Source organism: Alligator mississippiensis, chromosome 5, assembly GCF_030867095.1.
Source record: "Alligator mississippiensis isolate rAllMis1 chromosome 5, rAllMis1, whole genome shotgun sequence".
NCBI lineage: Eukaryota > Metazoa > Chordata > Crocodylia > Alligatoridae > Alligator > Alligator mississippiensis.
The window spans coordinates 85,679,299-85,751,387 of record NC_081828.1 but is presented as its reverse complement, the minus strand read 5'-3'; the positions used below and the strand labels follow the sequence as shown (position 1 = coordinate 85,751,387).

Genomic DNA, 72,089 nt, shown 5'->3' with positions numbered 1-72,089 from the left:
CATCCATTCCCTCCACACACATGCCCACACACATACATGCATCCACACACTGCCCCCCCACCCCACCCTGGTCAGTCCCCAAGCCCTGGCCATCCAACCCTTGGCTCCCCATACACTTACCTTCATCCAGCTACTTGGGCTGCTCCCATGATCATGCTTGGCTGCATGCTGGGCACGCCCCCAGCAGTTGCTTGCAGGCTGGAATGCTGCCAGCATGCTACTTTTTGGTCACGACCCCATGGGTTAAGAAATGCTGCTTTAGATCGGTGACTCTCAGCCAGGGTGCCACAGCCGCCTGCAGTGCCTTGAGATCCTTTCAAGATTGCTGCAGGTGTTAGAACTGTTACAACATGATTCACAAGGCAAATCCATAGATTTAAAATAGAAATCCATAGTTGTGATTTTTCTGAGTTCTTTGCAACAGAAAAAATGCTCTATTATTTTTCTGCATTCAAAAAAAAGTATAAACTAAGAGCTGGCATTTACTGAGGGGTACCTTGAGTCTATCCAGAGGTGCTTTATGTCTAAAAAGGTTAAGAACCACTGCTCAAGATTGAGACCAGTGGCTCTGGCCTGATTCAGAGGAGTTTGCACCTACTGGAAGCTATTCCAGGTGCAGGATTAATTATACCACAATCTCCCTGCTTTCAATTGTGGGCATTTTCCAGATTATGTGCCCTTTTCCTACAGGCTTTGAGAATCATTTTCAGGAGTTGCACAAATAAGTCTATGAGCATAAAGCATGTCAAGAACTAAATGTGACAAAATTTCAGTTCATTCACATATCTGTTTTTACAGTTAAATTTCCAAAAAAACATTAATAGTCTGGGGTTCAGATGCCAGAACAGATTTAGAAACCTCACTCTAGGAACATACCGTGACCTTTAATGGCTTCAAGATTCACCCAGAAGTCTTGATTATATCTTCATCTACTGTATTTACCCAAATCCAAGACAACTTCAAATTTAAGATGACCCACTCCAATAATTAGATTATATACTTTGAAAATTATAGATTTGTTGCAATTTTCCATGTAAAGAAACTAATTATTGGAGGGTCATCTTAATTTGTCCCCCAATACCACTGTGGCAGGGAAAGCAGTTGGGGGCAGGGGTAACAAGTAGTGGGGAAAGCAGCTTGACCCCTGCCCCTTCCCTCACCCTGGTGCCTACACCCCCAGAAGCTTCCCCCATCCTGCCTGTCCCTCTCAGCACTTGCCCTCTCTTAGTTCATGCTCCCTCCTGCCAGTTGCCCCCTTGCTGCCTGCCCCCCTTCCATTTATCCTGTGCAACAGCTCCAGCTCCAGCCTGGAGCACAGAGCAAAAGGTATGCCCTGCCCTGCCCTGGCAGCAGCAGCAATTTCAGCCCCTGGCCTGATCTGGACCAGAGCTGGAGCCACAGCAAGTCCCCTGCCACTGTGTGGTCTCCCCCACACTTCGCCACCCTGCACCATGCAGTCTCAACCAGGCTTCCCCAATGCACCCCCTACACCCTGGCCTGGCCCTGCAAGGTCTTGTCTGTGCTATTCCCCACTGCACTGCACATGTCCTCCGTGCCACATGAGCCAACCCAGCCCCAGTCAGGCAGCAGCAGCGGCAGCAGCTCCTGCCGCATCATTTCTTTTCCTAAACTTCGTTCAAGCTCTCCCAAATATCTTGGCCAAAGAAAGATTCTTTTCTCATATGAAAATCTTCCTGTAAAATCTTCATTTCAGCTTGAATTTTCCAGTTTTCTATGAAGGAAAAAAAGGTTGCTTTCATTCACTGCTCCCGGCCTACCCCAAGCTTACTTTGTGAGAGGGAATGAGAAAGGGCTTTTGAATGCCTCAAGAAAAGAAGTTATGTTTGTCTCCCTCCTTTGCTAATTTTGATTTTTGCCTCAAACTCTCTCAACATTCTCAAAAGCTTTTTCTTCACTGCGCATTGTACATTTGGTCTATATAAGGCAATGTTGTATTTTACCTTACAAATATTGAAAAGAATAAAATATATACAACTAAATAAGCAGGACAGTGAATCTCAATTGCAGAATTATCTGGAGACAGCAGAGACATACTCGGATATCAACAAAATGAGATTTATTTAATATTGATGAATGTGACAGTAATGCACCTAGGGAAAAATAATAACAATCAACATAGATATAAAATAGGAGATTACTATTTAGAAAACATTAATATAGAAGAAGACCTTGGGGTTGTAATGGATAATAAAGTGCATATGAGCTCACATTGCAAAATAAGCAATTGCTATCCCAAGGAGCATATAGAGAGAAGGACTTGTTTGACAATGGAAGTAATAAACTCAGCATTATGCAGTCTGGGGAAGGCCTGACTTGGAATACTGCATGCATTTTTAAGCCTCTCATTCTAAGAAGGACATTGAAATGTTAGGGAGAGCTCAAGGGAAAGCATCCAAACTAAAGGGAATAGAAGATACAGCATTCAAAGAGAGACTGGAGAGATGCAATTTATGTAACATGGCTAAAAGTTTTTTGGGAGGAAATGGATAGTGCTGCACTAGTATTTGTGTGGTACCAGAATGGACTTTCCCTGAAGCTCAGATGTTGCAAGGGTGTAAAATAAAAAGTGGAACAATTCAGTTTAGAATATGCTTTAATAATAAGGGCTATTACACAAGCAATAGAATAAGCTGCCTAGCGAGCTACGGAACATGAGTCACCATCATTAAAATGTTTCAAAAATAGGCTGAATGAAGTGTTAGAGGGATTAACATGGAAGAGTCAGCTCAGCATGGGGCTGGGGTTGGGCTGTTCTGAAAGGTTTTTTCCTTGTATTGTCAGCTGCAGTTCTATGAAGTCACAAGCTGCAGGGAAATTACTTCAAAATGCAACAGAACTACAACCTTGTCTTGTTTAATTCTGCCCCATTTCATATAATTTCTAAAAGGCCAGAAAGGGCAAAAGGCTCAGTCCTAAAGCTCTCACATGAGTAGGTTCATTGACTTTATCAGAAATGACTGGTGTGAGCCAGTCAAATAGAAGTGCTGTATATGGTACAGTGCTTGGAACTGATTCTTCCACATGCATTTTCAAAGAGAATTGCTGTGACTTCTGTCTGTTTTGAAACATTTGCTCCTAGAATTTGCAATGCTTGTATCAGTTAAATACTAAATCACCATAAGTGTAATTTATATGTTACCCAAATAAGGGAATGTAAGTGGAGAACATAGTGTCTAAATTTTCATATTTCCAAATTAAAGGAATATAAATGAACCGGCTGTTCTATTCAGTGTGTAATGTGTTATTTCATGGTTGTCTTCTTGATATTACAGTCCCCTTTTACATTAAGCAATATAACTTCCCACCCTAATTACCATGACCTAAAGATGTTCCCCTTTAATGTAATAAAGGGCAACAACAACATATCAACAGAGGAAAGAGCATGCATACTGATTTGTTACAAATTCACTATCCCTCACTGGAAATTTTCTCTTACATTACCCCCAACTGGATCTTGTAAAGAGCACCTTTAAAAACAATACACTTCAGGAAATAGCATATATTTACTACCTGCTCCCTCCCCCCCTAACATCCTTTGCAGTATTATGAAGTGGTTACTTTATCATCCCTTAGAATAACATGTATGCTTGTAACACATACCTAGTGCACATGGACCCAGCTCTAACATGGACCCTTCTAGACAACATCAGCTGTATTCATGTTTTCCATTTACCCTACTGAAGGAAAATCACATACATTTTAAAATCATCTGTGAGGTTGTTTTGAAAGTGGATTCCCCCATCGGTATCTTTAAAGGAAAAGTGAATGTTACATGAGGCATAGCTTAAACAGCTGGTAGGAGGAGAAGAAGGGAATGATTTGTTAGACTGTAAGTCAATCATAGTTCAATCTGGACAACCGTAAAGCATCTTTACTTCCACCAATAGGTGTAATTTATAGTGCTGTCTGCTGGAAAGCAAAATGCTCCCCATGGGGTGATAGGAAGTCTTGAACATTTCCTGTTCATTTAAAGGGAAACTTATTGGTTCTTGCTTTTGCTCAAGCTTTACTTTTTAGTGCACAGTGCTATAAATTTGTCCTGATGACAGCCCTGAGGTGATATATTAAAGTATACAACAGTCCTGAAAAAGGCAATGGTTTTAGGGACAAAAAGAAGAGAATTTTGCTCTGTGCTAAGGTTCTTACAGTAGCCATAACTAGGTCTTTGCCTGGGTGAACAGGAGCCTAGTACACTCACCTGCTCTGGCTCAGACTCATTCCTGTCACACAGCTGGCTGCTGCCAGGGCCTGCCACAGGTTTCCTCTGATCTGCATCCCTGCTGATATAACCCTCAAGTGTCCCTGCAGAGATGTAAAAGTGCCGAGTTGCAAGAATATTCCAGCCATTAGCCTTCCTGTCTGTGGTGACAATTCTTGGTGTCCCCTGCCTCTTTCCTGAGTTTCATCATATTGTTCATGGGGGCCTTACAACACTTACTCTATAGTACATGCCTCTCTTCCCCACTCTCATGTTTTCCTGATAGCAGAGGTTTCTTCCTATTTATACTTCTGGCTATGGCTTCACAGAAGGTCCCCCAGAATAGCCAATAGCTAAGGGATTTAAATTTGCAGATTAAGAACAGGGGCTTGAACTGGGGTCTTCCACAGCCACAGTCTCAATTTCACAGTCTCTTCTGCAGAGCTGTTCTACACACTAAAAATAATTAAGGGTATATCTAATGCTGTTATTCAGGTCAGCCTTGAAAATCACCCTCAAGCAGCCTGAGCCCATGTGAGACTCCCTGACATACCTTGTAGCCTGCAACACAGCTTGTTCATATCATACTTGTTGTTGCTCAAATGGAGCCCTTTTAGGAATCAGAAAGATGCTGGGTGCACAAGGACTAGAAATTAGGAAGAGGCAAGTGTGGGATAGCTGCTGGCAGGCTTCCTGTATTCAGTGCTTGCATTACACAGGTAAATCCCAAAGACTGCTGCAGAAAGAAATGGGCTAAGGGTTGAATGGGAGCATGGTCAACTCTAAAAGGTCAGCAATTTCAGAGGCCAGACTGATACTAGGGGCCAAGGTAAAGGGTGAGCAATGGGCATGGACCTTAGAGTGGCCATAAGGTCCAACCCTACCTGTCATAAGAACATAAGAACTACCATGTACTAGGTCAAGACTATAGGTCCATCTGGCCCAGTCTCTTGTGTCACAGTGGCAGAGAATAAATGCTGAAGGAGAGAGTGAGCAGGGTATGACCAGAGTTTTATCCATTGTCCCTCTCCCTCTTGCACCCTCCAACATTTAGGGTCTAGGAACTTCTGATTTAGAGGCTTACCCTTAAATCCCATGCTCAATCTACCAATGTACTTTTCCGCCAAGAATTTCTCCAATCCCTTTTTGAATCTGGCTAAGCTGTCAGCTTCCACACCATCTGGTGGCAGAGTTCAACACTTTCATTACATGCTGTGTGAAAAAGAACTACCTTTTGTTAGTTTTAAACTTACTACTTACTAGGTTCATTTTGTGACCCCTAGTTCTTGTACTGTGAGAGAATAAATAATAAAACCCCATTTACTTTCTCTTCACCATTTAGTATAAAACCTTATCACGTCCCTAATCAAGCACCTCTTTTCTAAACTGAATAGGCCCAATCTCTTTAGTGTCTTCTCATATGGAAGCCCCTCTATACCACTAATCATCCTTGGTGCTCTTCTCTGTACCTTCTCTAGTTTTTCTATATCCTTTTTGACCAAAACTGGACACAGTATTCAAGGTGTGGGTGCACCATGGATTTATAAAGGGGTGTAATTATACTTTCCGTTTTGTTTAGAATTCCTTTTATAATAATCCCATGACCACCTAACTTGATTAAGAACATCTGATGGGGAACCTTGTCAAAGGCTTTTTGGAAGTCCAGATATACTCCGTCAACTGGATTGCTCCAATCCACCTGCTTATTGACACTCTCAAAGGACTCTGGTAGGTTGGTGAGACACAATTTCCCTTTGACAAAGAGATGTTGATTCTTCCCCAGCAAGCCATGTTTAGCCATATGCTGAACAATTCTTTTTTTTTAAAGTATTGTTTCTACCAGTTTTCCAGGACCAGAAATATAAATATTGATGCAGATATGGTCCAAATATTCTGCAGGGCCAAGGAAACTGACCGTTTCAGGCAGTTTTCAAGGATTTACACCTTAGTATCTTTCATGCCAGGATGACTAGCTAACCACTGACCTGTTAGCTTCTTTCACATTGTTTTTACAAGCAACATTTTTAAAGGACACGTTTTTTTTCCCACCTCCCAAATGTCAAAACCGTGACACTTTACATGACACAGGCCTCTTGATTTCTGGCCTGTTAAATTACTGACCTTTGTAAAGTTCTTTGTGATCTAGTGATGGATAGCGCTGTATAAGAATCATTTAGTACAGTCACCTGGGCTTCCCAGCAGATTTAAGAGGGATTTTTTTTTTCTTTATTGTGCATGCCTCAAAATTTCATTAGCTTAATTCAAAAGCCAAAATACTTCAAATGGAGCAAAACAGCTCTTCTCAGCAACTATTGATTTCAGTTTTCAATATAAAACATGTTAGAAAACTATAGTTTGCTGCCCACAATCATATAAATAGCTAATGATATTATTTTTGGTAGGTATTTAACATAATCTTTAAGTGCAGAATTTCTCCCCAAAGGAGAATTTTTTAGAAAACCAAGAACATGTGAAAGAAGGTTAGAATGGAAATAATTTTGCAGCCTGAACAGTATGGTAGTTCCTGATGTCTGCTGAAACACAAAATGGACTTATGATGGGCATTATTTGCTGGAAAAGATTGCTACCACAAGCCGCAGTCAGAAAGCAGCCTATTTTTAAAAGAAAGGTTACTCTTATAAACAGCACGGTTATATGGGTATGTTATTCATGGGTGTGGATTCAATGAAGCACACAATTGCTTTGTTCCCTATTGCAGCAAGAAGGCGTTTGGACAACCAGTTGGGAGCAAGTAACTGTTACTCCAGTAGCACTCAAAAGAAAAGGATGCCTTACCCCAGCAAAATCACAACAGGAGGTTTGCCCCAATTGCTGTGAAACAGAATGGGACCTGGAACTATTAAAGTCTAGGGTCTATCATTCATTCAGTAAAATGGAAATAAAAGTTATTGTAATAGGACAATGTCACCAGATCAACGTCTCCTGCTTTGAAAATAAACATCTTGGCTTTCCTCTGTATTTACTGCATTTTCCATTTATGCAGCAGCAGGAGGCCGTTATCCTGTGACAATGTTCTGCTCGACTGACATTACCTCTTAATTATATCTTCATCAAAACCAAATTAGAAAGCGGCCAGGAAAGTTAAGCCAATTGGATTACTCATTTGGCTGTACGTTCTGACACCTCTTTTTAGGAAAAAAAGAAAAGAAAAAGCATAGATGCTGGCTCATGCAGGAAAATGTTTAATGCTCTATTTCATTGCTGGGAAGTGTGGATTTTAATTTTAAATTGCAGGTATCCTGCTCAGTCACCCTGTGTATGTCTAAAAGGTCCCCATCCCCCTCATTTAAATACTAGTATGGAGGGTGTCTTTGTGTATTGCTAGTACGTTAATGCTCTGATAGTCTATTGGACTTGATGTTTTCGAGCGTGACCTTCACTTCCTAGTTAAAAGCATGGATTGTGGAATGATGTCCTCCAGAGCTGAGCAGCAGGTCAGGCTTCAAACTTGCTGGCTCTTGCCTTCTTGCAATTTGAGGAAGAGGTAAGCAGGATTCGACTGTCACTCAGGTAAGCAATCAGCTCCTCCCGGCATCAGCAATAGCAGGGGGCAACCACTGCAAATCATCTCAATGGCTATGGAGCAGGGAATTCAGCTCCCAGCATAACAGCCCCATTCGTTCCCAGAATGAGTCCTATCTTCCTGATTTGATAGGCTTAATTTTCTACTTCTTACACTTCATGCTTATTTAAACCCATACACATTGGTATACCCTGCCACCATTCTGCTCCAGCAGCATTTACCCAGGGGTAAATAGGCTGCCTGAGGCAAAATGCAGTGAAGAACCAGGCTTCATGACTGAAGGCATCTTAGCCCATCAGTTCTACCAGTCCCCATCCCTAATTGAGTCTCATGTCCCCTATGACCTCTTGGGGGCTTGCCCTTCTTTCCCTGCTACAGAAAATAGCATGGTCTACATTAGCTGGATCCTGCTGAGAGGGAGTTTTGAGGGAGTTCAGTACCTATGGCACTGTTGAATCACATGAGCTCAGAGACTGCCAGTCAGCACCATTCACGAGCCATCGACTTCCATACATCACTAACAGAATACCCTGCCATCTACCAGAAAGGGAATGCAGGGTTTGACAGTAGAAAATAGGAACTATAATTGTTAGCTTTACAGCAGCCGACCAGCACCACATGCATTGCATTAACATTTAACCACACAGGGGACAATACAGAAATACACGTTGTGAAGAATCAGAGTAACCCATGCAAATTAACATTTATTAAAAATCATTCAAAGCATTTTACAAAAAAGCCATACTATATCAAACTTGACTGTAGTCAGCAGAAGAAATGAGATGGTCTGGCTGACAAATTCTGGGAAGCCAACTGGAGGGGTTCCAATCCTGTGAGCCCTGCCCAAGGAATTTTTGTTGCCCACAGCTGGGGGTTTATGGCAGCTTTGGGTCTCAATCCAAAATGGGAGAAAAGGCCGTCATAACTTTCATTGATTGTAAACATGAAGAAAAATGAGGGTTAAACACTCCCTCAGCTCTCTGTCCTTAAACTTACAGAAGATGGGCCATAGAATCACTTATGGGCACTACAGAAAAGCATAAGTAAATTAGACAGACAAGGTTCTTTGGATAAATTCAATCTCTTGTATTAGGCCAACTGAAATAATTGGAAAAATTTAGAAACACACAGATCCTACTATATCTATATACCTATATACCTGGTATCTATCTATACCAGAGGCATGACACGGATGGGCACGCGCCGCACCCCTCGGGTCCCCTCGGGCTCCGCGGCCCCCCGCTCTGGCACCTCAGAGACGGCCACCCAGATGGAGCCTCTGGTTCCGGGCTCCACGCAGACGGAGCCCCTGGCTCTCAGCTGCGGGGGCTGCCTGTCCCTTTTTCAGGCTCTGGGGCCTGGGAGCATGGTGACCTCCCCTTGCAGGGTCTGCTCCCTTTTGGGGTCTCTGGTGCACCAGCTGGAGGAGCTCCAGGCCACAGTCCAGAGACTGCGTGCCATCAGGGACTGCGAGCAGGAGATAGACTCCTACTGCCAGGCCCTTCTCCCCCGGGAGGCAGAGGGTAGATCGCAGTCTCCCTCCACGCCAAAGGAGGACTCTGGGACCTCCTGCTGTGTCCAGCCAGGGGCATGGACCAAGGTGGTCAAGGGCCCTAAGGCCCGCCGCACCAAGGCCCCACCCCCACCAGAACTGAGCAACAGGTATGCACCTCTTGCTGCCCCAGCAGAGCCTGCCGAGTTGCCGGCTCCCACAAGCAACATGGGCCTAACTGCAGCTCCCGCCCCTGCTCTCCCCAAGACAAAACGTAAGGTGTTTGTTGTGGGAGACTCCCTCCTGAGGGGGACGGAGGGGCCAATCTGCCACCCCGACCCCTTAGCCCGGCAAGTCTGCTGCTTCCCAGGGGCCCGCATCCAGGACATTGCGGAGAGGATCCCCAAGCTCCTCAAACCCACAGACCACTATCCCATGCTCCTTATTCATGTGGGCACCAATGACACGGCTCGGAGCACTCCCAGCCAGGCCATGAGGCGCTACAGGGATTTGGGAGCGGGGCTTAAGGGTCTGGGGGCACAGGTGGTGTTCTCGTCGATCCTCCCAGTCTCAGGCTATGGGCCGAGGAGGGAGAGGAGGATCTATGTGGTCAACCAAAGACTGTGGCGCTGGTGTCGTCAGGAAGACTTTGGCTTTCGTGACCACAGCCCGCTCTTTGGCGAGAGAGGCAGCGAGCTGCTGGGAAGAGATGGTCTCCACCTCTCTCCCCTAGGGAGGAGGCTGTTCTCAGCCAGGCTGGCTGACCTGCTCCACCGGGCTTTAAACTAAGCCCGTTGGGGGATGGGGGGACTACCGCCACTGCTGGCCCGCTGAGCAATCCTTGCAAAGCCAGCGGATCACGGCACTCAAGGGAGCCCACCCCAGCCCCAGCCCTGGTAAAATCTGTGGGCAAGGAAGGAGCCCCCCAGGGGGCACTTGCCTGCCTGTACACTAATGCCAGGAGCCTGGGGAATAAGCAGGAGGAGCTCATCCTCCTGCTCAGTGCAAACAATTACGATGTCATAGGAATAACGGAGACCTGGTGGGACTCCACCCATGACTGGACCACGGGGATAGATGGCTATACCCTGTACAGGAGGGATCGTGTAGAGAAAAGGGGCGGGGGTGTAGCTCTCTATGTTAAGGAAAGCTATGCGTCCCTGCAAGCCGATATTGGCGACCAGGGTGGTTGGCTGGAGACCCTCTGGATTAAAATCCATGGGGAACACGGCACAGGGGACACAATGGTGGGAGTCTATTACAGACCTCCCACCCAAAGTCCTGAGCTTGACCAGGAGTTTGCCCAGGAACTGGCTGAGGCAGCTTGCTCCAGAACCATGGTTGTCATGGGTGACTTCAATTACCCGGACATCTCGTGGGAGGATCGCTCAGCAAAAACTGAGCGGTCGCAGAGCTTCCTCTCGTGCGTGGATGACCTCTACCTGACTCAAGAAGTCTATGGGCCAATGAGAGGCAAAGCGCTGCTCGACCTGGTACTGGCTACTGGGGATGACCTAGTCGGCGACCTAGTGATTGATGGGAAGCTGGGTGACAGCGACCACGAGCTGATCACCTTCACCATCCGCTGAAAAGCTGGCAAGTCAGTCAGCAACACAGAAGTCCTTGACTTCAGGAAAGCCGACTCTGACAAGCTCAGGAGGCTTGTCAGTGAGGCCCTAAGGGACTGTGACCACGGGGAGAGGGGAGTTCAAGAAGAGTGGTTGCTCCTCAAGGGAGCGATCCTCAACGCACAAACTAAGTCTATTCCATCTCGGAGGAAAGGCAACAAGAGGGCACAGCAGCCCCCCTGGCTCTCCAGGGACCTAGCAGACCTCCTGAGGCTAAAAAGAAAGGCCTACAAAGGATGGAGGATGGGAGTCACCTCCAAGGAGGATTATTCTGCACTGGTCCGGTCCTGTAGGGAGCTGACCAGGAAAGCCAAGGCTGCAACTGAACTCCAGCTAGCTTTGAGCATCAAGGACAATAAAAAGTCCTTTTTCAGATACGTGGGGAGCCGGAGGAAAAGCAGGGGCAACGTTGAACCCCTGCTGAACCAGATGGGGCAACTGACAACTGACGCCCAGGAAAAAGCCAACCTATTAAATAGGTACTTTGCGTCGGTCTTTCATCAGCCCCATGGGACGCCCATGCCCGCTACAGGGCTGGGAAGTCCGGGTGAGGGTGATCCCCTGCCCTCCATTAATGCTGACTTCGTGAAGGAACATCTTGAGAAGCTGGATACCTTCAAGTCAGCCGGCCCTGACAATCTTCACCCCAGGGTACTCAAGGAGCTGGCAAGCATCATAGCCCAGCCTCTAGCACGGATCTTTGAAAACTCTTGGCGCTCTGGTGTAGTGCCCGAAGACTGGAAGAAGGCCAATGTGGTGCCTATCTTCAAGAAAGGGAGGAAAGTGGATCCGGCTAACTGTAGGCCCATCAGCCTGACTTCTATCCTGGGGAAGATCTTAGAAAAGTTTATTAAAGAGGCCATCCTTAATGGACTGGCCGACGCCAACATCTTAAGGGATAGCCAGCACAGGTTTGTTGCGGGTAGGTCTTGCTTGACCAATCTCATTTCCTTCTATGACCAGGTGACCTATCACCTGGACAAGGGAGATGAGATTGATATCATATATCTTGACTTCAAAAAAGCCTTCGATCTGGTGTCCCATGGTCGTCTCTTGGAGAAACTGGCCAATTGTCACCTTGGGTCCTCCACGATCCACTGGCTGGAAAATTGGCTCCGGGGTCGGACCCAGAGGCTAGTAATTGATGGAAGTCACTCATCGTGGTGTCCAGTGACCAGTGGGGTCCCCCAGGGCTCTGTCCTTGGACCCATACTGTTCAACATCTTCATTAATGATGTGGACACTGGAGTCAGAAGCGGACTGGCCAAGTTCACAGATGACACCAAACTTTGGGGCAAAGCATCCACACCAGAAGACAGGCGGATGATCCAGGCTGACCTGGACAGGCTCAGCAAGTGGGTGGACGAGAATCTGATGGTGTTCAACACCGATAAATGCAAGGTTCTCCACCTTGGGAAAAAAAACCTGCAGCATCCTTATAGGCTCGGCAGTGCTATGTTGGCTAGCACTATGGAAGAAAGAGACTTGGGGGTCATCATTGACCACAAGATGAACATGAGCCTGCAATGTGATGCTGCGGCTAGTAAAGCGACCAAAACGCTGGCTTGCATCCATAGATGCTTCTCAAGCAAATCCCGGGACATCATTCTCCCACTGTACTCGGCCTTAGTGAGGCTGCAGCTGGAGTACTGTGTCCAGTTTTGGGCTCCACAATTCAAAAAGGATGTGGAGAAGCTTGAGAGAGTCCAGAGAAGAGCCACGCGCATGATCAGAGGTCAGGGAAGCAGACCCTACGATGACAGGCTGAGAGCCCTGGGGCTCTTTAGCCTGGAAAAGCGCAGGCTCAGGGGTGATCTGATGGCCACCTACAAGTTTATCAGGGGTGACCACCAGTATCTGGGGGAACGTTTGTTCACCAGAGCGCCCCAAGGGATGACGAGGTCGAATGGTCACAAACTACTACAAGATCGTTTCAGGCTGGACATAAGGAAGAATTTCTTTACTGTCCGAGCCCCCAAGGTCTGGAACAGCCTGCCACCAGAGGTCGTTCAAGCGCCTTCATTGAATACCTTCAAGATGAAACTGGATGCTTATCTTGCTGGGATCCTATGACCCCAGCTGACTTCCTGCCCTTTGGGCAGGGGGCTGGACTCGATGGTCTTCCGAGGTCCCTTCCAGCCCTAATGTCTATGAAATCTATGAAATCTATGAAATCTGTAAGAAGTTGTTTAATGCACATTAAATACAGGAGTGTGAATGCTGACAACCAACAAATTCACCACATACTTTTCTTTCATATGTAGGAAGCCAAGGTTTGAATTATGGTGAAGCTCCTGGGGGCAGGGTGGGACTGAGCCCCCATAAGAGATGAGTGCCCCACGCCCCAGCCTGGCCTGTGCCTCAGGCAGCGGCTCCTTCCAACTTCCAGCTACCACTGCTGCAGACCGCCCCCAAGGGTTGGAAAGCAATTCAAACCCTGTAGGAATCTCTCTGTAGTTCTGAACGCCTGGCCTGATCCCTCCTTCTTCCTCCTTGTACTTGATACTTAGCTTCAGGGAAATGGCTTCTGCTTCCAGTAGGAGGGAATTCATCCTTGAGAGATGATGTTCTGGTGTCTACTTAAGATGCACTGATTGACTGGTTTACACTGCATCTAGTAGGGGAAATACGGTAACTGTAAGAAAAATGAACACATTTAAATTGATACAGAGCTACTGAGCAAGGAGTCACAATGTGTCTCCTGGCTTTGGATATGCTATGCTGCAGCAGAAACTCACAAACCAATCTGCTGTTGTAGTTTCGTTTTTACAGATTATCTATAACGTTTAATTTTTGGTTCAAAGTAAAAATAAAAGAACAAGAAAAGAGAGAAAGAGAGAAAACTCCACACTATGACAAAGAAGCCAATATAATTACTCCAGTTCTAAACCAGTATAAGTGAAACCAGCATGTGGCTTAATGATCATTGTAATCAGTGCAATTGAGTGCATACAGTTGACTAATCTTTCAGTTCTGTGGGGGTAAATTTAGACTTACATGTTTCAGCTTTATCATAGTACTACAGGTACTGTAAGGCAAATGGTCTGTAAATTACTGATATTAAGAGTTTGGGAGATTATAAAATAGCACAAATTTTAGAGAGGGGCAAAGATGCAAAATACAGACTTGTATTTTGACCCAGGGCATTTTTTTCTTTTCTTTTTTTTTTGGGGGGGGGGGGGGGAGGTTGGGTTAGGGAGGGAGGTGGGGGAAGATGGTTGTAGTTTGGTTTTTTTAAGTTTATGTTGCCTTGTTTCAATTTATTGCTCACATGGACCCCCATCCATGTTTTAATCAAAAGTGATAATGACATTTTTATTGGGAAATGGAAAATAGTTCTTGATAGATTCTCATTATACTTCATTTTGCTAATATCTAGTTTCAGAGAAGAAACAAACAAGCATTTTGGGAAACAGAGAAAGCCAGGAGATATGGGAAAACTGAAAAAGACAGAAGATCGAGAGATATGACCCCAAAAAAGAAAGGGAAAATGGTGCCTTTAAAATCACACTTAGGCATAGTAAGGTCTGTGCGCTGGTAATAGCTTGCAGAGACAACTGTGACTGAAATATGCACAGTGCACTAATTTTCCTCTCACTGACATTGACTTTAATCCAACATAACTCAGGGGAGTTACTTTAGATGCTCACTGGTGGAGGAAAGCAATGTAGTTCAGTGCCTGTGAAAGTACTGTGGATGAGTTTTAATGATACCCACTGCTACACCCTTTTATCATCTTCACTGGGTGCATCTACATGAGATGCTTTACTGCAAAGTAGTGCAGTTTACTGCACAGTAAGCATGTGCATCTACATGTGCAGATGCTTCCTGCACAGTAAACCTCACTAATTACGAGTAAATTTTCTACCTGCAAATACAAGTAGTGAATTTACTCGCCAGTAATTACTGCACAGTAATGCATGTGTAGACACCTGACAGGTCAACCAGCCACCAGGGGGTGGGAAATTGCTCCCTGCTCCCAGGAGCTGCCTGCTGCCAGGGTGGGTTCTGCCACTGGAGGCCGTGCAGGGTCTATATCCTCCTGTCTCAGCAGCAGGGAGCTCCAAGCTCCCCGCTCCAAGATCATGATCAGGGTGCAGGGGCTGGGAGACCCTTACACCTCCCAGTTTCTGATTCACCATTGCGATTGGGAAGCAAGGGCTAAGAGATCATAGTTTCATAGTTGGTAGGGTTGGAAGGGACCTGAGCAGATCATCAAGTCCGACCCCCTGCCATGGCAGGAAAGAATGCTGGTGTCTATCTAGCCTCCTTTTGAAGACCCCCAGGGTAGGAGTGAGCACCACTTCACTTGGAAGTTGGTTCCAGATCCTAGCCACCCTGACTGTGAAGCAGTGCCTCCTGATATCTTGCCTGAATCTACTCTCAGTCAACTTATGGCCGTTATTCCTTGTTACTCTCAGTAGTGCTCAGGGGAACAGGGACTCTCCCATAGCCTGCTGGTCTCTGTTGGCCAGTTTATAGATGGCCACCAGATCCCCTCTCAGCCTTCTCTTGTGGAGGCTGAACAGGTTCAGGTCTCATAGCCTCTTCTCGTAGGGCCTGCCCTGCTGCCCCCTGATCATGCGAGTGGCCCTCCTCTGGACCCTCTCCATGTTGTCCACATCCCTCCTGAAGTGCAGCGCCCAGAACTGGATGCAGTACTCCAACTGCGGCCTGACCAGTGTTGCATAGAGGGGGAAGATCACCTCCTTGGACCTGCTCATGATGCATCTGTGGATGCATGACAAGGTGTGATTAGCCTTCCTGACATTGCATCCCCACATTGGCAGCCCATATTCATCTTGGAGTCTATAGTGACTCCAAGATCCTTTTCTGTGTCTGTGCTGATGAGAGGGGAGCTCCCCAGCTTGTAGGTATGCTGCTGGTTCTTTCTCCCTAGGTGCAGTACCCTGCACTTGTCAGTATTGAATCCCATCTTATTCTCATCCGCCCATCCCTGTACCCTGTCCAGATTCAATTGCAGCCTGTTCCATCCTTCTAGCATGCCCACTTCCCCCCACATCTTGGTGTCATCCGTGAATTTGAACAAGGTGCTTTTCACCCCATCATCCAAGTCGCTGATGAAGATGTTGAATAGTGCGGGCCCAAGGACCAAGCCCTGGGGGACCCCACTTCCCACATCCCTCCAGGTCGAAAATGACCTGTACATCACCACTCTCTGGGTGCAGCCCTCCAGCCAATTCATGACCCATCTGACTGTGTAGGCATTGACACCACAATTTCCTAATTTTTTAATGAGAATAAGGTGAGAGACAGTGTCAAAGGCCTTCCTAAAGTCCAGAAAGACTACATCCACCGTGACACCTGCGTCCAAAGATTCTGTGACCTGGTCATAGAAGGCCACCAGGTTGGTTTGACAGGACCTGCCTCTAATGAACCCGTGTTGGTTGCCCCTAAGCATACAATCACCTGCTTGCCCCTCACAGATGTGCACCTGGATAATTTTCTCAAAGAGCTTCCCCAGGACCGAAGTAAGACTAACAGGCCTATAATTTCCTGGGTCCTCCTTCCTCCCTTTTTTGAAAATGGGGACCACATTGGGCCTTTTCCAGTCCTCTGGAACCTTACCAGAGCACCATGAGTGCTCGTAAAGCTGTGCCAGGGGTCCCACAATGATCTCTGCTAATTCCCTCAGCACTCTGGGGTGGAGATCGTCAGGACCTGCTGATTTGAACACGTCCAGTCCCACTGGAAGTTCCCTGACTAGGTCCTCACTGACCCTGGGCCTGGCTGCACCTCCCTTGGGACCATCAGGGATATTGGGGGGGGGGGGGGAGGGGGATGACCTGGTCCCTGCTCAGAAAAATGGAGGCAAAGAAATTGTTAAATAGGTTAGCTTTGTCGTCTGGTGTGACCACCAGATTTTCAAGCATGTCCTGCAGAGGCCCCACATTACCCGGAACCTTCTTTTTACCCCCTATGTATTTAAAAAAGGATTTCTTGTTATCCTTGATCTGGGTTGCTAGTTCCAGTTCCATCTCCGCCTTGGCCTTCCTAACAGTCCCCCTACAATCCCAAGCAATGGAGGTATAGTCCTCCCTGGTGATGGCTCCTCCCTTCGATTGGGTATATGCCTCCTTCTTAGCTTTGAGACGTTCCTGGATGCTTTGGTTAGCCGTGGGGGCTTTTGAGCACTCTTGCCCCCTTTGATCCATGTTGGGATTGCCATCCTTTGGGCTTGGAGGATTATCTCCTTCAGAAACGACCACTCTTCTTGGACTCCCAACTCCCCACCCCTCCAGGACCTCAGTGCCTCCCTGACTAGTCTCCTTAGCTCAATGAAATCTGCCCTCCTGAAGTCTAGGGCTGCTATCTTACTGCCGGCCTTTGTCACCCTGCAGAGAGCAGGAGCTGGGAACTGTCCCAGTCAGTCCCAATTGGGAGATTGAAGCATGGGGCCTGGAAAGAGCTGGAGGGGTGGGGAAGGTCCCAGCCCCCTGCCCTATCTGCTGGTATGGCAGTTAGTAGCAAGCTGCTAACTGGGTGGGGAACAGGGACCCTCCTGGATGGGGAACAGGAACCAGAAGTGGACCAGAAGTACTGGTCCACTTCCGGGTTTGCTGCCGAGCACGTGGAGGGACCCCCGCCCCACACTCCTCTGGGATGCTCCATCTTCCCCAGCATTGCAGCGATCATGAGCCACACCTGCTACCTCAAGGTATGTAGAAAAAACTTTTAAAGCTGTGTCTATGTCCAAATCACTGATTCTCTGAATCATCATTGAATCTTCAGATTCAGTCAAATTGAATCAGGGACAGTGATCCAAATCAACTAATCCAATCACTGTCCCCAATTCGGGCTGAATCTGAATCCAAAACAAACAGGGCCCACTTCGCACACCCCTACTTTCCAAGTCCCCTGCCCAGATCAGGGAGCTGGGGCTGGAGCTCCCTGCTGCTGGAGCAGGGGGACATTGTCCCTGCCCCGGCAGCAGGCAGCCCCCTGGGGGTAGAGTTTAATATCCCAGCTGCCTCCTGGCCTGGTACTCCCTGCCATCCCCTGAGCTAGCACCCAGGGAGAGCCTAAAGTTCCCCCTGGTGGTAGCAAGGGCCTACTTCAGGGGCACTGGAAATGGGAGCAGTTTGCTGCTAGAAGCCTGCCCAGGAGCGTTTACTTGCAAGTAAACTGATCTCAGATTAAGTGCATATGTAGATGTGCCCACTGTGTACTTCCCTTCAACTGCTGTGCCTACCCAATTTTGTGGGTACATACCAGGAGGGCCAGCCAACACCCTCCTTTGTGCAATATGGATTTCCACTCTTGGAAGCCCGAGTCCATGCGTGTGTGTATATATATATATATATATATATATATATATACACAATGCTTGCACACACCAGCCTGGCACACGGAAGGCTGTACACTCCCCATTTCTTATGTGCCCATGAGGACTGACGCAACTTCTTGCCTGAACTCATTGATTAGGATACTCAAGAGAGGTGTAAATGTAACAAGTTTTGTCCTTATGCATATATTCAAGCGGTTTTCACTAAAACAAGATTGTTTGAAACTGGTGATTTTTCAAGGATATTTTCAGACCCTAGTTACCATCACAAGCACAAGAGGAGAAGAAAATTATCTCAGAGGTCCTAAATGTTCATCTTTTGGGAAGGGCTCTCTCCCAGAGCAGATTGGCAGAGCCACAGGTCTGGGATTTGGGGAACTGACTGGCTGGGAAATACCAATTATCCTTGTTTTTGTGTCTGGGAAATGTTGAATCTTTCCCTATCGTTTTACACAGGGCAAGAGCATACAATTGGGCTCAAGTGAAAAGGAAGTTCTGTGAGTAAATGCAGAGTGTCTGAACTGTATGAGCAGCAGTGCAATAGACAAAAATGGTGGTGAGGGGGAAGGAAAATAAAATTCAGGGAAGACAAAAGGCACAAAGAAGTGGTACAGCAATGAAAATGAGCTATAATAATTACAGGGGAAAGGAAATGACTTGAAACAAGCAGAGAAGGAAAATGTTAAAAAGCAGCATTTGATAATTCTACCTTTTGAGCTATAAAGGGCATTATTCAACTGGTAAAAAAACAAGGGCATGAATATAACTGAAGTATTTGCATATTCTTAGCACTGGATGGCCCCACAAAACCCCTTTTCTACATCCTAGCTGAGAGACATAAGAAGATAGTTGCCCCTCCCCCAGAAGAGCAATTATAGCTGCAATTGGTTTGAACCCCTAAGCACAGAGATAGAATAAAGCCTTTGGCAGGATTTTTTTTTTTTTTTTTTTTTTTTTTTTTTTTTTTTTGCTAGTGGTATCTCCACGGGAAGTCAGTAGAGTTATTCTAGCAAAGAAGCTGACTCTTTATGTTGAGCAGCTTCCTGCCTACAGCATATCTAGTTCTCACTTGCTTTTGGGAGCAGTGTCTGAAATATCATAGATTTAAATCAAAACCATTAGTATATTAGTACCTTTAGCTGTGACAAATGTCTACATTATCCTCCCTCTCAAGGAATGGGTTGCAGCCATGAATTTTTCATGTCAACGTTAGTACAGTCACCCATGAATTGCATTATGCTGTTGACAAAAAAATTAGATTAAAGGAGAACTATTTTTAGTTTTAAAAATGTTACCTTCAAAAGCAAGGTGAAACCATGTGGGTGCAATGGGACTCCTTTACACGCAATCCTCTATATATTGGATAACAGAGATAAATAAAATCTGCAGACCACTGCCATTGTCTCTTTTGTGAGGTGACCAGCATCTCCTGGCTGCAGCTTGGAGCTTCCACAAGGAAGGAACTTTGATTCTACAGGATGCTCTACAGTACAAATACATCTTTGATCTAGTCAGTCTATAAGGTACATATCTGCCCTGCCTTCTGCCTGACTTCAGACTAAGTCCTGAACTACCTCTTTCTATGGTATGTTGCCATTTTCCTTCCAAAAGAACTTTATGGTGGCTCAGCTACAGGCCTTGGGTTTCATCAAGCAAGCGGCAGCCCAACGTTATTTACAGATGCCAATGACTCGCATGTTCCCATCTAGATTTTTGTTCCTGCAAAATTAATGGTAGAATCAAAGCAGATTAGATGCTCCTGTAATATATGATTTAGGGCCAAGATCAGGTGTTAGATGCATTATCCAACAATTCAAGAGCTGTTGCACGCAGCTAACAATCCAACAGCAAATGAAGGAGCAACTTCCCTGGGTCCAATTTCATCATACACAACAGGAACCCACTTTCTAAAAATCAGTGACACACCTTCCAGAGCCACTTTGCCTTTTGGATCAGGCAAAGTGAGACAAAATGTTGCTGTCTGCTCTGACAGGCAGAAGTGGTGCATGAACCCATACAGCTCTGCATCGTATCTTACCTTTCCCACATTTGAGAAGCAAAAATGCTATTCTCTTACTACCTACTTACACCACTGCCTATCTACTGAGCCAAGGAAATGGTAATGAGGTTACATTTTTATCCTGTTTATGCTTTATGGGGTTTTCTCTCCTCTTTAAATAATCCTGCTTTTATGGACTGCTGCATGAAATTATCTGCAGGTATTTCTGCTGTGTAGGTTTTCTTTTTTTAAAAAAGGTGGGAAGGTGGGGAGCCTTCTTAAAGGTTGCAGCATGTTGCAACTGAAACCCGGAAAATTCAGGCATTTATTGAGGTTGAGTGAGTGGTATCATAGCTATTGATGGAGCAGTCTCTATCAGGGTTAGTCAGGGGGGATCACAGCAAGGGGCTTTGGGAGTTTAGGGTTCTGCATTTGCGAGAAAGGGTAGAGAGACTTGACAGTCCAATACTCGGAAGGGATGTCAACATGAATCATGATACTACAAGGGCAGAAGAGACCAAGATCTGCCCAGTCAAAGGAGTACAAGCCTAAGAAAGGAAGTTACCTTGAAAGAAAATTTCAGTTCATAGCAGTGGGGGAAGGCACACACTGTGGAGGTTTTCATGGTGATTTGGGATTGCATACATTCAGGATAGGTATGCATACAGCATGACTTGGAGGAGGTACCCAGTAGATGATGCCCATCAGTGGTGATGCCCAAATGCTTACAATTGTACAGAGGTCCCTGTAGGGAAGGAGGATATAGTGGTTTGCTAAACAATTCTTGCTTATGCTTTCCTCCAGGATCATGTGAATGAGTCAATGGAGTTAGTAGCCAGAGGTACAAGCATAATCCTGTTCATTTGACCTACAGGCAGATGGATAATATCCTCCTGGGATTATACTGCTGGGACTCCATGGTGAGGGGGCTCTGCATGAGCACAAAAAGAGGGATGTGCTACACGCTGCAAGGACACCAGTTATAAAAGCTCATGTTTAACTATTCATGCATTGGCTCTGCAAGCAGTCAGTTCCCTCACAGGTTGCGACTGACCCTGGGGGAGAGAGGTGGGTCAGAAGAAGGGCATGTGCTGCAACTAGTTGCTGCCCCTTTGGTGCACTCTGGTCACCACAGACCAGCCCATGGTGCTGAAATGACTACTGCACACTTAGATATAAATGACTGGGAAACTTGTAAGTGAGTTGCCTTGCTCACCAAGGAAGAGTGAGATTCAGGGCAAATCCATAGTTTCATAGCTGGTAGGGTCGGAAGGGACCTGAGCAGATCATCAACTCCGACCCCCTGCCATGGCAGGAAAAAGTACTGGGGTCAAATGACCCCAGCGAGGTATTCATCTAACCTCCTCTTAAAGACCCCCAGGGTAGGAGCCAGCACCACTTCGGATGGAAGTTGGTTCCAGATCCTAGCCGCACCGACAGTGAAGTAGCGCCTCCTGATGTCTAGTCTGAATCTATCCTCTGCCAGCTTGTGACTGTTATTTCTAGTCACTCCTGGTAGTGCTCGGGGGAACAGGGACTCCCCCAATGCCTGCTGGTCCCCTCTGTCTAGTTTGTAACAGGCCACTAGATCCCACCTCAGCCTTCTCTTGTGGAGGCTGAACAGTTTCAGGTCCCTTAGCCTCTCCTCGTAGGGCCTGCCCTACTGCCCCCCGATCATGCGAGTGGCCCTCCTCTGGATCCGCTCCAAGTTGTCCACATCCCTCCTGAAGTGCGGCGCCCAGAACTGGACACAGTACTCCAACTGCGGCCTGACCAGTGCCACATAGAGGGGGAGGATCACCTCCTAGGACCTGCTCAAGATGCATCTGTGGATGCATGACAAGGTGTGGCTGGCCTTCCTGACCGCATCCCCACACAGTTGGCCCATGTTCATTTTGGCATCAATAATGACTCCAAGATCCTTTTCTGCCTCTGCACTGACGAGAAGGCAGTTCCCCAGCCTGTAGGTCTGCTGCTGGTTCTTCCTCCCCAGGTGCAGCACCTTGCACTTGTCAGTGTTGAAACCCATCCTGTTCTCATCCGCCCACCCCTGTAACCTGTCTAGGACCAATTGCAGCCTATTTCTCCCTTCTAGCATGCCCACATCCCCCCACGTCTTAGTATCATCAGCAAATTTGAATAGGGTGCTTTTTACCCCCTTGTCCAAGTCACTGATGAAGATGTTGAACAGCGTGGGTCTGAGGACTGAGCCCTGGGGGACCCCACTGCCCACATCCCTCCAGGTCGAAAATGACCCGTCCACCACCACTCCCTGGATGCGGCCCTTCAGCCAGTTAGTGACCCATTTGACTGTGTAGGTGTCGACGGCACAGTCCCCTAGTTTTTTAATGAGACTGGGGTGAGAGACACAGTGTCAAAAGCCTTCCTGAAGTCCAGAAAGACTATGTCCACTGCTACCCCTGCGTCTAAGGATTTTGTGACCTGGTCATAGAAGGCCACCAGGTTGGTCTGACAGGACCTGTCTCTAATGAACCCGTGTTGGTTGCCCCTAAGCATAACCTCCCCTGCTGGCCCCTCGTGGACATGCGCCAGGATAATTCTCTCAAAAACCTTACCCAGGATCGAGGTAAGACTAACTGGCCTATAGTTTCCTGGATCCTCCTTCCTCCCTTTTTTGAAAATGGGAACCACATTGGCCCTTTTCCAGTCCTCTGGCACCACACCAGAGCACCACGAGTGCTCGTAAAGCCGTGCCAGGGATCCCGCAATGACCTCTGCTAATTCACTCAGCACTCTGGGGTGGAGGTCATCAGGACCTACTGATTTAAATAAAAATCAAAGAGCAGCTAAACTACATGTGCCTGAAGTGTTGTGAGGGAAGCCAGGGCAGGAAGTCAACAAACTATCCATGGGCTTACAATCCTAGAGATTGGTACGAAGTCAGTAGGGGTTAAAGTTGCATGGGACCAGAGGAGAATTGGCTGTTACCCATCACAGAATTTCACACTTGCTTTCAGAGTTATGTACAGCGATCTGATTGGGGAAGGCAGCTAAGCTAAGGAGTAGTTCCTCTTTGTGACAGTTCTCCACAGCTGCAATTATTCCCATAAGGGGTCTGGTTACCTAATACATGAGAGGGCACAGACAGAAGTGACATTTTTCATGAGTTCTGGCCCCCAAAAGTGCTCTACAACTATGTCATAACACATGTGCATGGCTACAGAGCACTTTTAAAATGAACAATCATGTGAAAAAGTAACCCTGGCCAAATAAGGGAACAAATGAAGGTATTCTAAATAAGCGTGCCTTAGAAAAAATGTACACACTTTCCTACGAAAGTTACCTGTCATGCCCCTGGTTTGCCACAGGGAGGAGGCAGAGAGTCTCCTCCCTGGGCAGCCAGGAGGGAGAAGGGAGCTGGAGATTCAGCCGGCCAAGGGGCAGCCTTCATGTGGGCAGGGATGGTTGAGCCAGCATTTGGGTCTGGGACCAGGTCAGTCCAGGTCCCCCCCTAGGGAGGGGGTGCCTAATGCACCTCTCAGGGAGGGAGTTGAAAATCTCCTCAAAGATCCCCCAACACAGGGGAATGCTGCAATGACAGCTGGCTGGAGGCTTCTGGAGCCCTGGCCAGCTTACAAAGCAGGTGACATCCCCTACGGCCTGGCCTCTGTCAGCACATGGAGGCACTTAACCCCCATGCATAGAAGCCAATCCTGTGTTAGCTTTTGACATGCTATAACTTTAAATGCTTTGCAAAAAGTTACTGCATTATCGAGGTACCCTTGTAACTTCTATAAGCATCAAGAGATGGAAACCAACATAAGGGAAGACCCCTGAGGGCTCTGAAAAAAGGCATTTGGGCTCCTATTCAACCCCCTTTCACCAGTACCTCCCTAGCACTCAGAGGAGGAAAGACATTAAGCCACAACCAGGCTTGAAGCATGAGAGTTGACAACAGCTTTCCCAAAGAGGCTGTAATGATCAGGGAAAGCACAATGGCCTTTAGGGCACGATTTACAGCAGAGGAGTGTTCCTAGGTGAGTTATTGAAGTTCTGGCTCTTAATTAAGCCACATCCTATGCATTTGGTTTTTCTTCCTGCCTGGCCAAGACAGAGATCTCCTCTGAGCCTCAGTATTCCTGCTCTATTTTTGCCCATAACTCATAAACCTCTCTCAGTACTTTCAGTGTTATGTTATTCCTAGTGGCCAGAGGCATTTATATGAAAAAGGGATTATTCTCGGCAGAGTACATTTGCTCCGGTCTGTATGCTGATTCATATGGTAGCCCTATGTGTGAGACATCACTGTGATCTTCAAGCATCCATATTCCAAAAGCATACAGGGGTAGGATCAAGGCTCCATTGGAATAGGCACTGTACAAAACGAACAGGCAGGCACCCTCCGTGCCCTGAAAAAACTGACCGTGATGCTGAAAGAGGATCATGCTTCATGTGATCTGTGATACTTTAGAGACAGATTTGAAAAAACAGCTTCCAACAATTTCAGCCACAAAAACTGCAGGCACGGACCTGCAGGCACTGTTTAGACATCTCAGCTCAATAGAACTATACTGATTTACTTGATCTGAGGATGTGACAGAAGTTTTCTTCATAAGTGCCCTCTGCAAATCAGATAATTGGATACTTAAATACTGGCAGTCACACCCACAGTTACGTATTCCAATTTCACCTGTTAAACTGGAGGTTGAAACAAGTTCTGTTTTAATGAGCAGGAAATGGCTTAACTAGGAATGAAGAATGCTATGGAAATTCCCGTCAATCTTTGTAGAATTTCTTGCTAAGCAAAAGGTCTGATCCCAAAGCTAACAGAAGCAGAAACAAGTCCCACTTGATTTCGCAGTTCATCATGAGGCACTGCCAGCTCCTGGTACGTACAGAGCACCCAGCTAATGAAACAGCCAGTCAGTCAGTGCCTGTGGAGACAGGACAGAAAACACAAAGCAGAAAGGTCAGTCTCCCTATCTCACTGTATGAAATGATATTATCTCTTCTGGTCAAAACTCAACATCAGCTTTTGAATTCCCTGGCTCCTGTCTGGAAGGTTACTTGTGTGCCTGTTTTCCCTCAACCTACCCAGGTAAAATGACAAGGCTGCCTGATATTTCCTTTGAATGCAGGCAAGCTGTACATGCCTCTCAGTGAGCACAGCCCTCCATTTAGGAAGCACTCGAGCAGCATTTGTGAGCAAGCGTGAAAGCACTGTGAGCTCTTTGCTTTGCAGGCATTGTTTCATCAGTTCATTATCTATTTATAGCTTTTCCCTTTGATCAATGTTTGTATTTAACCTTGCATTTCTTAATTTGTAGGTCAGTCCACATTTACCATGGTTAATTTATTAAGTCAGATCCTTCTTTTTAGTTAGCTTGTTGGAGGAGGAAAGTATTTGGGAACTGCAAATCATTACAAACATAGCTCATCTCGTAACCTTAGTAACCAAATTATATACTAGAACAAGTAATATTTTTATGGCAATATTTTTCCAGTGTGAATAATAGGAAAATAATTAGAAAATAACACATTTGGAAGTGAGTGCACCGTTAAGAGTTGCCGTAATGGGACTCCATCAGTTTATAGCAACATTCCTCCCCTTTCTTTTTCAGAACCTCTGTAAATTGTCCCAAAGTGAAGTCTTTCTCTTGTGTATACAGTCAGCTAATTGCTACATTAATGATCTTATTAATGTAGAATCCAAGCATATTTTATAGAGCCTTGAGTCACAAGCTTCATTAAACAATAATACATGCTACTTTGATTGAAAAGAACGCTTGATCTGTCACTTTCACTGTATATCAATTTCTATTGTAAAGAAATAGAAAAGCTTCATGGACTCTGGAATACTTTGGTGCATCCCCTGCCATCTCTGCACAGCCCTTAAAACACTGACAGGCATTTCACTCTGACAGCTAAGGCCATGGCAAAGGGAACGAGGTGTCTAATGTGGGAATTAAGTAGAATTGAGACACCTATGTCTAAAATCATGGGGGTGAAAACTCAGGCTACCTAAGTAGCCTCAGGCTTAAACTCAGCCACTACCTAACTTCCATACATATTTCTGGGTTCGTTTCTTTAATTTAAAGTTTTCCCATGTGCCCTTCTGCAGTGCTAAGCAGTTTGGTGCCTGAATTACAATTAAGCTCTGTCAGGATCCAGGGCACAACATGATTCCTTAGCTGTCTACACTTGCCATTAGCCACCTCTACTGCTCACCTGCTATTCCCCATACCTAGTCTTACTTCAGAGACACTTACCTAGTGGTTTTTGAAGATAAGCATATATGATGCACCTGACTTAAGTCAACATACCTGAATCCATCCCAGAGAGTGGTGATGCTGATAGTGGCACTTCCATCTTTGGCCCAATATGACCAAAACTTAGGAAACACGAACAGAACTTTGAGGTCACACTCAAAGAGCTCTCAGCTCTTGAAAAACTATGAGAAGTCAGGACCTCAAGTTTGCATGTCTCATCTGCAAGAGAAACCCTGATCCTGTGCTGGTTCTCCTGACACCTGGGGAGTTCTTCACAATTACCTCTGGTGGTGAAGATGTGCACCATTCCTTTAAATCTGAAGTGCAAGGCAGGCTGTATGTACCATTGCTTTAGACATATAGCAAGAGGCACAGGGATAGGTTCCATACATCAGCTCTACAGTGAAGCATCAGTAGAGGAAGACTACCATTAGAGATAATATGGGTCTTCCTCATTTTAATAAAGCTCCTTGTTCAGTGTCAGAAAAGGGCAACTCTTTGTAACTTCATACAACAATGCTGATCTGGACTGGACTGAAATCTTATATATGGAGGGCACATCCCATCTCTCAGCACTGCGTGGTTATGTGCACACAAAACATTGCTGTGAAGCTTAAATATAGCTGGGCCAGCAGCATAAATTAACATATGTGGATCTACGCGACTGTGCATAAACTGCTTCTGGTCCACCTCACTTAGAGAGAACTTACCTATCTCTACGCTGTCTTGCTCTCAGGAATGTAGACAAACCTCAAGACGCCTATCAGGAATGCAGTGGTGAGCTAGAGAATCCATAGTGTGCTCAAAGCCAGTTGTCTAAAAGAAAATATTCCTCTGGGACCTGTCTGTTTGTTTATTTACACTTGAAATGAGCTATTTTCCACAGCTCTAATGTCTTAGATTGGGCCTGGTGAAATATAGCTGTCCTGTAATATCAGAGCTATGAAATATAGCCTGCTTTTGGCTAGCTCCCAAGGAGCTCTGGACTATATCTGTTAAAGACATTAACACTCCAAATAATTTCACCAGCTGTTTCAGATAAGCATACAGTAAGTAGGTGAGGCAAATAGACTTATGACTCATGTCCTTTCCTAGCCAAGCCTTTCATTTCAAAAGTTAGACCACAAAATCAATTGGACATTTCTGTAGACAGTGACTTTTAGACTGTGCGGCCTTCTTTTTGCAACATACCTCTAGATCATCAAAGAATAAGCAGTCAGGAATGGCACAGCTGACATGCATATATATTTGCAGTCACAACAAGAGTTTGTAAACAAGAGACAAACTGGCAGAGAGGACTGTGCATTTTGCAGAAGTGGCACTGGGGACATTTTGACTCATGCATCCATTTGCAAAGACTGTAACAGTTAAAGAGAAGATATGCTGGCATATTCAGGGTTAATTTGATTGCTACAACTGTGGGGGAGGGGAAATCAATGGAGGTATTGTTTTTTAATATGTACCAGAGTCTGGCCACAATTGTTGGTGATTTCATTTTGTCTACAGCTTAGGATGATAAAAATAGAGCAAGTGATGGCAGTCTGGAAATTTTCATTCTTGAACTCACTCACTCATGATAAGCACCGAGAGTCCAAAGGTTACATTTATATTAGTTTAATATTGATGAGGCATGAAACAAGATGTTTCTGGTGCATAAAAGGTGGATGTATAAAACTGAACTCTGCTCAGCCTTAGTATTTTGAAGATAACATGGTAAATACCAGAGAACAAATCCACAAAGAATCTTTGGCCTGGGAACATGACAGACTCTTCTCTAGATGAATTATGTACACACACACACACACACACACACACACACACACACGCACGTGGTAAAAATGTATCATGATCCCTTATTCTCACTATACAGGGCCTCATAGCTGAACTGTGAGGTGTTTCTTTTTTTCCTCCTGCAGTAGATAAGCAGTGTCATAATAAGAAACAGTCTAGGCAACACTCGCTTTGAGATAAGTCTCAAGATTTCTTGTTAGAGCACATAAATTTTGTAAACATCATACACGCTCATTACCCTAGAGTTACAACAAGACACGAGGTTACTCAGGGGCCCACAGTTCAGAACTGCACATGCGGCAGGCCTTTTTGCCGCAGTTCCATGTTAGGACTACACATGTACTAAACTTTGCAGAAAAATGTAACCAATTACAAATTGCCACGCTGGAATCTATTGTTCATGTTAGCTATAAAAATGGAACCTCGGGCACGGCTCGGGGTCGACTCTGCTTTGAGCAACTGAGCTCCTCTGTTGAACTTGTTTGCAAACAATAAACTCGAGTTGGACCCAGTCTGATTGTGTGACTCTCTCCTTGATGTAAATTGGATTAGCCTCCAGGGGCACGAAACTAGCAATTTGTGCAACACACACATACACACACACACACACACACACACACCAATTGCCCAACAAGAATAACAGGTGGGGGGTGCGGGTGGGGACAGAGGCCTGCATCCGGCATCCCCAACACCTTCGAGGCTGGGCCTGCTCCCCCTGTCCCCCACGGGGCCAGGCCTGGCCCCCCCACCCTCCATTTCAGGGCCATGCCAGGCCCTCCCTGCCACTGTTTTGGGGCCAGGCCCACTCCTCCCATCCCCCCACCAGCACCCCCCTCCCTGCATCAGCCCAGATCTGCTGCACCCCACCCCCTGCCATCGTAGTGGGCTGGCTTCTCCTCCCCTTGGGCCTGCTCATCCCCTTCCCCCTGCTACCGCCACGTCGGCCCTGGCTCACTGCTTCCCCTCCCCAACTCCCGTGTTGGGAGGAAGCAGCGTGGGAGAGAGAGGGGGAGAGGCCAGCAGGTCTGGCTTTGGCCCCCTCTTCCGTATTCGCTGCTTGCAGGGAGCGGGGATGAGGGGCGAGGCCAGCACTCTGTTGCCACTGCCACTGTGTCCTGTGTGCCCATCATCATGGCAGCACTCCACTGCACCACCACCTCCTGTCTGAATGCTGTATTCGCACTCTGATTGGCTGACAGAAACAACCAATCAGAGTGCGAATAAAGCATTATGCACAGACAGACAGACAGACAGACTAAGGCTTTTATAACATTAGAATATATATTTGTGGAGCCCTGGGGCACCAGCTAGATCTGTCCTTTTGGTTCCTTTATGCTAAGCTGCAGCTTCCCCTCCCCGGTGTCGGCCTGGCCTGAGAGGCACGCAGCAAAGCCGTAGTTTCTATTTACCTCTGCTGGCCTGTCCTGGCTGGTCCTAAGCGCAGCCGTTGCTCCTCCTCACCGGTGCCAACTCGGCCAGGCCTGTCACATCCCAAGCGGCATGCAGGGAAGCAGTGGCTTGGCCAGCTTTGCCATGTGCTGCTTGGGATGGGGCAGGCCTGGGACTGGTCAGCATTAGCGAGAAGAAGTGGTGACTGAGCCGCGTGCCGCTTCCACGCACTGCTAGGGACGGGTTGGCATCAGAGAGGCAAAGCCGTGGCTGATCCTGTGCCAAGCAGCATGTGAGGAAGCAGCACATGGCTCAGCTGCTGCTTCTCCTCGCCGGTGCTGACCCGGCCGGGTCACTGCTTCCCTGCATGCTGCTCGGAATGTGACAGGCCTGGCCAAGCCAGCACTGGTGAGGAGAAGTGGCTGCTGAGCTGTGAGTTGCTTGGGACCGGACGGGCCAGGCCAGCGGAGGTAAGTGCGCAGCTTTTTGCAACTGCTCCCAGAGCCCCAGGGGCTCCTGCCGTGGCCCAGGGGACTCCGCCCCACTTGTGCTGTGCCCAGTGCACAAAGGCTGAGCCAGGAGCCTCCCAAGCCCGGCGTCATGCCCCAGCCAGGCAGCATCCTCCCGTGGGCAGGGCGGTTGCACCCCATCCCACGGAGCTGTGTCGGCCAGGCCGGGCTCCACTTTGGGTGCCGTGAGGGGTCCAGCTGTGGCCCGAGTCTACAGAGCTCTGAGGCAGGCCCCACTCCCCTCCTGCCCCCGCCCCTCTTCTCCAGCTGCCATCTTCCCAAGGGCCTGGCCAGGCCAGCTTACTTCTGGTGCCTCCCCCTGCTCCTGCTTCTCCCCACGCCTCTCTCCCTCTCTCTCTTTCCCTCCCCCTCCTTCCTTTCCTCTTTCTTCTTTCTCCCTTCTTTCTGTCTCTTCCCTCTATATTCTCTTCCCTCTCTCTTCTCTCTTCCCTCCCTCTTCCCTCTATGAAGCTTTATTTATTGTCACCAGGCTTAGAATTTTTAGAAAATCTGGTATTTAGCATAAAAAAAATGTTTATGATTATTAACTATATTAATATGCACTGCATCCTGCCATATACACCCTGCCCCATTTTGATTTTTTGACTTACCGGCACTCCAGCGTCACATAAGGTAGACATTGTGGGTCTATGTCAGGGGTAAACCTTGCCTACCCCTGACATAGACCATGTAACAGAGTGTAACTTCCTGTTCCAAGGCCATACTATCCGCTCCCAAGAGAAGTACTTCCGAGGGCAAAAGGATGGACTTCCAGTGGCAAAGGGTAAGAGTTAGGGGATGGGACTTCCAGACACAAGATGGCGACCAGGGGGTGAGGCAACTGTAAAGGGGCAGGGCTACCCATTCAGCCCTTGACAGCTCACCAAAATTCATGAAGTGGCCCTCCAGCTGAAATAATTGCCTGCCTCTGCCTCATACCAAACAGGAGCCATGGATTCCTCTTTGGGTCCCAGGGCAAATTGTCCCCTCCCATCAGGGGCTTCCCCTCAACCCCTACCTCCCCCCACAGTGGGGAGGGTCCCTCCTCCCTTGTGGGAATCCCCTTCCTGGGTGACACACAACTCCACGGGCTTCAAGGGCTGGGCTTGTCTGCAGTGGTGTTGGGGCAAGGCATTCTCTCCATCTGCAGGAGGGCCTCAGCTGCCTCATGGAGCTCTTCTGACCTGTCAGCCCACTCTACAGTCCTGTGTACTGCCCCATGCACCAATGGCCCTGTTCCTGCCTTGTGCAGGGTTGGGGACCCATGCTGCCTCATGCAGCTACCCATGGTCCTGTCTGCCCTATGGCCCTGTGTACCACCCCATGCACCAATTGCCCTGTTCCTGCTTCATGCAGGGTTAGGGACCCATGCTGCCTCATACAGCTGCCTGCGGTCCCATCAGCTCTATGGCCTTGTGCAGCGTCCCATACACCAATGGCCTGTTCCTGCTTCGTGCAGGGTTGGAGACCTGCACTGCCTTGTGCAGTTGCTGTGGCCCCTTCAGTCCTATCAGCCCTGTGCACCCTTTGGGCACAGAATGGGGTTCAGCTCCTGCCTCACACAGGGGGTTGGAGACCTGCGCTGCCTTGTGCAGTGGCTGAGGTCCCGTTTGCTCCTGGACTTCAGAGGTACCTCCTACAGAGGTACACTGACCTATGCACTGCTGCCCCTGCCCCCTGCAGAGGGTTGGAGACCCATTCTTCCTCATGCAGCAGTTGTGGTCCTGTCCACTTCCGAACCCTCCATGCACTGAACTGTACACCGCTGCCCCTGCCTCATGCAGGGGGTTGGAGACCTGTGCTACTTTGTGCAGCAGCTGTGGTCCCATCTGCTCCTGGACCCTCCATGTACTGACTTGTGCATTACCGCTCATGCCTTGTGCAGGGGGTTGGAGACCCGCACTGCTTCATGCAGCGGCTGTGGTCCCGTCCAATCCCGTATCCTCTGTGCACCAACCTGTGCACTATTGCCACAGCTCTCGCTCCATAGCAGGCTTGAGATGCAGCTGCTTGCTCATTCCTGCCCAACAAATATGTCTTCTGGGTGCTTCTGGGCAACTGCTCTGCTCCGCTGGTCAACTACACCAGCTCTTTGTCAGCCCTCTTTGTTGTTCCACGTCAAAGCCACCCGTGTGCTGGGCATGCTACCTTTTTATTCCTTCAGAAGGCTCTGCCTCCAGATTGGGAGCGGACCAATAGGAAAGCCTGAGGGGTTAGCTCCCTCTCAGGTCCTCCTCTTCACCTTGCCCTTAAGTTAGGGTGGGGCAAACCTCTCTCCTTCCCTTTACTGATTGGTGGGGAAGGAAAATGCCCCCACCAATCACTCTGAGCCTTCTGGCTCAAGTCGGCGAGCTGGACTGCTACCAGCAAGCCCACCACACTTAGTTCCATCAAAAATGATGGTTTTGAAGCTCAAACCTTCCTCCAGGCATCAACCCCAAGTCTGATGAGTAGTTGTTTCCTGTGGCATGCAGACTAAAGCAGAGAAGTACAATTCTTGCTGTTCCCAAACTTGCCCTGCCAATGTAGGTCAGGATCTCCTAGAGAGCTTAGCACCCATCTACCAATGGTGTCTGCTAGAGGACTGCATGGATGAGGCTGGAGTGTTTTTTCCAACCCAGATTTGCTTGATGCTACCACTTTGAGAAGAATCAGCAATAAGATATTAAATCTATGTTAGGAAAAAGAAGAGCATCCTGTCTGTAGCTCAGGACTGCAGTAGAACAAAGAATTTATTCTCTGCACTTCACTTTTTACTAATGCTATTTTGGTATTTATCTATCTTTCTGCTTCATCCATTTATAAGCCCCAGGCCACTGGCAACAAGTAGATGGTAAATGGAGTTTTTAAATTAAAACATAGACACTGTAGGCTTTTAGCATTAAAAGACCAAAGGTTCACTTAGTTCATCCCCTTTCTTCCATTAAGTAACAACTCCATTCTCAGCAGGTATGTCCAATGACATTATTCTCCCATAAATAAATCCACGGCAGACTTCAATTCACTAACACCGTCATCTCCCAGTGGCAGAGAACAGGTGCCAGAAGCTTCAAGCATCTAAAGGTGATATCCCTATGGAAGCAAACATCCATTTTAAAATTAAATGTTTGGTATTTGTGAAATTAAATGGAATAGAAGGAAATGAGCTCTCTATGTCCAGGAATAAATGGCAAGTTCTTAATATGCTTTCTGTTTACAGAGAGAAGTAGAGTGGTCAAACTGCTGTACTGGAAGATAAGACCTCCTGTGTGCTAGCTGTGGCTCTGCTATTGATTGGTTGCATGGTCTTGACCTTTCAGATTGAAATAGGATCAGGAATGGGAAACGGGACCAGAAATGACCACGTTTATTTGGACAAAATTTTCTTATAAATAATTGGCCAGTTTCAGAAAACTCAACCCATTTTTGGAGGGTTTGTTTTATTAAATATTAACAACATTTCTTTATAAAGGTAAGTGAATTTTTAACAACGGATTGTTGCTATTGTTGCTGTTATTTTGCTAAATGGTTTGATGGAAAACTTGTTATAAATTTGAAACAATGAAAAATGGGTCCATTTTAGACTCTTTGAAATGGCAACAGCGTACACATTTCGCAACTCCTTCATTTTCATTTTGTGTATATATTTTGACCAACTCCATTAAGAGTACTTATCTCTCTTGGAGGAGTATTATGAAGATTAGCTAATTGCTCACCTGCAATAATGAAACAGTTTTAGAAGGGATTCATCTGGCTCATTTTTAGGTAAAACACTTTGCAGATATAAATTTGCTGGATAAGTGCTAGGTATTGCTGTAATATAAAACATCTGTGCATATCTGTATAGGAGGGACTAAGATGCTGTGTAAAATAAAGGACTTCTAAAGTGAAAAAAGTGTTGCTTTGAATGGATGTCATAAAATAAAACCCAAATACGGGAGAGCAAGTTGAGCAAGAGCAAGTACCTTCCCTCACAGACTTGTCACTTAGGCCGAATAGATAATGAGAGACGTACCTTATTTACTTGATTCTAAGACAAGGCTCTTTTCCTGTTTCAACATGGGAGGGAAAAAGCTCCTCATCTTACAACTGCATACAAGGGTAGTGGGAGCAGGCGATGGGGGCACAGACTGCTGCAGTGGCTCAGGCTCCAGCCCCTACCCAATGGTCCAGCCACTTGTGCTGGCAGGCTCCATGCATGCTGCAGCCTGGGACAAGCATGGCCACAGCCTAGCCCCATAGCAGCAGCACACAACTTACACAGATGCTATGGAGGCAGGTTGGAGCTGTGCTCAGTGCCCCACACTAAAACAGGGATGAAGCCTGCTATGCAAAGCAAGGGGAAGAGGAAGGGTGGGGAAGAGGGAAAGCAAAGGCTGCAGGGAGAAAGAGACTAAAGCAAAGGCATGGGGAAGTGGGAAGCAATGGCTTTGGGGGGACACCAACTTTGCAGGGGGTAGGCACAAGCAGGGGGCAAACTGTGTGACTTCCCCACAGCACCTGCCTCCCTGCAGCGGTGGAAAGGATGAATTAGAGATGACCTTCCAATAATTAGGATCCATACATGAAAAAGCAGGAAAAATATACATTTTCCATATATATAATCTAATTATTGGGGGATCACCTTAGATTCTGGGTCATATTCAAATTAGATTTGAGTAAATATGATAGTCATTAGGGCTGTGTGAAGCTTCAGTAGCCAATTCAATTTGGAGATTTGGCTCGATTCGGCAGCCAAATCTCTGAATCAGAATCAACTTGAGAGACCCATTAAAAGCTCTGAATTGGATCAAAGCCTCTGAATCGATTCAGAAAAGATTCCGAGATTTGGAAGGCAGACATTCAGGAAACCGAAACTGAGAAGAGGGAGAGGAGGAGGGGGTGGAAAGACTGCTTTGATATTGACATCTGTAGGTGGCCAGTGACTGTGATCTTTCTCTGAGCTGCCTTCCAATCACAGTCCTCTGGGGGAGGGACATAGACAGCTCACAAAAGGCACACAGATGAGTTCACACACAGCCTTATATGTTGTTTCTGTCTGCCCCTCTGTTGCAGCAGCAGCATCTGAAGGGTTCTAGCTTGGTAGTAGGTAGTCTCTTGCCACCAACTTCTATCCAATCCTTTCCTATTTATTCTTGTCTACAATCACTATTGTTATCCATTCCTTTCAGTTTATTCCTCCCCCAAAATCCTTATTTGTTCTCATTAGCCTTTTATTTTTTCCTCCAACAAAAAGAAATCTGTGTTTTCCTGGACAGTGTGTCATCACAGTGCAGGAAAGCACAACATATATTACATATATTACACACAGACACACGCACATTTTGCAGCACACTAAACATCATCAAGTGTGCTGGAAAGGTAGGTGCCAGGTCTTCTGGCTGAGGAGGGAGAGGGGGCAGAGGGAGAGCTGCAGGTTCCACTCCCCCCTCTCCCCACACGCGCACACACACATCCTCTTGCATGTCAGTGAGGAGTCTTCTGCTGCTAATGGGAGCAAAGAAGTGGGAGGTGTGTCTGCATCTGCAACACCACCTGTAACACCAGTAACCACAACCAGCAGCAGCATGACATCCTCCACTCCAACTTCAGTTGCCAGTGTGAGCCGTCCAGTACCAGAGGAGGAGCTGGATCTGGAAGCAGGGGACCTGAGTGCCTGTCGCAGGGCACTAAGGTGCCTGCTCCTCTTAGAGCAGAGGTTGCTCGGGAGGGAACACAAAGAGCCAGATAAAAGTCCAGGTGCAGGTTGCCATAACAACTGGCTAATGAGGGAATTGGCTGCACCTGGTCAGCTGGCCAGAAGAGGCAGGGCCCTAGGCCCATATAAACCCTAGGGCTGGACCAGGCAGTTCAGTTCCCTGCCGGCAGCCAAACGGGAAGGAGCCTTTAGGAAGGAAGGGCTCAGAGACGCTACAGCCATTGGATACACTACCCTTAGGGCTAATGGGGCACCAGGAGCCCATAAGATACCCTCGCCTACAGGCACCCAGTATTAGAAAGGAGTTTTACTCTTTTAAAGGGGCAGAGCATGCCTTGTACTTTGTTACGTTATAGGCCAGGGGCTTACGTTTGATTGCTGTTTGTTTGCTGTCTGATAACACCGATGGTTTGGGCGAGGCTATTTGGGGAAGGAGAAGGCCTCATTGGGAGGCCCACTATAGCGTGGGGACCCCGGCACCAGAGAGGGCAACGGCATTTGGACTGCGGAGATCCCAGCACTGAGGGGGGCAGCAACAGGGGTTGCGGAGAGCCCAGCACCGAAGGGCACAGCAACAGGGGCTGCGGAGAGCCCAGTGAGGACAAGGGGCCAAATTATAACAAGGCATAGGCAAGATAACACCAGTACCATCTGCAAGGCTTGGGGTGTGGTAAAGGGGCAGTTGGAGCCATGCATACAGCCCATAAGGCTGAGAGACTCAGGCACCATATACCATAACGTGGTACGCCAAGGGGTCTATGAACCACAGAGTTTAGTAAGATCTAGCCAGACCACATCTGAACCCAAAGATCACGGGCAGCCTCCCTATACCAATTATACCAACAAGATGGGCGAGATAGAGGGTGCCTGTAAGGCAAGACTGGCAAAGTTAAGGAACCTAGGGGTAACACGGCCACTCTTAGGGACCCCACCCTGCTACAGTGCCATAGCCCAGGAAATTCTGGGGAAGAAGGGGGAATCTCAGTTTGTGCTCCACACCCACCAAAGTTCCCCTAGGGGCAGGTTTTCTTCTCTGGAAGGCACCTCAGAGGAGGTTGCGGGGGCACATGTCTTGGCTTCTCCTGTTGTGCCTCTGCCTGCTGAGGAAGGGGATAAGGCAGGATCCCCACAACCCAGAAGTGGGTGGATAGTGTAGTGTGGGATCATTTTGAGGAGGCAGATGATCCCAGGTATGCTACCTGCCAACACTGCCAAAAGCAGATCAGCCGGGGCAAAGACAAGAAACATTTCACCACCACAGTGATGCTGCTACATCTCAGCAGGCAGCACCACCATGCCCTTATTCCTCCTCAGCTTGGCACCAGTGGGAGTGTGCCCAAAAAGAAGTCCCCCTCTTGCTCCAAACTCCTCTTCCCCAAGAAGCAGAGGCAGGCCACCCTGGACCAGTAGGGGAAAGGCGGGGACAAAGAGGGGAATGTTTCCAAGGTGAGCGAGGTCACCCAAAACATTGGGGAGATGATTGCTCTGGATGGCCAGCCCTTCTTTGTTGAGCATCCAGCATTCAGGCAGCTCATGATGCTTGTGGCTCCATCCTACCAAGTGCCTGCACGCTCCACCTTTAGCAGGACGGTGGTGCCCTCTTTGTATGAGGCATGCAGGGAGGACTTGAGGAAGGAGCTGCATAAGGCAGGGCTGCAGGTACCTTTGCACTTCACCTCCGACATCTGGAGCAGCTGGGGCAGAGATTATGCCTACCTCTCCCTCACAGGGCATTGGTGCAATCATTCAGGTCATCCGTGGGCTCTCCTTTAAGCCAAGGTGATGGATGAGTCCTACACAGCAAGGGAGATCATGGAGGCCATGAACCACAAGGTGCAGTGGCAGCTCTTTGGGCAGGCCAAGCTCACCCATGGATTCATGGACATCGACAACGGGGCCAATATGGTCAAGGCGGTGTGTGATGCCAACTTTGTTGGCATCTGCTGTGTGGCACACAAGTTCCACCTCATAAGCAGGGATGCCTTGGAGGGGGACAGGGTTCCCGGTGATGGTGCCATCACTACCACTGCCAGCCAGCTCATTTCAAAAGGCAGGAAGGTGGCAGGCTACTTCTACTGCAGCATCAAGGACGGCAAGATTCTGTGGGACAAACAGGCAGTACTGAGCATCCCGCAGCACAAAATTATGCAGGATGTGGAAACTCAGTGGAATTCCACATACCTGATGCTTGAAAGGCTGGTCAAACAACAGAAGGCCATCCATGAGATGACCTTGCTCGAGGAGATTGGGATTAGTCGCCCCCTTAACAAAATTGAATGTAATACTAATCTCCAAGATCTTGGTGGTCCTCAAACTGTTCCTCGAGCACTGGTGATGGCCTCCTTAGCCAGATGATCCCCATAGCAAAGGAGCTTGAGAATCAAATGGAGAAGTTCCAGGGGATCAATGTTCCTGGCTGGGGCAAGCCACTTTCGCCCGAGGTGCAGGCACTGGTGAAGTGGCTGAAGGAGGGCATCAAAAAATGGCTAAATCTGTTGTGGTCCAGTACAGTCCATGGGCTGGCAGGCATGTGCAACCCAAGGGTAAAGGGGAACATCTGCAGCATCAAAACCCTCAATCACTGGATGGAGGTGCTGGTGAACAGAGTCAGGGAAGCAAAATGGCAGAGGTGGAGGGATGCGGAAGAGGGGGATCCACTGTCCTGTGCCAGCACTCTGAGCACCAGCCAATCTCCTCCACTACAGCCACTGCCAATGTGAGCCAAGGGCATGGCTTCATTGTTGGGGTCCAGAGGTACCAGATCCCACCATACAGCAGGTAGCACTGAGGCCTCAGTGTCTACCTATCTCACCGAGGATTTGGAGCTACTGCAATGTGACCCCTTGGCCTATTGGGCAACCCGCAGCCAGATGTGGCAGGATCTGGCCATGATTGCCCAGGAACACCTGTCCTGTCCACCAACCAGTGTTCCAAGTGAGAGGGTGTTCAGCATTGCTGGGGATGTTGTGACAGTCCACTGCACCTCCTTGGATCCTGCTTTGGTGGAGCAGCTGGTGTTCCTGAAGGTGAACCTCCCACTGCTGGGGTTCTCCAAGATCTACCTGCAGATGGAGTGAGTGCCACCCTCTTCACTCTGCACCTTTTTAGTTGTTTCACAACCATGTAATGCCCTGCTCTCAGAGCTGAAGGAGGCAGTTTAGCTTTCACCACCTAGCAGGGGAAGAACATCTCCCTGCTGAGCTCCCGTGCCAAGATGAACTTGGTGGTATGGGCTGGGGCTATGGGGCTGGAGGAGGCCCCAGGTCCTTGGTATGACCTAAAACTGGACCCTGCCAGGGTAGGGAGGCCTAGTGGGACTGCCAGTGGAGCAGCAGCCTCAGGAAATGCCAGGACTGTGAATCTCCCTGGTGAAAGGCAGGTAGGAAGCACCTGATAACCTCCAGTTACTGCATGCACGCACAGTCCTAGCTGGGGAAAGCCCAAACCTGTAAGATCTTTGAGAGGCCTGAGGCTTACTGGTTGCAATGGAGCTGTGAGGGTGAGAACAGGAAGGCGGCTCAGATCTGACCTGAGGTGCTCTCAACTGGTTCATGCTGGGGCCAGGACCCAAATGGACTTTCTGGCCTCTCAGACGCCACCATCTCTTTTCAGGTTGACAACTTGTCGTCCGAGCAAATAACTTGAAAGGCCCCGAGGGATTCTTGCCTGCCATATCTTGTTGGTATTGGTTATTGTTGGGAGGATGTTTTTAAGTCCTGCTTTCCCTGGTTCCCTGCTTCAGCACTCTAGTCCGGCCCCCCATCTCAGGGCTCCGCCTTCCCTACACCCTGCCTTGAGCCAACCAAAGATGTTGTTTCTTGGCCACAGCTGAGATAAAGTCCGCTTCCTATAGATTCATAGATTCATAGATGTTAGGGTCGGAAGGGACCTCAATAGATCATCGAGTCCGACCCCCTGCATAAGCAGGAAAGAGTGCTGGGTCTAGATGACCCCAGCTAGATACTCATCTAACCTCCTCTTGAAGACCCCCAGGGTAGGGGAGAGCACCACCTCCCTTGGGAGTCCAGACCTTGGCCACTCGAACTGTGAAGAAGTTCTTCCTAATGTCCAATCTAAATCTGCTCTCTGCTAGCTTGTGCCCATTGTTTCTTGTAACCCCCGGGGGCGCCTTGGTGAATAAATACTCACCAATTCCCTTCTGTGCCCCCGTGATGAACTTAAAGGCAGCCACAAGGTCGCCTCTCAACCTTCTCTTGCGGAGGCTGAAAAGGTCCAGTTTCTCTAGTCTCTCGTCATAGGGCTTGGTCTGCAGGCCCTTGACCATACGAGTGGCCCTTCTCTGGACCCTCTCCAGGTTATCCGCATCCTTCTTGAAGTGTGGCGCCCAGAATTGCACGCAGTACTCGAACTGCGGTCTGATCAGCGCCCGATAGAGGAGAAGTATCACCTCCCTGGACCTATTCGTCATGCATCTGCTGATGCACGATAAAGTGCCATTGGCTTTTTTGATGGCTTCGTCACACTGCCGACTCATGTTCATCTTGGAGTCCACTAGGACTCCAAGATCCCTTTCCACCTCTGTGCCACCCAGCAGGTCATTCCCTAGGCTGTAGGTGTGCTGGACATTTTTCCTCCCTAGGTGCAGCACTTTGCATTTCTCCTTGTTGAACTGCATCCTGTTGTTTTCTGCCCACTTGTCCAACCTATCCAGGTCTGCCTGCAGCTGTTCCCTGCCCTCCGGCATGTCCACTTCTCCCCATAGCTTTGTGTCATCTGCAAACTTGGACAGAGTACATTTGACTCCCTCGTCCAAGTCACTGATGAAGACATTAAAGAGTATCGGTCCAAGGACCGAGCCCTGCGGGACCCCACTGCCCACACCCTTCCAGGTCGAGACCGACCCATCCACCACGACTCTTTGGGTGCGACCCTCTAGCCAATTCGCCACCCACCGGACTGTGTAGTCATCCACATCACAGCCTCTTAACTTGTTTACCAGTATGGGGTGGGATACCGTATCGAAGGCCTTCCTGAAGTCTAAGTATACAACATCCACCCCTCCTCCTGTGTCCCGGCGTTTTGTAACCTGGTCATAGAAAGAGACTAGATTGGTCAGGCATGATCTGCCCGCCACAAACCCATGCTGGTTTCCCCTCAGCATAATTTGCCCTGCCGGGCTCTCACAAATGTGAGCCTTGATAATTTTTTCATAGACTTTACCAAGGATGGAGGTGAGACTGACTGGCCTATAGTTGCCCGGGTCCTCCTTCCTCCCCTTCTTGAAAATGGGGACCACGTTAGCCCTTTTCCAGTCCTCCGGGACTTGGCCCGTGCGCCACGAGCGTTCGAATATTCCCGCCAGTGGCTCTGAAATGATGTTGGCCAGTGCCTTCAGCACCCTCGGATGGAGCTCATCCGGGCCTGCCGACTTAAAGGCATCCAGTTCTTCCAAGTGACTCTGCACCACCTCAGGATCTACGTATGGAAGTCTGGCGCCTTGCTGCTGCCTCTCTACAACCCCAGTGAGAGACTTGTCGTGTCCCTCACTTAGGAACACTGAGGCAAAGAACTTGTTGAGAAGTTCAGCCTTGTCCCCCCTGTCTGTCACCAATTGTTTCTGACCATTTAGCAGGGGTCCTATTCCTCCCTGGGCCTTCCTTTTACTCCCAATATATCTAAAAAACAATTTCTTGTTGTCTTTTACTTGGGTTGCCATCCTCAGCTCCATGGTAGCTTTGACCTGCCTAACTGCCTCCCTACAAGCACGAGCAGAGGAGGTATATTCATCTTTAGTGATCTCACCCTGTTTCCACTTTTTATGTGCTCCCCTTTTGGCTCTTAGGCTGCCCTGGATTTCTCTGGTCAGCCATGGAAGCCCCCTGGCCCCTTTCCCTTTTTTGCCTCGCTTGGGGATTGTCTTGCTTTGTGCCCGAAGGATTGTTTCTTTAAGGCACAGCCACCCTTCTTGGGCTCCCATCCCTTCAAAACTCCTACTCTGCAGTGTGTCCTTGACTAATCGCCTGAGTGCATTGAGATCAGCTTTCCTAAAGTCTAGCACTTTCACCCTACTAGTTACCTTACCCACTCGACGTCTTATGTTGAATTCTATTATTAGGTGATCACTGTCTCCCAAATGGCTACCGATCTGGAGGTCCCCTATCATGTCATCCCCTGTTGCCAATACCAGATCCAGTATGGCATTCCCCCTAGTGGGACCATGCACCTCCTGTGTCAGGTGGAGGTCCTGTACACAGGTTAGAAACCTGCGTGAGCGATGGGAGCTTGCTGTCTGCGTCTCCCAGCAGATGTCTGGGTAGTTTAGGTCCCCCATGATTACCGCCTCTTTAGCTTTTATGGTCTCTGAGAGTTGCCTCAGGAGCCCCGCATCTATTTCTTCCCCTTGGTGTGGGGGTCTGTAGCAGATCCCTACCACCAAATCACTTTCTCCTTGCCCCCCCCATGTAGCCTAACCCACAATCCTTCTACTTCCTCAACCTTGGATTCTGTCTTGATGAGGGTTGAAGTATATTGCTTACTGACATAAAGTGCAACCCCCCCCCCTTTCTTCCCCGACCTGTCCTTTCTGTACAATCTATAGCCCTCAATATGTACCGCCCAGTCATGGGATGAATCCCACCAGGTCTCTGTTAGCCCCACTAAGTCATAGGTGTTTAGTGCAAGCAGGAGCGCTAGTTCATCCTGCTTGTTCCCCATGCTCCTAGCATTAGTATATAGGCACTTGAGCCCTGCGACTGGTGCCTTTGCTGCCCCCCCGATCTGAGTCCCAAGGGGCCCATTGTTTCTTACCTTCTTGTTTCTTACCTGTTCTGTAGTCCTGGTCTCCCCATGGCTTTCAGGTTTCCAATGTTCTCCTTCTTCAGGCTGGGCTGTGCTTGTGGGTGCCACATGGTTTGGTGGTCCACAGCTTCCCCTGCCCTCGTACTCCCCTCCCCCTGACGAGCCTAGTTTAAAGCCCGCCGGAGGTGATCCGCCAACCTAGTAGAAAACACACGCTTACCTTTGGGGGACAGGTGAAGCCCATTCCAGCTGAGCATGTCCCTCGTCGTGATGTGCGGGTCATTGTCCAGGAAGCCGAAGCCTGCCTCGAGACACCACTGCCGAAGCTGCCAGTTGGTTTCTCGGATGCAGTTCTCCTGCCGTCTTCCTCGTTCGGTCACTGGTAGGATGGAAGAGAAAACCACCTGTGCACCGAACTCCTTCAGCAGTCCACCCAGAGCACTATGGTAAAGCTTTAGCCCTTATAGGTTCAAAGTCCAGTTTGGACAGTGTACCATATGGCTGCAGGCCTCACATCAGCCTGACTTTTATATTTCTATTTGCCCCTGGTTGCCTTGCTCCCAGATGTGCTCCCTTTTCTCCCAGTTTTGACTCACAGCATCTGATGGCTTCTCTTCTCTCTTTCTCCTCAGGCTCGCCTCTGTTTCATTCCATACCAGCTACATCTGGGATCCACAGTCCTGTCCCAGGTAAGAGTTGAGGTTCTGCCAAGCCAGCGCTGTCTGGGCATGCCCCATCCTGGGGCTGCTGATCACTCCCGGCCACATTGGGCCTTCCAGAGGACCCACTTCCAGTCCTTGCCCACTGTTGTCCAGCAGGATTTTCATTCATCCTCTGAGGGCCAGGTGGCGAACCAGCATCGGCACACTGCCATAAAGCGTGCTCAAGCTGGTGTGCGTGCACACACTGGTTCTCCCACAAACCGCTGCAGATGCTTCAGCTTTTCTTCTTCTGGTCTCAGTGTGGCCCATCCTCCTGTGGCGGTCTCTCTCCTGCCACACTTCAGTCCCTCAGTGATGTCCCACTTACTCCATACCTCTATCTGCTCCCGCCTGCAAGGTAAGGTTTGTGTTTGTGGTGGTGTCCCTGCCACATTGGGGTACTGGAGATATGGTAGCAGGTTTTGCATTTCTTGTCATGGTATGATCTGGATCCATTTGGTGTGTTTTGGGCTGTAGGAAGCTGGCCTCTGGTCATGAGGTTAGTGAGGTTCGTTGCTTGTTTGAATTCACAAAACACTTCATAGATGAGCCTATGAACTTCACTTCATCAACCTTCTTGATACAAAAACTCATGGATTCAGTATAGACATTGGAATCATGACACACTATAACCTGCTTGACATCTGACTCTCCAGGTACCTCTTTACTTTTACCTGCTACATCCCCCCCACCCCAGCCTGTGTCTCACCCCCTGACACCTCAATTTACATCTTCACTGACTGGCTTCCTTGCCTGCAACCCAGCCACTGGCTTCTTTACTATTCCTTCCATCCAGGAAGAGCACACACACAAACTGCAGATGCTTCCTCAGCCTGATGAAGGGTTTTTAAACCTGAAAGCTTGCCAAGATATATTTCTCCAATTATTCAGTTGGTCTAATACAGCCTTGGCCCGGCTATATGAGCATTCATGGTCATCTGGCCAGGTGCCGGGGGATTGGAAACTGGCTAATGTGGTCCCAATTTTCAAGAAGGGGAGGAAGGAGGACCCAAGTAACTATAGGCCTGTAAGCCTCACCTCAGTGCTCGGAAAGATCTTGGAGGGAATCATCAAGGAGCATATCTGTGGGGGGCCTGCAGGGGAGATCATGCTCAGGGGCAATCAGCATGGGTTCACCAAAGGCAGGTCCTGCCTGACCAACCTTATTGCCTTTTATGACTAAGTAACTAAATCCTTGGATGATGGTGTCACCGTGGACATAATCTTTCTAGACTTTAAGAAGGCCTTTAACACTGTCTCTCACCCCATCCACATCAATAAATTAAGCGACTGTGGCATTGATGCCTGCACAGTTGGATGGGTAAAAAAATTGGCTTATTGGGCGCACCCAGAGAGTAGTGGTGGACGGGTTGTACTCAACCTGGTGAGATGTGAGCAGTGGGGTACCCCAGGGGAGCTCACATCAGGGGAGATCAACAGCAAATAGGCAGAGCTCTTTTCTCCCCAGCACCACCTGGGGTGACGAGGAACAATGGTCATAAGCTGATGGAGAATAGGTTTAGGTTAGAGATCAGAAGGCAATATTTGACAGTAGGGTGGACAGAATCTGGAACCAACTTCCTAGGGAAGTGGTCCTCGCCCCTACCTTGGGCAAATTCAAAAGGAGGTTGGATGATCACCTGTCTGGGGTCTTGTGAACCCAGCATTCATTCCTGCCCGTGGCAGGGGGTCAGGCTAGATGATCTGTTCAGGTCCCTCCTGACCCTAGCTACTATGAAACCTAGCTACTATGAAACTAATAAATGATATCGCATCTACTAAAAGAACCTTGCCTGCCTGTTCCTTAGACCAACACGGCTACAACCAGAAACCTAGTTAACGCACACAAGTGACATGAGTTTTGCTTTCAACAGTTTGAGGTGCACTTTCACAGAAGCCCCTGCACCTATCTCCTTGAAACCTGGCAGACATCATACCCTCTGAAGGTGCTACCATCCCTGCTGTTTTTATCTGCAAAAAAATGACAAAGTTACAGGTATTTTAGTGATTCTCCATTATAATCTATGGCTGAAACACCGAATTGGCTGATTCAGCGGCTGAATCTACGAATCCAATTCGGCCGAATTGAATGGGGACAATGACTCACATCACTGAATCGAATCATTGTCCCTCTGAATCGGCTGAATTCAAATCCAATTGAATACTTGCCGCTTCACATAGACCTATTAGCCATGTTTGTCTGATGTCATGTAGAAGGAAAGGTAGATTTTCACCTTATAGACTAACCAAGATAGACATAGATAAATAGCAGAAGCTTACATGGGCTGAAGCTCACTTCCTCAGATGCTGAATGGATAACATCAGAGTAAAATGAATCTGTGGAGTTCAGTGAGAGAATACAAGGCCCTCCAAAGTTTTATTTTTCCCTCTGGATACATTGCTAATGTTCCCCCTGACCTCACAGAGGTGCTGTGAGCATAAGTTAAATGTGTGTGGGGGGTGGGGAATGTTCACATACTGTGGAGATGGTGAAATGAATGCAGTACAAGAGGAACACTTTCCCACATGAAAATCATTAAAAGACTCGGTTCAAATAGATTCTGATGTTACTTAGAACTTCACATGCATCAACACTACTATACATCAAAGCCACATAGATTTCATCTTCGTTAGTAATGATCTAAGTTCGTCACCGAACAAGATAGGAAGCTTCAATCACACTTCTCTGTCTCTTAACACTTCCCTGTCTCCACTGCAAACACCACACATTATATCCTAATACACCTCTGAACTAGTTATTCTATAAGGTGCTAGCCTGCTTTGCCTTCTGCCTAACTTCAGCTAACTACCTCTCTCTATGTTTCCTAAGATCACATTTGCCTTCCCAATAGCCATAATTGTACTGGTGTCTCTTACTCATCCAGCCATCAACTGACATACATTGACACTGTCCTGAAACCATTTGTCATTCCAAGAGCAAGTTTCCTACAAGGCCCAACAGCTTTTCTCAACAAGATCCAGAATATCAACCACCTTCCTCAGAAGGCCATACTGTCAAACATGAAGGCACAGCTGTCTGCCTGAAACACCTACAGGAAAACAGACCACACAGATTCCCCTGAATTCCCTTACTGACTTCCACTGCAGGTTTAATAATTACTACCCTTCAATCAAATTCTCTCAGGAATATGCCTGCACAAATATCAACTTTCTAGACATCACAACTTAGATCTGGGAGGGCACCCTGCAAGCTGCTAATACAGATGTGACCCAGATGGTACTCAGACAAGGTACCCCTACTCCAATTGAAGGGATTTAGCGAGTGCTAGTATGCTGTGGGAGGGGTAGCCGCTCCCCTCATATGCCCTATAAACTAGAGTCAAGACCAGTTGGAACTTAACCATATATGGGTTTAATAGGGAAAGTGCCAGGTAACAATATGACCCACTGGGGGTGGGGGAGAAAGGCGGGGACAATGGGTGTAGAAGAAAATGAGGAGATTCAGTAAAGGGAAGGTACACATATACATCTAGAAGAGGAAAATCAACAACAAGTTTGAGGCGCAGGGTCTCACAAAATATAAGGCACAGGTTCACAAAATATAAGACGCAGGTTAACAAAATATGAGATGCAGGTACCCTGGAGGGGCAGGAGAAAAAAAAACAAGGAACCTTCCTCCCAGGTGGGGATTCATTTTCAATCAACCCACCCCTTATGTCCCTTGATTGGGGATTGAACCCAGGTCTACCAAGGAACATACAGGAACACTACCACTCAGCTACCAAATGTTAGGCTACTGCCTCTGGTTCTAGACCTAGTCTGTCCAGGATCCTCTGCATGCTGTCTACACACCAAACCAGCTGCCCAGCCACACACTGGAGAAAGTAAAGCCCAAGACCAAACTGCTACCCACAGCTTGGGGGCAGCTCTCTCTCACTCCAGAGAGCCCTTGCCTTCTGCCTGGGGATGTTAGGGAACCTGGGTCACCTAACACGGGCCCAGGACCCTTTGTGTACCACTGGGGATTCCTTGCATGCCTCCCTATGTGCCAAGCCTGGGGATTCTCCATACACCGCCCTGCATGCCAAGGGGAGATGCCCACTGCAGCTCCTACCTGAGTCCCAGCTGGGAGGTTTTCCGCATGTTGTCCTGCATGCCAAGCTCCCTGCTTCCCTGCTGGGAGTCGGATACCTGAGCTGCTGCCCCACCACACGCCACCTGCGTGCCAAGCTCCTGGCTTCCCTGCCAGGGTTTCATGCCTCAGCCACTGCCTGCAGCTCAGGGCTTGGATCCCCACCGCACACTGTCTGTGCACCAAGCTGCCAGCTTCTCTGCTGGGGGGGTCGGATGCCTGAGCTGCCGCCTGTAGCTTGGAGCTTTGGTCCCAGCAGTGGATCTACCTTGCATGCCATCCCATGTGCCACTGCCACCACTGCCTGCAGCTCAGCACCTCCACCAGCTTCAGGGCTCTTCTGGGGCAACTGCTCCATCCCTGTGGGTCAGCTCTCACCAGCTCTTCAGGGACCTCTTCTTCATTTCTTGGTGATCTCTCCTCTCCAGGGCCAAGCACGCTGCCCCTTTTATCCCCCTCCAGGTGGCTGGTGGGACCAATCAGTTGACATAAGAGGTGAGTCTACTGACAGGTCCAGTTTCCCTACCTGGCCCCTGGGGGAGGGGAGACAAGCCCTCTCCATTTCCAAGGCCTGATTGATGGGGAAAAGCAAATCCCCCCCAATCATTTTTGAACTTTTCAAAACCTCCGGGCCAAGCTACCACTGGCTAGCCCATCACACAGAAATCCCATGAACTACCACACTTGTGTCCACAAAACCAGTAATCATCTCAAACATACCAAAAAAGCAGTAATGTACAGTCAGGCCCTCAGATATCACCATACCTGCTCTGAGGAGAACACCCATGGCACCCATTTTGGCATGCCCTTACCCAGCAAGGATAGGTCAGCAGAGAAATAGACTTTATCTTTGAATCCAGATATGCAGCAGCAAGCTACTACAAGAAAAAAAATTGACTTCACACCCTTCGTTGTCACTTACCATTCTAGTGCTGAACCTGTAAGAAGGACCGAACAGCTGCAGCCTATATTTGAAAAGGACTAGGCTTTTAAAAAATATCCCGAGCCTCCCTACTTCTGGCCTCCAAACAGCCCTCTAACCTTGCCCTTACATCATCAGAAGTAAACTCCCTCATGATTAATAGGCACCTAAATGGGACCCAAAATATTTGCATGGTTTTGGGGCAATATCTGATAGAGTGATGCTTGTGAAAATAAAGGCTAAACCTTTCAACATTGCAATAATACAAGTCTATGCACTGACAGCTGAAAGTGGAGAGGAGGACATTGATCATTTATATGAAGATTTTGATAAAGTGAAAAAACAATGCAAACCTCAAAAAGTGGTCAGAGTGATGGGAGATCTAAATGCAAAAGTTATGTGAATGAGTGTGTGAATTCTAATAGTATAAAACCCTAAGTCTGTCTATCTGTCTGTAACACTTTATTCACATTCTGATTAGCTGACGGAAACTGCCAATTAGAGTGCTCCTAGTGTGAGGGAGTGCAGCCATGATACCGAAGCTGAGCTGAGGCCAGCAGTGTTGGCCTCAGCTCCCCCACCCCGCTCCCTGCAAGAGGCAGAACTGCAGCAGCATGGGGCATTAGGTGGTGGCACTCCATCCTAGCCCCCTCCTCAGCCCACCATTCTTGACGGGCAATTGGCTAGTGAGTGGACAATATTGTTGGAACTCATGGACTTGGTGAGGAGAGAGGAGAGAGATGAATCGTTTGGTCTGTTGCAAATGATCAAGTCATTATGAACACGTGTTTTGACACCACCTGAGAAGAAGGTATTCATGGAAGAGTCCTGGAGATAATGTTAGAAATCAAGTTGATTACATTACCATCAACAAAAGATTCAGGAATGCAGTTCAACAATTGAAAACTTACCCTGGGGTGGACTGAGGAAGTGATCATGTACCTGTAGTATAGATTCATAGATGCTAAGGTCCGAAGAGACCTCAATGGATCATCAAGTCCAACCCCCTGCCCATGGCAGGAAAAAGTGCTGGGGTCATGTGACCCCTGCCAGGTGTTTATCCAGTCTCTTCTTGAAGAGCCTGAGGTAGGGGAGAGCAGCACCTACCTTGGAAGACCATCCCAGATTCTGGCAATTCTAACTGTGAAGAAGTTCTTTCTGATGTCCAACCTAAATCTACTCTTTATCAGCTTGTGGCCATTGTTCCTGGTTAGTCCAAGGGGTGCCCTGGTAAACAGAACATCTCCTATTCCCTGCTGCCCCCGCCCTCCCAGTGAATTTGTATACTGCCACAAGATCCTGCCTCAGCCTTCTCTTGTGGAGGCTGAAACAGTCCAGGTCCCACAGCCTTTCCTCATAGGGCTTTCCCTGCAGGCCTCTCACCATATGAGTGGCCCTCCTCTGGACCCTCTCAAGGTTGTCCACATCCTTCTTGAATTGTGGCGCCCAGAATTGGACACAGTACTCCAGCTGTGGCCTGACCAGTGCCACATAGAGGGGAAGCATCACCTCCCTGGACCTGTTCATAATGGACATACTAATGCATGACAAAGTGCAGTTAGCTCTGCTAATTGCTTTATCACATTGACGACTCACATTCATCTTCAAGTCAGCAATGACCCTCAGATCTTTTTCCGCTGCTGTGCTGCTGAGAAGGTCATCCCCCAGCCTAAAGGTGTGGTGGCGATTCCCTCTCCCTAGGTGCAGCACCTTGCACTTGTTCTTCTTGAACTGCATCCTATTCTCTGCCCACTTCTCTAACCTGTCCAGGTCTGCCTGGATTCGGTTTCTTCCCATCGGTGTGTTTACTTTGCCCCATAGTTTTGTGTCATCTCTGAATTTGGGCGGAGTGCTTTCTACACCCTCATCCAGGTTGCTGATGAAGATATTGAACAGCATGGGCCCAAGGACCAAGCCTCGGGGGACCCCACTACCCACATCTTTCCAGGGTGATACCGCCCCGTCCACCACTAGTCTCTGGTTATGACCCGTAAGACAATTTGCCACCCACGTGACTGTGTAATTATTTATGGCATAACCGTTCAATTTGTTTATGAGAATAGGATGGGATACCACATTGAAGGCCTTCTTTAAGTCCAAGTAGATGACATCTACCTCGACTCCTGCATCCAAGCATTTAGTGACCTGTTCATAGAAAGAAACAAGGTTAGTCAGGCAGGATCTACCTGCTATGAACCTGTGCTGGTTGCCCTTCGGCACTATATTACCTGGTGGACTCCTACAAATGTGATCCTTGATAATTTTTTTAAGGGTTTTCCCAAGGATAGAGGGGAGATTAACTGGTCTATAGTTACCCGGATCCTCATTCCTCCTCTTCTTGAAAATAGGGACCACATTGGCCCTTTTACAGTCCTCTGGGACTTCACCTGAACACCCCGAGTGCTCAAACAGCCATGCCAGGGGCTCTGCTATGACATTCACTAATTCTTTCAGCACCCTTGGATGGAGCTCATCTGGTCCCACTGACTTAAACACATCCAGCCCCTCCACGTGTCTCTTTACTAGGTTGGTGCTGACAGTAGGTGGGCTGACGTTCCTTCTGGTTCTATCTGTAATGCATTTGGGACATTTGTCTAGATCCATGTTCAAGAATACAGAGGCAAAAAACTTATTGAAGAGCTCTGCTTTGTCCCTCCTATCTGTCACTAATTGCCCTAGTCTATCCTGTAGGGGTCCTATGCTGCCCTGTGCGTTCTTTTTGCTCCCCACATACCTGAAGAACTTTTTGTTGTCCTTAATTTTAGTTGCCAACTTAAGTTCTAATGCTGTTTTGGCCTTCCTAAATGATTCCCTGCAAGTGCGAGCCAAAGAGGTATACTCCCTGGTAGCTACCCCCTGCTTCCACAGCCTATATGCCCCCTTTTTTCCCCTTAGACTTTTCTGGATTTCCCTGTTTAGCCAAAAGGGCTTCTTGGTCCCTTTGCCCCCTTTTCTGCACAATGGGATTGCCTCCTCCTGCATCTGAAGGATCGCATCCTTGAGGAACGATCACCCTTCCTGAACCCCCATTTTGTCAATGCTCTTGAGCTTTAATGCCCGACTAACTAATCTCCTAAGCACACTGAAGTCAGCCTTTCTGAAGTCTAGCACTTCTGCCCTGCTGGTTACTTTTCCCACCCTTTGCCAGATAATGAATTCAATCAACTGATGATCACTATCACCTAGGTTACCTTGTACCTGCAGATTCCCCACCAGGTCCTCCCCTGTAGCCAACACCATACAGCCTCTGAGAGATGCCCAGAAAATTCCTGGTCTAGCTCATCCTCCTGGTGTGGTGGTCTACAGTAGACCCCCACTACCAAGTCCCTTTCCCCCTGACCCGCTTGTATCCTAACCCACATTACCTCAGTTTAGCCCCCCTCTGATCCCATCTTGATTATAGAAGATGTATATTGCTCCTTAACATAACAAACAGCACCTCTCCTGCTTTTTTCCTCCCACTCTATCCCATCTGTACAACCTATAACCTTCAATATCTACTGCCCAATCATGAGTAGGGTCCCACCAGGTTTCAGTTAGGTTTCAGTATGCACCATGAAGATGAGTTGAGAAAACTTAAGAAATCAAAAGTGACAAAGAAGCTCAAGTATTCCATTCTAATGGAAAAAGATCTGATTAAAGAAAGGTATACAGTTGCAGTCAAAACCATTTTCAAGAACTTGAAAATGAAAGAAATATGCCAAACTTGGAAATTTTCAAAGAAGCACTAGGTGAAACAGCCAAGAAGTTTATTCCATCAAATGTAAGGCAAAAGAAATAAAAATGGATGATGGAATAAAAATCCTTGAACTTACAGAAGAAAGAAGAAAGACAAAAACCTGCAGAATTGAAGAGTATAAGAAACTGGACAAAAGAATTCAATCAATGTTCAATGAAGAAAAGGAAAAAAATGACAATGAAAAATGCACAGAAATAGAAAAACAAAAGGATAAAGATGTTACATCACTGTGTAGGGATATCAAAGACATCACAGGCAAAGAAGGATGCACTGCTAGGGGATGCATAAAAGCCAAGCATGGTGATGTAATCATGGAATGAGAACAAGTACTGAAAAGGTGGACAGAGCATATTGAAGATTTATTCCATGACAGTTAAGAAAAAAAGCCATCTATTTAGAACATGGGCAGTTTGGAAATTCTTAAGTCAGAGGTACAAACAGTTAGCAACTGAATGAAAGACAATAAAGCTACAGGACCAGATGAGATTGCAGTAGAACAAATAAAATGTTTGGAAGAGTTTGGTATAGAAAAGTTAACAAATGTTATCAATGAGATTTATGGAAGCGGAGACATACCTAAGGATCTCAGTAAATTGGTCTTTATTGCACTCCCTAAAAGTCCTGGAGCCATTGAGTGTGAACTTCACCAAACCATCAGTTTAATGAGCCATGTGACAAAGATCCTATTAAAGGTGCTGATGATGAGACCTAGAAGTAGAATAAGACTGGAGATTGAAAAAGTTCAATGTGGTTTTGTTTAAGATCGAGGTACAATAAATGTTATCTTCATGGTACAAATGCTTTTGGAGAGGGCAATAGAAATGAGGAAAGACCTTTCTTATGTTTTATTTATTATACCAAAGTTTTTGATGGAGTCAAGCATGAAGAGTTAACAAAAATGCTTGGAAGAACTGATGGCAAGTCTTTATTGATGCTAAAGAGTTGAGAGTTTTAAGAAACCTCTATTGGAACCAAACTGCAGCAGTGAAGATAGAAAATGAACTAAGTGATTTCATCCAAATTAAAACTGGTATGAGGCAAGGCTGTGTCTTTTCACCTGACTTATTCAACTTGTACAGTGAAAAAATACTGAGGGAGATTGAGGACTTATCAGGGCAGACAGAATTTGAACAACTTGTGTTATGCTGATGCTATTGTCTTAATAGCTGATTCAGAAGAGAAGCTGCAAGAAATTTTAGATAAAATTGTTACTGAAAGTGAGAACAAGGGTCTATGTATCAAGGGTAGAAAAACAGAATGTATGGTAATTACAGAGAAGATGACCAATTCCTATATGCACCATCAAAGTAGATAAGGAACAGATAATGAAGGTCAACAAATTTAACTACTTGGGAAGCTGGATAACATCAGATGGTAAAAGAGACTGAAATAAAATGGAGAATACGGATGGCAAAAGATACATTTCTGAAAATGAAAAAGATATTGACAAACAGTAAAATGTCTATGGGGATGAAGCTAAGAGTTTTGGATTTCTGTCATGCCAGGCCTCATGTATGCATCAGAATGCTGGACAATATCGCCAATAATGGAAAAAAGAATTAAACCAACTGAGATGTGGTTCTTAAGGCACATCTTGAAGGTATGTTGAACAAGTCACACCTCAAATGAGGATATTTTGCAGGAGGAAGTTGCTGATTAACATCAGAAAGAGACAGTCGGAGTTTCTTGGACACATGAAAAAGAGGAAATGTTATGTCTAGTCATAATTGGAAGTGAAGGAAGGAGAGATCATGGCAGGAGTCTATCTAAATGGATGAATGTATCAACGCTGGAAATTCTGTATGCCTCAAAGAGAAGAGATTTATGGAAGACCATGGTCACCAACATCCTGTTTGGATATAGTACCTAGAGAGAGAAAGAGTGGGACAAAGCTCTGCCTCAATAATAAATGCAAGACCTGTCAACATATCTCTCCTGCCACAACAATCCACAACAAAACCAGCAGAATTTATGGATCATACACATGTGTATTCATGGATCATACACATGTCTATCCCAGAATGTGGTATACCTCATGGCAACAATGTGAGCAAAAACATAGACAATGACTTCATAATCTAGCCGATACTTGCTAACCTGTACATTTCGCAATTATAAACAAACTTCCTAAACAATCTTGTTCTTCCTTAATCAGACTGTTACTGGATCTCTCCTGTCTGTTGGATACCTAATAATTTCTCTTATATCCTCTTTTATTTACACATGGAGTTTTACACAAGCTTTTGTTCCATATGCCACTTAGCTCTGCTGTGTCTGCTCGTCTCCCAGAGGCCTGAGGAAAGGTATTATGATACCTGAAAGTTTGTCTACATCTATCCCAACCATGCAGTTAGTCCATTAAAAGATACCACCCAACAAGAATGTTTGCCTCTTGCATAGTTCCTGGACCATCACTACAACAACATCTATCTGACATAACCTGGTCTTTCTCCTCTGTAATTTCTAAGTAATGAGCTCCAAAGAATAGAAGTTCTTGTTTCTTGTCCTTAAACACTTCAGATTGCACTTTGTACTATTATATTTTTAATACTCCAGTCCTCAAATGTTGATGGTGTCTGGTATTCTGATCCTCCTCTGTGTTGATGATGTCTCTCAAATTCATGTTAGCAACAAGTCTCATTAACACACTCCTGCTTTTTGTGGAAAGGTCATTATTGGAAATATTCATGTCTGTTCCAGGACCTGTTCTTGAGGTATTCAAATAACCTCTGTCCATCTTGAAGGACCTTCAGCACAAATCCATAAATCCTTTTCATTGCAATACAGACTTATATTTTATTCTCATTGAGAATAAAACTCCTGATTATGAAGTTTTCCATTAAGGAAATTTAAAAAAACCCAACCTATTTGGGATTAATTCAAACTTTTTATTTTATCATTTAAAATTTTAGATTACATAATAATATATAGTAAAACCTGTTTAAGATGGAATTGCATGGGACCAGAAAGAAGTTCTGGCTGGAATAGTTTTCCACCTAAGGAGGGGAGGGGCTTCCCAGCCCCTCTACACTGTTCACTGCCTGCTCCATGTTCGCTGTCATGTTTCAGCATCTCTGCTCCATGATTTAGCTCTCCTTCTCTTCTCTCTCTGATCTACCTAGCTCCTTTGTTCCCTGCTCACATAGTACACACAAACACAAAAATATGTAATTACTTTCTGTGATATACACAGTGCTTCTAAAAATGGGCCCTGAATTTCCTTTCCATTTCTGTGTTAGACAGCTTTCAGCTTATACAGACTAACTATGAATAATTCTCCATAAAGCATGCTGGGACCATCAACATTTTCTGGTGTCAGCAGGCTTCCAACCTTTCCAAGTTGAGTCCTAGGTTTCAATGTAGATTATAATAAACATTTTAAAATATGTAAACAGAAGTAATTTCAAAAGGAAAAATCAAAATATTTTGTTCTGGAAAAAAACAGTTAAAATGAGATGTTTCAACATTCTTTAGATCTTTTTCACCCTTTTTTCCTCTGCAACAAAATTTTTGAGAAATTGACATGGTTTCGCTAAGCATTTTAATTGTGGCACAGTTCCTAAGGGAAAGCCATCCTGTTTAAAGTTAATTAGGTAATTAATTAATTAGCAGCATAGAGGCAAATCTGGGATTTGAGTTCAGTTTTCTAACTCCTAGTTTTGTACACGATAAATCACTCTGCTGCCTTAAAAGGTATACATTTCAATTTCAGATCAGTTGGTTTATGTGACTGATGAGAAGAGAATATAGAGGAAAAACCACACTAAACAATAAATCTGTTGTCATTATACAACCCACAGGCCCCTAGGATGCCTGGGGCTTCACAGCCTTGGATGCTAGACTAACAAAAAGACAGCCCCATCCCAAACTGTTCACTATACAGATAAGAACTGGAAGAACCAAATTGATTGCAGAGCAGCTTCCATAAACTTTTTGCTGTTTTTTGCTTTCCTACACTAAACACTTGTGTGAATGAGTTTGGTTCTTCTAGACATTCGACTAGTTTTCATACAACTATCGATATTTTATGGAACCAAGAAAATGCAGGGATACACAGCAGTATTCATTATTCACTATTCTGATCAAAACATGCAGTCACAGTCAGCTAGGAATTGGAACAATACAATATGACCCATCACACCCTGTAAATAATGAACAGCCAAATCAATGATGTTTCTGGAAAACCTACAGAAATAAAACTTGGTCAAACTTTTCAGCAACTTTAAATAATAAATGAATTCATCAAAATTAAAGTATGTTCACAGTTCATGAATAATTAAAAGGAAGTTTAATTTATGTGATAAATCATTTGCACTACAGTCCAACCAATTCTAATGAGCAGGTGAAGGAAAAACTCATCTTTTTACTTGTAAACTGCACAAATTTGATGTAGAAATTGCCTGGAGAATTTTCACAGTGATACTGGTCTTTAACACGCAACTTCCAAACTTCTAAAATCTTCTTTCCTTTCTTCTTTACATGATGTTTGGAGAACTACTTTTCAGCTTTGTTTCTGGCAGCTTTGTTATTGGCATTCAAAAAAAGAATTGTTGCAACTAGTTTCAAAGGGTTTTCTTACAATGTATTCCTCTAAATAAGAAGAGAGTTTACTTATAAATATGAATTAGCAAGGCCTAGGTCCTGTGGGGGTCTTTAAAATAAAAAAGGAAAAGCTATTAACACTAGAAAAGCATTTAACATGACCTAGTTTCAGTCAGACTTTATGCATTATCATTGAAAATGCACTTTAATGGACAGCACACTGTACTGAATGCATATGGAGACCTTGTCAATGAACAGTAGGAATTCTATTCCCGGCTCTCAGCACTGTCTGCAAAGTGCAGCAGCGCAAGACAATTGGAATAGCTGTATATTGACTCCTTATAATTGGTGCCAATAAAACAAAAGACAGTATTTACCTTTGTCATGATGTTTGCAGTGTTCCATTTCCTTACAATGGAAAATCTCCTGGTGGTTTATGTTACTGTAGCATGATAGATCCAGGTTTTAATTCACTGGCACCTTAATGGGTTGGCTCTGCTGTCCTCCTCTTGTTTTCAGGCATCATTTGTACCATGTCTCCAGGAGAGCGTGGCATCAAGAATGCAGACTTCATGTTTCCCTGAAATGCAGCGAGAGTGTGAGGCAATGGAGCTTCGAATGAGAAAGAGAGCAACCAGCTCCAACCAATGCTAATGTTTTGACTACAAAAAAATAACATCTGCAAGTGATCAAATATTTAAATGTAACTTACGTTATTTAGAGAAAGGAAATCCTGACTTGAAGGTTGAAACTTCTCCTTTAGATGAACCTCTCTAGGGACATCAGAAAGGTGCAGAAGAACCAAGCATGCCATTCTGTTCTTGGCTAACTCAACTCATCTTTTCCTTTCATTTGCTTAAAGCAGACCCTGAATGCTACTTTAGTATGTTTCTTCTTTTCTATTTAATCTCTGCTTCAGTAGAGCTGTAGTTTCTGGGTCATACTTTTGCAGCCAACAGTAAACGCAGAAGAAACATGCTGGAATGTGAGAGTTTTAGAGAGAAAGAGCTCTCTGCTGGGCATTTTAGAAACTGCTGGTCCTCAGCACATAAAGTAATCAGAGCTTGTCAGTTCTTTGGTTTGCTTGGTACATTAGTTTTAAAAATGGTCATGCCATACACACCACAATATAGGGTGTTGTAGCAGGCATACAAGAATAGATTTTTTCCAGGTGCCCAAGTTATCATCGTTTGTGGATGCATGCAAAGACAGCCAGTTGATTATGATGAACCAAAACCATCAAATTCAAAAAGTATTAGCAGAGCTCTGATACTTTGTACCTCAGGTGCCTATAATTACCTGCCAGTGGGCAGTCTACTCATGAAAGCATTATTGTTAGTTATTATTCAAACATGCCAAAATCATGTAGTGCAATCATACAAGGCAGTAAGTGGTAGCTTGGAAGGTCTGGATGCCTAAATATCTTGGAATTATCATTCTTATTATGGAGAAGATTTTCTTGAAATGGAAAAGCATCTTGGCACTGAGATCATATAACACTTGTAGTGATCAGAAACTCAGCAACCACAGCAAACTCAAGATTGTCTCAGACTTTCAGACCAACTAGGTCTCTTGCAGATTCCACTTCCAACACACAGAACCATATCCATGTTGTGCCAGTACCTAGATGCTCTTGTCAGTTTCAGGACCACAATCTATTCACTACAAAATCATGGTCTGAAACAGTTCCTGTCCCAAAAATATTTCAATCCAACTGTAAAACTACCAAATAAGTTTTCTTCAAATCTGATTTGCATTTTAAATCTTGCTGAGATCTACAAATTGCATCAGGATGGAAAACAGTACACACTGGACTATAACCTGCAGTTGGACACAGGCTAAAAGAAATTATTTTCTGCACAATATAAAAATGTAACAAATAGCTTAGAGCACTCCAAAGAGAAAACTAAAAAGAATTGTTAGTTCTAAAAAGAACGGTCTAGGTTTCAATGGCTAAGCTTTCAGAGTTCACTTGATTTTTGCATGCTTGATCTCTCAGCTTTTCCCATGGATTAACACTAGTGCACAGTATCCAATCACTAACTTTTATGGAATGATGTTTAATAAGTAAATTGTTAGAAACGGGATAATTGCTTTAAAGAACTAACTGCCTGAAACCATACATAGATGGAATAAAATGTAGTGCAATGCAGTTTGATTTGGACCAATCGTGAAGTGCCACATAGACCTGTGAGTGGGTTGAAGGCTGCATGAAACTGCTCCTTCCCAAGACAATTGCAATCTGAAAGTCTATATTAGTGCAGGGGTTCATCTCTCTAACCAATTCAAGAAGTGCAAATACCAAAGGGACTAGTAATTTTTAGAGGGGAGGCAATGGAACAATATAATCATATAGGCTGACCTGCTGATCCATTAGTCCTACAGTAAGTTCATGCTGTTGCATTATATCAGAACATACCTTTTTAGAAAGATCCTCATCTTGACTTGATTCAAGTGCTAAAAAGAAGTTATGTCTTGCTGTTGTCACTGTGGCTCGTATTCATGAAGCTGAGTTTACACAGTTTCACTTCCAAACACTGTGTCTTGTTATGCCTCTGTCTGATAGATTAAAGAGTCCCCCCACAGGTATGTACAGGCCTACCATGGTCAAATCATCCATGAACTTTTCCTTCGATAGGCCCAATGTATGAAGCTCCTCAAGGTAAGAAAGGTTTGAATTATCTTGTGGCCCTTTTTTGAACACTTTGCTGTATTCCGTAGCCTTTCTGAAGCATGGGGTACCAGAACTACATACAGTAGGCCAGTAATGGCCTCACTCAAGCTGTACAGAGAAGTAACAAACACCTCCATGCTGTATTCTGCAATCCTTTGCTTAGACATCCAAAAAAATGGCATTCACCATCTGGACCACAGCATCTCTTTGGGAGCTCAGATTCACTCTGTTATCCACCCTGATGTCTAAGTCATTTCAGGCCAGAATGTGTTATGAGCAAGTGCCTTTTCAAATGCCTTTGATGAAAGAGTTGAAGAGGGCTTGGCATACATTAACTGGGAGCCTGCTCTTAGGCATAAAAACAGCAGGAAGTGGGCAAATTGCCTGGAAGGATAGATGTTGACACTGACTGCAGCAATCCTCCTACTGTGTTTACATGCTGGACTTGTTTTAAGCTTACAGAGAAGTTCTCTCCATGCATGAAAATATTTTCAGTCAAGCATTAAAGAAGAAGGTGCACTACCATTTCCTCTCTCTTTAGGCAATGTGGATGCATAGCTAATTTAGCAATCATGCACCTGAATCAGCTGAAACACAGCAGCTGGAGAACCTCAAGAAGAAATGGAGTCTTTCACACTACAGAAATGCTCAGCTTCCTTTTCTAGATCATAAAGTGTTTACTTTCTGAAGTAAAATATCCCATGAATGTGGAGAGGGGAAGCTCTGATGCTTCTTTGTCCATACTAAAAGAGGGGTGGACTGCATATGCTGCAAGCTGGGGAATGAAGATACTTGGAACTGCTGAAGCATAGTCGGTTCAAAACCACTTCAGGCATGACAGAGATGCCAGCCTGAGCACAGTTTATAACCTGCCCTCAATTTGTGAATGATAACATTTCCAGAGCTACAGAGAGTGAAGAAACTGGACCACCAGGAACAAACAAATTAAGAGATGGCTCAAAAAAGTAAAGGACTATTACTGAAAATGGGGACTCAGACTTGAGAAATTAGAGATGGGAAAAGATCTCTTAGGTCACGTACTCAATGCTTCTGCCAATGCATGAGAAAAGGAGTGGACAAGATCAGCTCAGTTCTTGTTATACTGTCAGACAACAGCTAGAATTAGTAGCTGAAAATTACAGGAGATATTGCAACCATCTGTAAGGGAGAAGTACCAAAGCCTGAAACTCACTGAAACTCAAGATTTTGCTGTAACGTTTGCACATTACTTCATTTGACAGAACTTTTGCAAATCTGTCTCAGGCATGCACTCTAAAGCTATCCTTCTTCTCTAAATGATAAAAATACTTTAAAAAGGGAAATCAAACTTAAAAGGATAAAGGTTCAGCACTAGGACAGAAGGGACAGAATTCTGTGATGGTTTGTCTCTCTGTAGCACTGCTAGGTGTCTGATTATTTGAAGCTTCAAGTCAATGGCAAGGGCACTAGGTCGGTCCAGTCAAAAAGAAAAAAATAAATAGAAATGAAATTCAGGAAACTGAGGAGAGATCAAGGAATGTGTGAGAGAAGAGACAACTGTGAAGGAACATAGAAACCTAACTGAGTTAATGCTGCACCCAAGAGGTGAAGGGGAACCAGAAGGACTTTCACAAATACATTTGGGGGAGGAGGTGAAAGAAATATCAAACAGGAAGTAGATCTCTCAACAAATGAGGTGGACAATTAAGCCAGTGATGCCTCTGATATGCACATAGGGAAATACCTAACAGAGAAAAATAAGGGGATTTGACAATTTGGAAATAATGAAAAACATGTAAAAATAGCCATTAATAAAGGTAAAGTAATACTTAGAAATTTTGCACATCCACCATGCAAAAGCAGCAATCTAGTTGCACTCATCCTTATGGTGATGAGGGAATTAGCCAATTAATTTACTAAACCATTGGCAATTATTTTTGAAAGTCATGGAGAACTATGGAAGTCCCACAGGCCTGGAATAAAGCAAATATAGTATTGATTTCCACAGAAAGAAGAGTGATCTTGGCATTTATAGTCCAGTACATTTATCTTCAATCTCCAGTATAATAACGGACCAAATATGAAAAGAAAAGAAATCTGAAAACATCAAGAAGTTATTGGAAACAAGCAACAAGTGGCAAGGGATAAAGAATATGACAGCCATGATTGCTTTTTTTCTTTCTTATTAGAATTACAAAGGTAAGAGATAAAGGGAATGAAGCAGAAATGGTGGCCTCAGTACAGAAGTGTACTTGAACACATACTTAAATCATATGGGCTAAGGGCCTTGTTATGTGGTAATTTTGGGCAGCTCCTGGAGCTTTTAACACCTGGATTGTCTACACATTGATACCTGAAATTGGTTTTAAGTACTTGGTAGGCTGCTCAAAGTTACTCCACTCCAGGGCAGGATTCTCTCTGATTCATGCTACCCAGTTTGTGTCACACTGAAGTGCAGCTAATCTAGGTTACACCTTATTGCAAACCTCTGACTCATCCCCTTCCCTTGCTGGCCCAGACTGGGGCCACTCCCCCCACCCTCCCCAGATCCCCACTCATTGCCATCCCACTTGTGGCTGCCTGCCCTGTTTGTCTTGGGGGAGAAGGAAGGAAAGGGTTAACTTGCCTGCTTGCCACGGCTGTGGCTGCTGCTGTCTGGGCAGTGGCCAGGCAAGCATGTTAACCCTACCCTGTCTACTCTCCCCAGAACAAACAGCACAGGCAGGCACAAGTAAGGTGTGGGCAGAAGGCAGCAGGGACAGGGGGGAACCCCAAAGGGCCCTGGGGGTGGGAGAGAACAGGTAGAGTCCCATAGGGCAGGGTTGGGGGAAACCTGGAATGGGAGGTAGGAGGATTCTTACCTTTTATGTCTTTCAGGCCCCTGCTGGACTGTACCAAACTCGAGCTAGTGCCAACACGGATCAACACTTGTATAGCTCACAGTGTAACGTGTAACAAGGCCCTGAGAGATGATTTAAGCAAGGATGCACTTAAGTGCATCACTGAAAGAGATGGAGCTACCCATGTATTTAAAGCTATTCATGTGCATAAATGTTGCTAAATGAAGAACAACAAACAGATATTAATTGTAGGGAGGCATCCACTGGGATTACTAATTGAGCATTTAGGGTCAGGCCTTGTTTAGTATCTTCAGAAGCACGCTAAAATACAGAGTAAACTGCATGCTATATTAGAGAAGTGAGGTCCATACCAGGAGGAACAGAGATATAATGCAAAGGGGCTGAGAGAAAGTAGGGGTGGGAAGTGACAAAATAGAACTCCTTTAGAAAAGCTGCTTTTTACTCTTGCAAATTATTTTGCATAAATAACATTTAAAATATTTAAAACAGAGCCATACAATGAGAAGGAGAAACCTGAAAAACAAAGATGTTGACATCCCATAGGCATGACACTGGACAGCAAATTAGATACCATTTGTTGTGCTAAACGGCAGGAAAAGAGCTATTACAATTTTGGCTGCATTTGCAAAGTCATCATGTTTATTAGGTAGAGGTGACAGACCTCCTCTTCCCTTCTGCTCTGGTAAAACCATACCAGGAACACAGCATTCCATGACAGACACCTTAATTAGATAAAAACAGAAACTTTAATTAGATGAAGACAGAACCTGGAAGGAATTCAAAGAAGAAAAGGTAAAATGCATAGTGTGTTAAGGGGACTGGTTTGTGGAAAAAGGATTTAAAAGCTAAATTTTTACTATATAATACCATAGAAGAATATGGTTGGAAAGGACCTTAGGAGGTCATCTAGTCCAACCCCCTGCTCAAAGCTGGATTATCCCTGCCTAAACTATCTGAGATAATTTTGTTTAACCTAACCATAAAAACTTTACAACCAATGGTCACAACTACCAGGCATAATATCTGAAACATTGAAAACACCCTTAAATTTGCCACTAGTGTTGGGGGGGGGGGGGGTGAGGATACTGTAATTGTCCTGCTGCTGTGAAGACAGGAAATAGTTTATTAAAACATGCTCAAGAGATCTAAGGAAGAGGACCATACCACCTCACTCAGAGGAAGGCACCCCCACCCACCAGCCCCATCCATTCCAATCTGACCATGGAGTAAAACTTGTTCCTGATCCAAATAGTTTAGCTGTGTTAGAAATGAGACCTCCAATATCACAACCTGTACCTGGTATGGGGAAAATCCTCTGACAAACTCTGTAAATACCCCTTTGTGACTTTGGACCCACATCACAGACTTGACTTAAATAAGGTGCCCAGAAGTGAGCTTTTTGTACTGTGCCTCTTTACAAAGAGAAAGGGAAGCTAAGATGATTTTAAGCCACCCTGGCTTCTTTTTGATTCTGTACTGCATTAAGGGTCAAGAGTAGCTGCTAGGACAATTAAGACAGTCTTGAGAGCGTGTGTAAGATAAAGCATCTCTCCAGGCTACCCTTTGGACAGCAGCACCACCTTGAATCTCCACAATGCAATATGCTCCCATCCCCCAGAGAAACCTCTGACCCATCCACTAGTTTGAAGGAGAATAGCCCATAGGAAATAGCTTATGGCTGCTGTAGACAGTGCTGGAGGCAGAGTGTGTTACTCCAGGCTTTTTAGGTCTGCATTGTGCGGGCCGGGAGCGATCTGGGGCCCTTTTGTGCGCACGGGCTGTGGCCAGCAGCCCGGGCACGCGGGGTCGGAGAAAACAGGCGGCACGCTAGAATTAGTCAAGGGCACATAGTGGTTGATTCAAGATTGTTTACTTACACTGAATATGGTCGCGGTGTAGGCTGGACAGTTTTCCAGGCACAGCTCCGATTAAATCCTCGTTTGAGGACTACGACAATCTCGGGTCTCTCCCACGGAGTGGTTGAGGCTCCGTGGGTCCTTTTGTGCGCAGGGAAAGGGATACGTCGAGGATTGCGAACGGCGACGGGGAGAGGATAGAGGCTGATCAGACCTCTGTTGCCTGCTTGAAATGCGCTGGGTCTGATAGGCTCCGCAGCGCTTAGAGATCTTCACACAGCGTGAAGATCCCTCCTCCTGGTGTTCATGGAGTCCTCCAACTTGGGCGGAAACCACTCAAGCTTTTTATACGGCTAGCAAGCCAATCACTAGCCGCCACATGTGCATAATTTAGAACTAGCCAATAATGTGGCTCGAATTCTAATACAAATGGCGGGAACTCTTTGCAACGAGCATTTCTTAGATGCAAAAAGAAATGCACGCTGCAAAGAAAGCTACAAATTTGGCGGGAAAATAATTTAGCAGTGCCAAAGCACACACAAAACAAAAATCACAACTTTGGGTTGTGACATGCATTATGCCATTCCAGCCCTTTTAATTAAGAAACAGGTCAGAATGAAGTTAGTACCTCATCCCAGAAATGGAATTCTCAAGGGTTACAGATCCTAACACTTACATGCTAGGTACATGTTACATGCTATGTTATAATTTTTAGCCCTTGGGCGTTATCAAAAGCAGTAAAAATTAATTTCAAAGTATGTATATTAATTGTCAGTAAAATAGAGTGCATATACGAGAGAGATGGGTGAAAGGCCAGACTGAGCTGCTGTGTTGGGGTGGGGGGAAAGAGTGTGTATGGCTATAGGGATGCAATAGCACTGAAATGGCTCTTAAAGTTTAAATTCTAATGTGTGTCATCCTCCTGTAAGCTGGCTGAAACCCAGAATTTCCATTCTATGAGAAATCCCAGTCCTTTGAACAGATTTTTTTGTTCCGATTCACAATGCAAAATTAGAAATGTCAACATTTTCAGTAAAAAGGATGCCTGATGTGTTTTTGTCATGGAAAAAATTGGTGCATTTCCATTCTAGCTTTTTTTTTTTTTTTTTAATGAAACAGAGATGTTGGTTTCCCAGCTCCTAGGCACTAATTTCCACTGCCCCTGCTCTGGAGGGCCCCCTGGCTGAACTAAGATTTTCTGTAGAGCAGAGGAAGTTCACTGTTAAAAACTGAGAAGCCTAGACATTCTTAAAACCTCATTTTAAACTGGATTTCCTAGACTGCCAAGGTCTGTTGCAGCTCCTGGGTTGGGATTTACACCTATGGCTACTTGAGAGACTGAGCATTGCTCTCTCATCTCCCTCAGAATCCCCCAAAATGACAGCCATTGTCTGGCTGCAAAACAGTAGCCCCCCAAGGGTGGACAGCTAAACATTGGTTGTTGTAGCACTCTGAGCCTTAGAGGGTTGGGGATGCAGCTGGCCAGAGATATAGCCATGACTGCATGCTCACTGCACCCCAACAGGCAGTTCCCCTGGCATCACCATAGCCGATATTTCCAGAGAGATCTCAGCCGAATAGGACCCTGTTTGATGCCTTGTACAGTTGTATAAAACTGGAGTGATTCCACCAAATTCACTGGAGTTATACCAGTGGACAACTGGGGTAAGCAAGACCTAATACCTGAGGCAGAGACCTTGTTTTCCCACCAATTTACAGCATGGCTTACATTTTCCAAGTCTCAACTGAGCCCTATCACTCCCTGCCATGAGACAACGTTCATTTGACTTTGCAGAGCTGAGTCACAGATCTGACAGAAGTAGGTGAAGCATTTGGAGGCAAGAGAGAACATCAATGCAGTTGAGCCCTCTTAACTAGAATACCGCAAATGGGTTGGATGCTTTCCACAATGATTACCCTGTTTTCTCTACTTTACTTTTGCCTTATTAATAAGATTCCTTTTCTTAGATTATTTTTTCCACTTCTTGTCATCTCCACCTCAGATTTTCCCAATTATTCATCATTACTTTTTGCTATTTTAATGCTTAACATCTCTTTAAAGAATGCTCAACTCTGGCCTTGAAGATGGGAGAGAGAGTTATTCTTGTAAGTGCATTGAAGAAAATTACAGAAAGATAAAGGTGAAGAAAACAATGACAAAAGTAAGGGAACTGGAATATGTGGAAAAACCTGACCTCCATTCAGTGTTAATATAACTGCTTGGCATGGGGTGATAGGCCATGATCTTTCACTTCAGCAGTATTTCAAAGAGAGCTGAAAAGTGAGGTTATTTCAAAGCTGAATAAAAGTTTTAACAGCTGTTTTGTGGCCTACATGCTATGAATTGATGAGTTCAGCTCAACTTGAGAGTAAGGGTGACATTCTGTTCCTGTCTGGGTTATCTAAACAGTCAGATCTGGTCATTCACATGACAGTTTTAGTTGCCTATGAGCCCCAAATGCCACTTAGGTGCAGGCTAGCATTTTATTCCTGGGTACAGAGCCGAATGCACTGGGATGACAATGTGCAATTACATAGTCATGTGGAAGCAACTAGAGTAGAGTAGATATGTGCCCGATTGGATGTAGCCTTGGATGTTCAGAAATAAAGAGCACATGTACATGTGCCTCTACAGCACTGTTGTTACTGCACCGTCATTTAGTATTTCCAAAAGGAAGTACTAAATGACAGTGCAGTAACAGCTCATACTGCACCATTTGCATGGTGCACGGTTATTTTTAGCCATTATGTTGCCGTAGCAACACACTATACCAGAGGAGTGCATCACTATGGTCATATAGCTGCAGCATCATGGTTTGTGCCCGCTGATGCTATATTACCATAGTGCATAGCTACAGTGATGTAACATCTCATGTAGACACGCCCAGAGTCAACCAAACTCCATGACTACCAGCCTTATCTTCATACACAGGAAAACGGTGGGGTTGTCCCCACTTTTTTTGCCCTGCAGCTCAGTGGCTCAAGCACTCAGCTGGAAAGCTGGAGGTACTGGGTTCTCAGTCTCCTTACCCTAGAGTAGTGCCCTTGATTTCCCAGCACAACACTCAAACCACCAAGCCACAGCTCAGCTGTTATCTTCTTCAGTGCTTCTTTTGAAGATGAGCCACTAACATATTTGTTGGTAAAAAAAAATTAAGAATAGAAATGGATGGAAGTCAGTGCAGGGGGAAACTAATTATTACCCTGATTACTACCCTTTGAGCCTGACCATCCAGCCAGTTTTCTATCCAACTTAGAGTCCATTCAACCAATGCATACTTCCTTAGCTTGCCTGTGAGCATATTGTGGGAGACTGTGGCAGGGCACTGTTGGTGCCTGCCACTTTAAGGGCCTGGAGCTAGCACCTGCCAGGTGCCTGATGAGGGCAGCCATTTTGAACCTAGGGCTGCCCATATAAACAGGGCAGTTTTGCTGCTGGAGAGCAGGTAACAACACTGCCTGGCTGGAGGGCTGCTGGTATCACCTGGAGGTAAGGGATGAGCTGTAGGGGATGGTCAGGAGGCTCCTGGTCCTGGGCATGACCTAAAAACTGCACCCTGCTGGGAGTGGGTGTTCTGGTGGGGCTCTCAGTGGCGCGGGAGCCCCTAGGAAATGCCAGGCTAGTTACCACCCTGGTGAAAGGTGGGTTGGAGTGCCTTAACCCCTAGCCCCGACAACTGGGTGGGTTACCCTTTGTAGGGTCTGGAGGGTGGACCCCTGGAGAGAGAGAAAAGGCCATAGGCTCATGCCTGTCTGGACTTCCCCTGACTGGTCAATACTGGGGCCAGGACCAGAAGGGTCAAAGGGCCAGGGGCCCACTGTGAGGGATGCCCAAGAGCTGAGGGTCTGGGGTTCCAACTGGCCTGGAGGTGGGCCAGGACTAGTGAGCCAAAGGTCCTAGGGGGACCACACCCGAAGGGGAAGCAGTTCAGGGAGCTATGCTGCCCAGTATGAAGGTGGATGAGACCACCTGAGGAGAAGAATCGAGGTGGGGTTCAATTAGGAGGATTCTGGGGTCCAGTGTGGGTGCTGGTGATGATGATAACATCTAGATGCCATCTGCGGGCTTGGGCTGCGGTGTAGGGAAGGAATGGAGCCACAGATAGCGCCCCCTGGCATCACAGCAAGAAATGGGCAGCCTCCTGCTTAATTACATCAATGAACTAATTAACAACAAGGTATGGCAGGTAAGAAGGTGGGCGGTTAGCCCAGAAACAAGTGGGTGGGCCACAGTGAGATCAGCCCAGAGCAGGCCCCCTGTTACAGAGACCATATGAAAAGCCTTGCTAAAGTCAAGGCTGCTCTCCCCACATTCACAGAACCAGTCATCTTGTCATAGAAGGCAATCAGGAAGATCAGGGAAAGCATGAGTTCTTTACTGAATGGGGGAGCAACCTAGTAACAGATGATATGGAAAAGGCTGAAGTACTCAATGCCTTTCACCTCAGTCATCACAGGCAAGGTCAGCTCCCAGAGTACTGTAGCAGGCGGCACAGTTTGGCAGAAGGTGAGCACTTGACTATGACAAAAGAACAGGTTAGGGACTATTTAGAAAAAATGGAAATGTACAAGTCCATGGGGCTGGAGGCAATATACCTGAGGGTGCTGAGGGAGTTAGCTGATGTGACTGCAGAGCTGATGGCCATTATCTTTCAAAATTTGTGGTGTTTGGGAAAGGTACTGGATGACTGGAAAGGGGCAAATACCACGTGGCCCTGAACTGCATTGCTGGACTGGGGAGCATGGGCCATACCAGTGCCCTGGGACCAGGAGTAAGTAGAGGGGGTGTGTGTGTGGGGTGTGTGTTTTCATAGGGTGAGTCCCATATGCACACCCCACCATACATATGCACTCATACCCCCCCACACTGCTATACATGCAGACCCCCACACCCACACCCCCTCATATATCCCAGCCATCCCCCCACAAATCCCATACTCACCCACACCCCACATATCCACACACACAGCCACATGCTCCCTCACCCCACACCCCCACAGACATACCCATGTCCTTCCCCACACTCCACATACCCACACATCCACAGCCCACAAACCTATACCCACCCCCCCACAACATACAGGAGTAAGACTTCCTTTTAAGCTATTGTGCAATCACCTCCATGTATGCTACACAAACGCATGTAAATCAGGACAAAAATACTTTTTGAAATCAAATTAATGAATGCTGTTAATGTTTTCTTTTAGAATATAATTTGGTATTTTTCTGGTTCTGAGATGGCGAAACCCCTTGCTGAAAGGAGTACTTCTGGGGGTGAGGGAAAGGGTTTCTGGTGGCAAAGGTCAGGGGTTAGGGGCTGGGCTACCCATGCAGCCCTTGACAGCTTGCCCAAACTCAATAAGTGGCCCTCCACCCAAAATAATTGCCCGCCCCTGGGTTAGCCTCATGTCAGTCCCTGGAACAATCATGAAGCAGGTCCGCAAGGGGCATGTCTACACGTGACCCTGACTGTGCAGTTGGTACTGTGCAGTCATTTAGTACTTGCTTTAGCACTAAGTACTAAATGACTGCACAGTACCCACCAGATCTGTGCAATCCCAATGGCGCACAGCTTATTTTCGACCATACTGTGCAGTAGCAACCAGCTACTGTACAAAAACTTGTTGCTACTGCACAGTAGCAATGGTATTATGATTAGTGCCCATCGATGCTATGGTGACATAGCATCTCATGTAGACACACCCAAAAAATCCATTTCTAAGCACTTGCAAGAGAAGAAGGTGATTAGAAACAGTCAGCATGGATTCACCAAGGGCAAATCTGATTGCCTTAGATATTAGGAAGGACTCTCTCATGAAGGGGTAGTAAAGCACTGGAACAGGACACCCAGAGAGGTTGTGGAGTCTCCATCCTTGAAGATTTTTAAGACACAGCTAGACAAAGCCTTGGCTGGGATGATCTAGTTGGGGATGGCCCTGCTTTGAGCAGGGATTTGGACTAGATTACCTCCTGAGGTCCCTTCCAACCCTAATTTTCTGATTCTAATTCCTCACTGAGAGCAAGGGCCCCAGCTAGAACCCAAAGCCCCCTCCAGGCCAGCAGTCACCTCACCAAGCTACACACCTGGGTTGCTCTCCTCCTCCCAGCCACACGTATGTCCCACATACCTCCCCCCTCTCATGGCTGCCAAAGAGGCCATCTTCAAAAGAAGCACCAGAGAAGGACTTGGATCACAGTTGACCTGGGCTGTGATATTTAAGAGCACTGGACTGGGAAGCTGGGGACACCTACATTCAAACTGGGCCTGGGTGGGGGGGAACCACGAACCCTAGCTTCCAGCATACTATGTGCTGGGGAGAAGATAGGAGCATGCTTTTCTCTATCGTTTTATTGGAAGTGTATATGCCCAGTCTGGGCACATCCACAGTCATGCATAATTATCCATGCACACAAGGCTAGGTATCCAGGGAAAGAATGCCAGCCTGTGCATAGGTGACATTTTTTAGACAACCATATAGATGACCAGACCTGGATATTCTGATGACCACAAAATAACGTGTCTCCATAAATATCCGCTTCTCTCTTGCACACGCTTATGAATTACAACAGGCTTATGTTCATAGACTTACGGTAGCAACCGAAGACTAAAGGGGAAATGTGTGTGTGTGTGTGTGTGTGTGTGTGTGTGTGTGTGTGTGTGTGAGTGACGCTACATATCTTTTGTTCGTTTGATAAGAACTCTTCAGGTTGTACTTTAGTGAGGGCCTGCAATAGGTACTATTGCAGCAGCTTGCCACTAGGTGGCAGGAAACAGGCACTTGCCTGTTCACCTGTAGTAGACAGTTACCCAGGACAGCTTCAGATATCTCACTTACACTGACTTTCCCTAGGGTATTTCTACAATAGCTTCAAGTAAGTTATCTATGTTGGCTTGCATGTTATATGTCTGCTTCTTGCTTACACTGGGGCAAAGGCATCAGTATAAACATGTGTCCAAACCCTAAGGATATTGGTTGAATGATGTGGAAAAATTTTGAATTGCCATTTCTCTAAGCAGTGTCTGTGCTGTAGTATTTCAGTGTATAGTTGTATTAACCCACCAGCTTTTTCATAAATGCACAGCTATAAATACCCATATGACAGCTGAAACCAAGTGTCATCTACAGTTATGGTTGCCTAAGCAATTCCATGCACATGGCTTGTTTGTTTTTGCTTTTAAATTTCCAAATTTGGAGCTAAAACTTTTGAGACTAGGCTTCTGCTTGAGATTGGATTTCATTTTGTTTTCTGAAAGCTTGATCAAGCATAGACCAGCCAATTTTTCAGAACAAGGAGATTTAAAGAAAAAAAAATACCCCTTTTATAAAAGCCTTTTACACTTTATTTGAGCTTAATTTACAGTTTTGGCATGAAAGCAAGTAACAACAGAAAGCTAAAATTTGACAAAAAAGATAGCTGTTAGGGAAGAGAAGGTGAAGTCTTAGAAATCTTACTTTGTGCAGGTGCAGTAGGTTTTTTATTTTGTTTTGTTTTGTAATTATATCACTTTAAACAACTAGCTTCCAATTTTCTAAATGGAATCTCTTACCCACAGTCACTATCCTCTTGACTTTGCCTTTTTAATTTTGAAAAGCTTCATTTTAAATTCAGACAGCTTTTGTGAGCAGAGGCAACATTCACATGACCTATCTGAAGTCAAAACAAAAGAATGGAAAATGGGAGCAGGTCCAAAATGCAATCTCAGAGAATATATTCAAATCGCCCATACTTTTAAGGTAATATTATCCCACTGGGATAGCAATTTACATGAGACACTTCTGGTTTCTTCTTTGCCTAGGTGAAATGCTATCATGTGACCATTTATAATTCTGACTTATTGCTTGGGGAAAGTAAAAAACCAAGCAAACAAACAAAAAAAGGCAACTGTTAATAAAAACAAGTAGCGGCTTATTTTACATCATGCTCAGCTACGCTATGCTTTCAAAACGGAAATGCTTGATGCAGCACCCATCATATTTCTGAGATCCTTTTCAAGGAAGATTTACAGTAGCCTGTTTGAAAAAAATAGGAGAGGAATGAAAACTGAAGTTTTGGAGAAAGAGCTGTGTGAAATGCTGCCCAAAAGATTTAAAAAAATATACCCATTGAGATTGTGTAATAAAGTCAAAGACCTTCAGCTTTGGCCACTCACCAAGAACAAATGTTAAATAAATTCTTA

The 72,089-nt window shown here is 46.2% G+C and overlaps 1 long non-coding RNA gene across 2 annotated transcripts; it reads right to left on the bottom strand.

The window, feature by feature from the left end:
• Positions 1-13,057: 13,057 nt before the first annotated feature.
• Positions 13,058-60,918, bottom strand: LOC109281058 (uncharacterized). Of its 2 annotated transcripts, none has more exons than XR_009462491.1 (5): positions 57,253-60,918; positions 56,918-57,120; positions 42,764-42,922; positions 19,323-25,083; positions 13,058-13,518 (listed from the first exon to the last, which is right to left on the bottom strand). It is a non-coding gene; the product is annotated as an uncharacterized LOC109281058 (long non-coding RNA). The 2 variants fall into 2 exon arrangements; XR_009462492.1 differs by having other exon boundaries at positions 13,058-13,497.
• Between the last annotated feature and the right edge of the window lie 11,171 nt (positions 60,919-72,089).